A 72089-nucleotide genomic window follows, 5' to 3' on the forward strand; every position below is an offset into this window, starting at 1 on the left:
TTCACAGAACACAAAGAAGTTTCTCAGAAAGCTTCTTTCTCTTAGTTTTCGGAGGATATTTCCTTTGGCCCTATAGTCTTCAAAGGGATCCGAAATATCTGTTCTCAGATTCCACAGAAATAAGGCTAGCAAAGAGATCCACGAAATACCGATGTAACTCTGTGAGATGAATTAACAGAACACTAAGCAGTTTCTCAGAAAGCTTCTTTCCAGATTTCATCGGAGGATATTTCCTTTTTCAACATAGCCCTCTAGGGGCTTCCAAATATCACTTTGCCAATTCCACAAGAACTGTCTTAGCGAAAGGCTTCTTGAGGGGAAAGCTGTAACTCTGTGAGATGATTTCACAGAACACAAAGAAGTTTCTCAGAAAGCTTCTTTCTCTTTGTTATTGGACGATATTTCCTTTGGCCCTATAGTCTTCAAAGGGATCCGAAATATCTGTTCTCAGATTCCACAGAAATAAGGCTAGCAAAGAGATCCACGAAATATAGATGTAACTCTGTGAGTGGAAGTCACAGAACACTAAGCAGTTTCTCAGAAATCTTCTTTCCAGATTTCATCGGAGTATATTTCCTTTTTCACCATAGCCCTCTAAGGGCTTCCAAATATCACTTTGCCAATTCCACAAGAACTGTCTTAGCGAAAGGCTTCTTGAGGGGAAAGCTGTAACTCTGTGAGATGATTTCACAGAACACAAAGAAGTTTCTCAGAAACCTTCTTTCTCTTAGTTATCGGGGGATATTTCCTTTGGCCCTATAGTCTTCAAAGGGATCCGAAATATCTGTTCTCAGATTCCACAGAAATAAGCCTAGCTAAGAGATCCACGAAATACAGTTGTAACTCTGTGAGATGAATTAACAGAACACTAAGCAGTTTCTCAGAAAGCTTCCTTCCAGATTTCATCGGAGGATATTTCCTTTTTCACCGTAGCCCTCTATGGGCTTCCAAATATCACTTTGCCAATTCCACAAGAACTGTCTTAGCGAAAGGCTTCTTGAGGGGAAAGCTGTAACTCTGTGAGCTCATTTCACAGAACACAAAGAAGTTTCTCAGAAAGCTTCTTTCTCTTAGTTTTCGGAGGATATTTCCTTTGGCCCTATAGTCTTCAAAAGGATCCGAAATATCTGTTCTCAGATTCCACAGAAATAAGGCTAGCAAAGAGATCCACGAAATACAGATGTAACTCTGTGAGATGAATTAACAGAACACTAAGCAGTTTCTCAGAAAGCTTCTTTCCAGATTTCATCGGAGGATATTTCCTTTTTCAACATAGCCCTCTATGGGCTTCCAAATATCACTTGGCCAATTCCACAAGAACTGTCTTAGCGAAAGGCTTCTTGAGGGGAAAGCTGTAACTCTGTGAGATGATTTCACAGAACACAAAGAAGTTTCTCAGAAAGCTTCTTTCTCTTTGTTATTGGACGATATTTCCTTTGGCCCTATAGTCTTCAAAGGGATCCGAAATATCTGTTCTCAGATTCCACAGAAATAAGGCTAGCAAAGAGATCCACGAAATATAGATGTAACTCTGTGAGTGGAAGTCACAGAACACTAAGCAGTTTCTCAGAAAGCTTCTTTCCAGATTTCATCGGAGTATATTTCCTTTTTCACCATAGCCCTCTAAGGGCTTCCAAATATCACTTTGCCAATTCCAGAAGAACTGTCTTAGCGAAAGGCTTCTTGAGGGGAAAGCTGTAACTCTGTGAGATGATTTCACAGAACACAAAGAAGTTTCTCAGAAACCTTCTTTCTCTTAGTTATCGGGGGATATTTCCTTTGGCCCTATAGTTTTCAAAGGGATCCGAAATATCTGTTCTCAGATTCCACAGAAATAAGCCTAGCTAAGAGATCCACGAAATACAGTTGTAACTCTGTGAGATGAATTAACAGAACACTAAGCAGTTTCTCAGAAAGCTTCTTTCCAGATTTCATCGGAGGATATTTCCTTTTTCACCATAGCCCTCTATGGGCTTCCAAATATCACTTTGCCAATTCCACAAGAACTGTCTTAGCGAAAGGCTTCTTGAGGGGAAAGCTGTAACTCTGTGAGCTCATTTCACAGAACACAAAGAAGTTTCTCAGAAAGCTTCTTTCTCTTAGTTTTCGGAGGATATTTCCTTTGGCCCTGTAGTCTTCAAAAGGATCCGAAATATCTGTTCTCAGATTCCACAGAAATAAGGCTAGCAAAGAGATCCACGAAATACAGATGTAACTCTGTGAGATGAATTAACAGAACACTAAGCAGTTTCTCAGAAAGCTTCTTTCCAGATTTCATCGGAGGATATTTCCTTTTTCACCATAGCCCTCTATGGGCTTCCAAATATCACTTTGCCAATTACACAAGAACTGTCTTAGCGAAAGGCTTCTTGAGGGGAAAGCTCTAACTCTGTGAGATGATTTCACAGAACACAAAGAAGTTTCTCAGAAAGCTTCTTTCTCTTTGTTATTGGACGATATTTCCTTTGGCCCTATAGTCTTCAAAGGTATCCGAAATATCTGTTCTCAGATTCCACAGAAATAAGGCTAGCAAAGAGATACAGGAAATATAGATGTAACTCTGTGAGATGAATTAACAGAACACTAAGCAGTTTCTCAGAAATCTTCTTTCCAGATTTCATCTGAGGATATTTCCTTTTTCACCATAGCCCTCTATGGGCTTCCAAATATCACTTTGCCAATTCCACAAGAACTGTCTTAGCGAAAGGCTTCTTGAGGGGAAAGCTGTAACTCTGTGAGCTGATTTCACAGAACACAAAGAATTTAATCAGAAAGCTTCTTTCTCTTAGTTTTCGGAGGATATTTCCTTTGGCCCTATAGTCTTCAAAGGGATCCGAAATATCTGTTCTCAGATTCCACAGAAATAAGGCTAGCAAAGAGATCCACGAAATATAGATGTAACTCTGTGAGATGAATTAACAGAACACTAAGCAGTTTCTCAGAAAGCTTCTTTCCAGATTTCATCTGAGGATATTTCCTTTTTCACCATAGCCCTCTATGGGCTTCCAAATATCACTTGGCCAATTCCACAAGAACTGTCTTAGCGAAAGGCTTCTTGAGGGGAAAGCTGTAACTCTGTGAGATGATTTCACAGAACACAAAGAAGTTTCTCAGAAAGCTTCTTTCTCTTTGTTATCGGAGGATATTTCCTTTGGCCCTATAGTCTTCAAAGGGATCCGAAATATCTGATGTCAGATTCCACAGAAATAAGGCTAGCAAAGAGATCCACGAAATATAGATGCAACTCTGTGAGATGAATTAACAGAACACTAAGCAGTTTCTCAGAAAGCTTCTTTCCAGATTTCATCGGAGGATACTTCCTTTTTCACCTTAGCCCTCTATGGGCTTCCAAATATCACTTTACCAATTCCACAAGAACTGTCTTAGCGAAAGGCTTCTTGAGGGGAAAGCTGTAACTCTGTGAGATGATTTCACAGAACACAAAGAAGTTTCTCAGAAGGCTTCTTTCTATTTGTTATCGGAGGATATTTCCTTTTGCCCTATAGTCTTCAAAGGGATCCGAAATATCTGTTCTCAGATTCCACAGAAATAAGGCTAGCAAAGAGATCCACGAAATATAGATGTAACTCTGTGAGATGAATTAACAGAACACTAAGCAGTTTCTCAGAAAGCTTCTTTCCAGATTTCATCTGAGGATATTTCCTTTTTGACCATAGCCCTCTATGGGCTTCCAAATATCACTTTGCCAATTCCACAAGAACTGTCTTAGCGAAAGGCTTCTTGAGGGGAAAGCTGTAACTCTGTGAGATGATTTCACAGAACACAAAGAGGTTTCTCAGAAAGCTTCTTTCTCTTAGTTATCGGAGGATATTTCCTTTGGCCCTATAGTCTTCAAAGGGATCCGAAATATCAGTTCTCAGATTCCACAAAAATAAGGCTAGCAAAGAGATCCACGAAATACAGATGTAACTCTGTGAGTGGAAGTCACACATCACAGAGCAGTTTCTCAGAAGGCTTCTTTCCAGATTTCATCGGAGGATATTTCCTTTTTCACCATAGCCCTCTATGGGCTTCCAAATATCACTTTGCCAGTTGCACAAGAACTGTCTTAGCGAAAGGCTTCTTGAGGGGAAAGCTGTAATTCTGTGAGCTCATTTCACAGACACAAAGAAGTTTCTCAGAAAGCTTCTTTCTCTTAGTTTTCGGAGGATATTTCCTTTGGCCCTATAGTCTTCAAAGGGATCCGAAATATCTGTTCTCAGATTCCACAGAAATAAGGCTAGCAAAGAGATCCACGAAATACAGATGTAACTCTGTGAGATGAATTAACAGAACACTAAGCAGTTTCTCAGAAAGCTTCTTTCCAGATTTCATCTGAGGATATTTCCTTTTTCACCATAGCCCTCTATGGGCTTCCAAATATCACTTTGCCAATTCCACAAGAACTGTCTTAGCGAAAGGCTTCTTGAGGGGAAAGCTGTAACTCTGTGAGATGATTTCACAGAACACAAAGAGGTTTCTCAGAAAGCTTCTTTCTCTTAGTTATCGGAGGATATTTCCTTTGGCCCTATAGTCTTCAAAGGGATCCGAAATATCAGTTCTCAGATTCCACAAAAATAAGGCTAGCAAAGAGATCCACGAAATACAGATGTAACTCTGTGAGTGGAAGTCACACATCACAGAGCAGTTTCTCAGAAGGCTTCTTTCCAGATTTCATCGGAGGATATTTCCTTTTTCACCATAGCCCTCTATGGGCTTCCAAATATCACTTTGCCAGTTGCACAAGAACTGTCTTAGCGAAAGGCTTCTTGAGGGGAAAGCTGTAATTCTGTGAGCTCATTTCACAGACACAAAGAAGTTTCTCAGAAAGCTTCTTTCTCTTAGTTTTCGGAGGATATTTCCTTTGGCCCTATAGTCTTCAAAGGGATCCGAAATATCTGTTCTCAGATTCCACAGAAATAAGGCTAGCAAAGAGATCCACGAAATACAGATGTAACTCTGTGAGATGAATTAACAGAACACTAAGCAGTTTCTCAGAAAGCTTCTTTCCAGATTTCATCTGAGGATATTTCCTTTTTCACCATAGCCCTCTATGGGCTTCCAAATATCACTTTGCCAATTCCACAAGAACTGTCTTAGCGAAAGGCTTCTTGAGGGGAAAGCTGTAACTCTGTGAGCTCATTTCACAGAACACAAAGAAGTTTCTCAGAAAGCTTATTTCTCTTAGTTTTCGGAGGATATTTCCTTTGGCCCTATACTCTTCAAAGGGATCCGAAATATCTGTTCTCAGATTCCACAGAAATAAGGCTAGCAAAGAGATCCACGAAATACAGATGTAACTCTGTGAGATGAATTAACAGAACACTAAGCAGTTTCTCAGAAAGCTTCTTTCCAGATTTCATCGGAGGATATTTCCTTTTTCACCATAGCCCTCTATGGGCTTCCAAATATCACTTTGCCAATTCCACAAGAACTGTCTTAGCGAAAGACTTCTTGAGGGGAAAGCTGTAACTCTGTGAGATGATTTCACAGAACACAAAGAAGTTTCTCAGAAAGCTTCTTTCTCTTTGTTATCGGAGGATATTTCCTTTGGCCCTATAGTCTTCAAAGGGATCCGAAATATCTGTTTTCAGATTCCACAGAAATAAGGCTAGCAAAGAGATCCACGAAATATAGATGTAACTCTGTGAGATGAATTAACAGAACACTAAGCAGTTTCTCAGAAAGCTTCTTTCCAGATTTCATCGGAGGATACTTCCTTTTTCACCATAGCCCTCTATGGGCTTCCAAATATCACTTTGCCAATTCCACAAGAACTGTCTTAGCGACAGGCTTCTTGAGGGGAAAGCTGTAACTCTGTGAGATGATTTCACAGAACACAAAGAAGTTTCTCAGAAAGCTTCTTTCTCTTTGTTATCGGAGGATATTTCCTTTGGCCCTATAGTCTTCAAAGGGATCCGAAATATCTGTTCTCAGATTCCACAGAAATAAGGCTAGCAAAGAGATTCACGAAATATAGATGTAACTCTGTGAGATGAATTAACAGAACACTAAGCAGTTTCTCAGAAAGCTTCTTTCCAGATTTCATCTGAGGATATTTCCTTTTTCACCATAGCCCTCTATGGGCTTCCAAATATCACTTTGCCAATTCCACAAGAACTGTCGTAGCGAAAGGCTTCTTGAGGGGAAAGCTGTAACTCTGTGAGCTGATTTCACAGAACACAAAGAATTTAATCAGAAAGCTTCTTTCTCTTAGTTTTCGGAGGATATTTCCTTTGGCCCTATAGTCTTCAAAGGGATCCGAAATATCTGTTCTCAGATTCCACAGAAATAAGGCTAGCAAAGAGATCCACGAAATACAGATGTAACTCTGTGAGATGAATTAACAGAACACTAAGCAGTTTCTCAGAAAGCTTCTTTCCAGATTTCATCTGAGGATATTTCCTTTTTCACCATAGCCCTCTATGGGCTTCCAAATATCACTTTGCCAATTCCACAAGAACTGTCTTAGCGAAAGGCTTCTTGAGGGGAAAGCTGTAACTCTGTGAGATGATTTCACAGAACACAAAGAAGTTTCTCAGAAAGCTTCTTTCTCTTAGTTATCGGAGGATACTTCCTTTGGCCCTATAGTCTTCAAAGGGATCCGAAATATCTGTTCTCAGATTCCACAGAAATAAGGCTAGCAAAGAGATCCACGAAATACAGATGTAACTCTGTGAGATGAATTAACAGAACACTAAGCAGTTTCTCAGAAAGCTTCTTTCCAGATTTCATCTGAGGATATTTCCTTTTTCACCGTAGCCCTCTATGGGCTTCCAAATATCACTTTACCAATTCCACAAGAACTGTCTTAGCGAAAGGCTTCTTGAGGGGAAAGCTGTAACTCTGTGAGATGATTTCACAGAACACAAAGAAGTTTCTCAGAAAGCTTCTTTCTCTTTGTTATCGGAGGATATTTCCTTTGGCCCTATAGTCTTCAAAGGGTTCCGAAATATCTGTTCTCAGATACCACAGAAATAAGGCTTGCAAAGAGATCCACGAAATATAGATGTAACTCTGTGAGATGAATTAACAGAACACTAACCAGTTTCTCAGAAAGCTTCTTTCCAGATTTCATCTGAGGATATTTCCTTTTTCACCATGGCCCTCCATGGGCTTCCAAATATCACTTTGCCAGTTCCACAAGAACTGTCTTAGCGAAAGGCTTCTTGAGGGGAAAGCTGTAACTCTGTGAGCTCATTTCACAGAACACAAAGAAGTTTCTCAGAAAGCTTCTTTCTCTTAGTTTTCGGAGGATATTTCCTTTGGCCCTATAGTCTTCAAAGGGATCCGAAATATCTGTTCTCAGATTGCACAGAAATAAGGCTAGCAAAGAGATCCACGAAATATAGATGTAACTCTGTGAGATGAATTAACAGAACACTAAGCAGTTTCTCAGAAAGTTTCTTTCCAGATTTCATCGGAGGATATTTCCTTTTTCACCATAGCCCTCTATGGGCTTCCAAATATCACTTGGCCAATTCCACAAGAACTGTCTTAGAGAAAGGCTTCTTGAGGGGAAAGCTGTAACTCTGTGAGATGATTTCACAGAACACAAAGAAGTTTCTCAGAAAGCTTCTTTCTCTTTGTTATCGGAGGATATTTCCTTTGGCCCTATAGTCTTCAAAGGTATCCGAAATATCTGTTCTCAGATTCCACAGAAATAAGGCTAGCAAAGAGATTCACGAAATATAGATGTAACTCTGTGAGATGAAATAACAGAACACTAAGCAGTTTCTCAGAAAGCTTCTTTCCAGATTTCATCTGAGGATATTTCCTTTTTCACCATAGCCCTCTATGGGCTTCCAAATATCACTTTGCCAATTCCACAAGAACTGTCTTAGCGAAAGGCTTCTTGAGGGGAAAGCTGTAACTCTGTGAGCTGATTTCATAGAACACAAAGAATTTAATCAGAAAGCTTCTTTCTCTTAGTTTTCGGAGGATATTTCCTTTGGCCCTATAGTCTTCAAAGGGATCCGAAATATCTGTTCTCAGATTCCACAGAAATAAGGCTAGCAAAGAGATCCACGAAATATAGATGTAACTCTGTGAGATGAATTAACAGAACACTAAGCAGTTTCTCAGAAAGCTTCTTTCCAGATTTCATCGGAGGATATTTCCTTTTTCACCATAGCCCTCTATGGGCTTCCAAATATCACTTTGCCAATTCCACAAGAACTGTCTTATCGAAAGGCTTCTTCAGGGGAAAGCTGTATCTCTGTGAGATGATTTCACAGAACACAAAGAAGTTTCTCAGAAAGCTTCTTTCTCTTAGTTATCGGAGGATATTTCCTTTGGCCCTATAGTCTTCAAAGGGATCCGAAATATCTGTTTTCAGATTCCACAGAAATAAGGCTAGCAAAGAGATCCACGAAATACAGATGTAACTCTGTGAGATGAATTAACAGAACACTAAGCAGTTTCTCAGAAAGCTTCTTTCCAGATTTCATCTGAGGATATTTCCTTTTTCACCGTAGCCCTCTATGGGCTTCCAAATATCACTTTACCAATTCCACAAGAACTGTCTTAGCGAAAGGCTTCTTGAGGGGAAACCTGTAACTCTGTGAGATGATTTCACAGAACACAAAGAAGTTTCTCAGAAAGCTTCTTTCTCTTTGTTATCGGAGGATATTTCCTTTGGCCCTATAGTCTTCAAAGGGATCCGAAATATCTGTTCTCAGATTCCACAGAAATAAGGCTAGCAAAGAGATCCACGAAATATAGATGTAACTCTGTGAGATGAATTAACAGAACACTAACCAGTTTCTCAGAAAGCTTCTTTCCAGATTTCATCTGAGGATATTTCCTTTTACACCATAGCCCTCCATGGGCTTCCAAATATCACTTTGCCAGTTGCACAAGAACTGTCTTAGCGAAAGGCTTCTTGAGGGGAAGCTGTAACTCTGTGAGCTCATTTCACAGACACAAAGAAGTTTCTCAGAAAGCTTCTTTCTCTTAGTTTTCGGAGGATATTTCCTTTGGCCCTATAGTCTTCAAAGGGATCCGAAATATCTGTTCTCAGATTCCATAGAAATAAGGCTAGCAAAGAGATCCACGAAATACAGATGTAACTCTGTGAGATGAATTAACAGAACACTAAGCAGTTTCTCAGAAAGCTTCTTTCCAGATTTCATCAGAGGATATTACCTTTTTCACCATAGCCCTCTAGGGGCTTCCAAATATCACTTTGCCAATTCCACAAGAACTGTCTTAGCGAAAGGCTTCTTGAGGGGAAAGCTGTAACTCTGTGAGCTCATTTCACAGAACACAAAGAAGTTTCTCAGAAAGCTTATTTCTCTTAGTTTTCGGAGGATATTTCCTTTGGCCCTATACTCTTCAAAGGGATCCGAAATATCTGTTCTCAGATTCCACAGAAATAAGGCTAGCAAAGAGATCCACGAAATACAGATGTAACTCTGTGAGATGAATTAACAGAACACTAAGCAGTTTCTCAGAAAGCTTCTTTCCAGATTTCATCTGAGGATATTTCCTTTTTCACCATAGCCCTCTATGGGCTTCCAAATATCACTTTGCCAATTCCACAAGAACTGTCTTAGCGAAAGACTTCTTGAGGGGAAACCTGTAACTCTGTGAGATGATTTCACAGAACACAAAGAAGTTTCTCAGAAAGCTTCTTTCTCTTAGTTATCGAAGGATATTTCCTTTGGCCCTATAGTCTTCAAAGGGATCCGAAATATCTGTTGTCAGATTCCACAGAAATAAGGCTAGCAAAGAGATCCACGAAATACAGATGTAACTTTGTGAGATGAATTAACAGAACACTAAGCAGTTTCTCAGAAAGCTTCTTTCCAGATTTCATCTGAGGATATTTCCTTTTTCACCATAGCCCTCTATGGGCTTCCAAATATCACTTTGCCAATTCCACAAGAACTGTCTTAGCGAAAGGCTTCTTGAGGGGAAAGCTGTAACTCTGTGAGATGATTTCACAGAACACAAAGAAGTTTCTCAGAAAGCTTCTTTCTCTTTGTTATGGGAGGATATTTCCTTTGGCCCTATAGTCTTCAAAGGGATCCGAAATATCTGTTCTCAGATTCCACAGAAATAAGCCTAGCAAAGAGATCCACGAAATACAGATGTAACTCTGTGAGATGAATTAACAGAACACTGAGAAGTTTCTCAGAAAGCTTCTTTCCAGATTTCATCTAATTATATTTCCTTTTTCACCATAGCCCTCTATGGGCTTCCAAATATCACTTTGCCAATTCCACAAGAACTGTCTTAGCGAAAGGCTTCTTGAGGGGAAAGCTGTAACTCTGTGAGATGATTTCACAGAACACAAAGAAGTTTCTCAGAAAGCTTCTTTCTCTTAGTTATCGGAGGATATTTCCTTTGGCCCTGTAGTCTACAAAGGGATCCGAAATATCTGTTGTCAGATTCCACAGAAATAAGGCTATCCAAGTGATCCACGAAATACAGAAGTAACTCTGTTAGATGAATTAGCAAAACACTAAGCAGTTTCTCAGAAAGCTTCTTTCCAGATTTCATCGGAGGATATTTCCTTTTTCACCATAGCCCTCTATGGGCTTCCAAATATCACTTGGCCAATTCCACAAGAACTGTCTTAGCGAAAGGCTTCTTGAGGGGAAAGCTGTAACTCTGTGAGATGATTTCACAGAACACAAAGAAGTTTCTCAGAAAGCTTCTTTCTCTTTGTTATCGGAGGATATTTCCTTTGGCCCTAAAGTCTTCAAAGGGAACCGAAATATCTGTTCTCAGATTCCACAGAAATAAGGCTAGCAAAGAGATCCACGAAATATAGATGTAACTCTGTGAGATGAATTAACAGAACACTAAGCAGTTTCTCAGAAAGCTTCTTTCCAGATTTCATCGGAGGATATTTCCTTTTTCACCATAGCCCTCTATGGGCTTCCAAATATCACTTTGCCAATTCCACAAGAACTGTCTTAGCGAAAGGCTTCTTGAGGGGAAAGCTGTAACTCTGTGAGATGATTTCACAGAACAGAAAGAACTTTCTCAGAAAGGTTCTTTCTCTTAGTTATCGAAGGATATTTCCTTTGGCCCTATAGTCTTCAAAGGGATCCAAAATATCTGTTGTCAGATTCCACAGAAATAAGGCTAGCAAAGAGATCCACGAAATACAGATGTAACTCGGTGAGATGAATTAACCGAACACTAAGCAGTTTCTCAGAAAGCTTCTTTCCAGATTTCATCTGAGGATATTTCCTTTTTCACCATAGCCCTCTATGGGCTTCCAAATATCACTTTGCCAATTCCACAAGAACTGTCTTAGCGAAAGGCTTCTTGAGGGGAAAGCTGTAACTCTGTGAGATGATTTCACAGAACACAAAGAAGTTTCTCAGAAAGCTTCTTTCTCTTTGTTATCGGAGGATATTTCCTTTGGCCCCATAGTCTTCAAAGGGATCGGAAATATCTGTTCTCAGATTCCACAGAAATAAGCCTAGCAAAGAGATCCACGAAATACAGATGTAACTCTGTGAGATGAATTAACAGAACACTGAGAAGTTTCTCAGAAAGCTTCTTTTCAGATTTCATCTAATTATATTTCCTTTTTCACCATAGCCCTCTATGGGCTTCCAAATATTACTTTGCCAATTCCACAAGAACTGTCTTAGCGAAAGGCTTCTTGAGGGGAAAGCTGTAACTCTGTGAGATGATTTCACAGAACACAAAGAAGTTTCTCAGAAAGCTTCTTTCTCTTAGTTATCGGAGGATATTTCCTTTGGCCCTGTAGTCTACAAAGGGATCCGAAATATCTGTTGTCAGATTCCACAGAAATAAGGCTAGCCAAGTGATCCACGAAATACAGAAGTAACTCTGTTAGATGAATTAACAAAACACTAAGCAGTTTCTCAGAAAGCTTCTTTCCAGATTTCATCTAATTATATTTCCTTTTTCACCAAAGCCCTCTATGGGCTTCCAAATATCACTTTGCCAATTCCACAAGAACTGTATTAGCGAAAGGCTTCTTGAAGGGAAAGCTGTAACTCTGTGAGATGATTACATAGAACACAAAGAAATTTCTCACAAAGCTTCTTTCTCTTTTTTTATCGGAGGATATTTCCTTTGGCCCTATAGTCTTCAAAGGGATCCGAAATATCTGTTCTCAGATTCCACAGAAATAAGGCTAGCAAAGAGATCCACGAAATACAGATGTAACTCTGTGAGATGAATTAACAGAACACTAAGCAGTTTCTCAGAAAGCTTCTTTCCAGATTTCATTTGAGGATATTTCCTTTTTCACCATAGCCCTCTACGGGCTTCCAAATATCACTTTGCCAATTCCACAAGAACTGTCTTAGCGAAAGGCTTCTTGAGGGGAAAGCTGTAACTCTGTGAGATGATTTCACAGAACACAAAAAAGTTTCTCAGAAAGCTTCTTTCTCTTAGTTATCGGAGGATATTTCCTTTGGCCCTATAGTCTTCAAAGGGATCCGAAATATCTGTTCTCAGATTCCACAGAAATAAGGCTAGCAAAGAGATCTACGAAATATAGATGTTACTCTGTGAGATGAATTAACAGAACACTAAGCAGTTTCTCAGAAAGCTTCTTTCCAGATTTCATCGGAGGATATTTCCTTTTTCACCATAGCCCTCTATGGGCTTCCAAATATCACTTTGCCAATTCCACAAGAGCTGTCTTAGCGAAAGGCTTCTTGAGGGGAAAGCTGTAACTCTGTGAGATGATTTCACAGAACACAAAGAAGTTTCTCAGAAAGCTTATTTCTCTTAGTTTTCGGAGGATATTTCCTTTGGCCCTATAGTCTTCAAAGGGATCCGAAATATCTGTTCTCAGATTCCACAGAAATAAGGCTAGCAAAGAGATCCACGAAATACAGATGTAACTCTGTGAGATGAATTAACAGAACACTAAGCAGTTTCTCAGAAAGCTTCTTTCCAGATTTCATCTGAGGATATTTCCTTTTTCACCATAGCCCTCTATGGGCTTCCAAATATCACTTGGCCAATTCCACAAGAACTGTCTTAGCGAAAGGCTTCTTAAGGGGAAAGCTGTAACTCTGTGAGATGATTTCACAGAACACAAAGAAGTTTCTCAGAAAGCTTCTTTCTCTTTGTTATCGGAGGATATTTCCTTTGGCCCTATAGTCTTCAAAGGGATCCGAAATATCTGTTCTCAGATTCCACAGAAATAAGGCTAGCAAAGAGATCCACGAAATATAGATGTAACTCTGTGAGATGAATTAACAGAACACTAAGCAGTTTCTCAGAAAGCTTCTTTCCAGATTTCATCGGAGGATATTTCCTTTTTCACCATAGCCCTCTATGGGCTTCCAAATATCACTTTACCAATTCCACAAGAACTGTCTTAGCGAAAGGCTTCTTGAGGGGAAAGCTGTAACTCTGTGAGATGATTTCACAGAACACAAGGAAGTTTCTCAGAAAGCTTCTTTCTCTTAGTTTTCGGAGGATATTTCCTTTGGCCCTATAGTCTTCAAAGGGATCCGAAATATCTGTTCTCAGATTCCACAGAAATAAGGCTAGCCAAGTGCTCCACGAAATACAGATGTAACTCTGTGAGATGAATTAACAGAACACTAAGCAGTTTCTCAGAAAGCTTCTTTCCAGATTTCATCGGAGGATATTTCCTTTTTCACCATAGCCCTCTATGGGCTTCCAAATATCACTTTGCCAATTGAACAAGAACTGTCTTAGCGAAAGGCTTCTTGAGGGGAAAGCTGTAACTCTGTGAGATGATTTCACAGAACACAAAGAAGTTTCTCAGAAAGCTTCTTTCTCTTAGTTATCGGAGGATATTTCCTTTGGCCCTGTAGTCTACAAAGGGATCCGAAATATCTGTTGTCAGATTCCACAGAAATAAGGCTAGCCAAGTGATCCACGAAATACAGAAGTAACTCTGTTAGATGAATTAACAAAACACTAAGCAGTTTCTCAGAAAGCTTCTTTCCAGATTTCATCTAATTATATTTCCTTTTTCACCATAGCCCTCTATGGGCTTCCAAATATCACTTTGCCAATTCCACAAGAACTGTCTTAGCGAAAGGCTTCTTGAGGGGAAAGCTGTAACTCTGTGAGATGATTACATAGAACACAAAGAAATTTCTCACAAAGCTTCTTTCTCTTTGTTATCGGAGGATATTTCCTTTGGCCCTATAGTCTTCAAAGGGATCCGAAATATCTGTTCTCAGATTCCACAGAAATAAGGCTAGCAAAGAGATCCACGAAATACAGATGTAACTCTGTGAGATGAATTAACAGAGCACTAAGCAGTTTCTCAGAAAGCTTCTTTCCAGATTTCATTGGAGGATATTTCCTTTTTCACCATAGCCCTCTATGGGCTTCCAAATATCACTTTGCCAATTCCACAAGAACTGACTTAGCGAAAGGCTTCTTGAGGGGAAAGCTGTAACTCTGTGAGATGATTTCACAGAACACAAAAAAGTTTCTCAGAAAGCTTCTTTCTCTTAGTTTTCGGAGGATATTTCCTTTGGCCCTATAGTCTTCAAAGGGATCCGAAATATCTGTTCTCAGATTCCACAGAAATAAGGCTAGCAAAGAGATCTACGAAATATAGATGTTACTCTGTGAGATGAATTAACAGAACACTAAGCAGTTTCTCAGAAAGCTTCTTTCCAGATTTCATCGGAGGATATTTCCTTTTTCACCATAGCCCTCTATGGGCTTCCAAATATCACTTTGCCAATTCCACAAGAACTGTCTTAGCGAAAGGCTTCTTGAGGGGAAAGCTGTAACTCTGTGAGATGATTTCACAGAACACAAAGAAGTTTCTCAGAAAGCTTCTTTCTCTTTGTTATTGGTGGATATTTCCTTTGGCCCTATAGTCTTCAAATGGATCCGAAATATCTGTTCTCAGATTCCACAGAAATAAGGCTAGCAAAGAGATCCACGAAATACAGATGTAACTCTGTGAGATGAATTAACAGAACACTAAGCAGTTTCTCAGAAAGCTTCTTTCCAGATTTCATCTGAGGATATTTCCTTTTTCACCATAGCCCTCTATGGGCTTCCAAATATCACTTGGCCAATTCCACAAGAACTGTCTTAGCGAAAGGCTTCTTAAGGGGAAAGCTGTAACTCTGTGAGATGATTTCACAGAACACAAAGAAGTTTCTCAGAAAGCTTCTTTCTCTTTGTTAACGGAGGATATTTACTTTGGCCCTATAGTCTTCAAAGGGATCCGAAATATCTGTTCTCAGATTCCACAGAAATAAGGCTAGCAAAGAGATCCACGAAATATAGATGTAACTCTGTGAGATGAATTAACAGAACACTAAGCAGTTTCTCAGAAAGCTTCTTTCCAGATTTCATCGGAGGATATTTCCTTTTTCACCATAGCCCTCTATGGGTTTCCAAATATCACTTTACCAATTCCACAAGAACTGTCTTAGCGAAAGGCTTCTTGAGGGGAAAGCTGTAACTCTGTGAGATGATTACATAGAACACAAAGAAATTTCTCACAAAGCTTCTTTCTCTTAGTTATCGGAGGATATTTCCTTTGGCCCTATAGTCTTCAAAGGGATCCGAAATATCTGTTCTCAGATTCCACAGAAATAAGGCTAGCAAAGAGATCCACGAAATATAGATGTAACTCTGTGAGATGAATTAACAGAACACTACGCAGTTTCTCAGAAAGCTTCTTTCCAGATTTCATCGGAGGATATTTCCTTTTTCACCATAGCCCTCTATGGGCTTCCAAATATCTTTTTGCCAATTCCACAGGAACTGTCTTAGCGAAAGGCTTCTTGAGGGGAATGCTGTAACTCTGTGAGATGATTTCACAGAACACAAAGAAGTTTCTCAGAAAGCTTCTTTCTCTTAGTTATCGGAGGATATTTCCTTTGGCCCTATAGTCTTCAAAGGGATCCGAAATATCTGTTCTCAGATTCCACAGAAATAAGGCTAGCCAAGTGATCCACGAAATACAGATGTAACTCTGTTAGATGAATTAACAGAACACTAAGCAGTTTCTCAGAAAGCTTCTTTCCAGATTTCATCGGAGGATATTTCCTTTTTCACCATAGCCCTCTATGGGCTTCCAAATATCACTTTGCCAATTCCACAAGAACTGTCTTAGCGAAAGGCTTCTTGAGGGGAAAGCTGTAACTCTGTGAGATGATTTCACAGAACACAAAGAAGTTTCTCAGAAAGCTTATTTCTCTTAGTTTTCGGAGGATATTTCCTTTGGCCCTATAGTCTTCAAAGGGATCCGAAATATCTGTTCTCAGATTCCACAGAAATAAGGCTAGCAAAGAGATCCACGAAATACAGATGTAACTCTGTGAGATGAATTAACAGAACACTAAGCAGTTTCTCAGAAAGCTTCTTTCCAGATTTCATCTGAGGATATTTCCTTTTTCACCATAGCCCTCTATGGGCTTCCAAATATCACTTGGCCAATTCCACAAGAACTGTCTTAGCGAAAGGCTTCTTAAGGGGAAAGCTGTAACTCTGTGAGATGATTTCACAGAACACAAAGAAGTTTCTCAGAAAGCTTCTTTCTCTTTGTTTTCGGAGGATATTTCCTTTGGCCCTATAGTCTTCAAAGGGATCCGAAATATCTGTTCTCAGATTCCACAGAAATAAGGCTAGCAAAGAGATCCACGAAATATAGATGTAACTCTGTGAGATGAATTAACAGAACACTAAGCAGTTTCTCAGAAAGCTTCTTTCCAGATTTCATCGGAGGATATTTCCTTTTTCACCATAGCCCTCTATGGGCTTCCAAATATCACTTTACCAATTCCACAAGAACTGTCTTAGCGAAAGGCTTCTTGAGGGGAAAGCTGTAACTCTGTGAGATGATTTCACAGAACACAAGGAAGTTTCTCAGAAAGCTTCTTTCTCTTAGTTTTCGGAGGATATTTCCTTTGGCCCTATAGTCTTCAAAGGGATCCGAAATATCTGTTCTCAGATTCCACAGAAATAAGGCTAGCCAAGTGCTCCACGAAATACAGATGTAACTCTGTGAGATGAATTAACAGAACACTAAGCAGTTTCTCAGAAAGCTTCTTTCCAGATTTCATCGGAGGATATTTCCTTTTTCACCATAGCCCTCTATGGGCTTCCAAATATCACTTTGCCAATTCCACAAGAACTGTCTTAGCGAAAGGCTTCTTGAGGGGAAAGCTGTAACTCTGTGAGATGATTTCACAGAACACAAAGAAGTTTCTCAGAAAGCTTCTTTCTCTTAGTTATCGGAGGATATTTCCTTTGGCCCTGTAGTCTACAAAGGGATCCGAAATATCTGTTGTCAGATTCCACAGAAATAAGGCTAGCCAAGTGATCCACGAAATACAGAAGTAACTCTGTTAGATGAATTAACAAAACACTAAGCAGTTTCTCAGAAAGCTTCTTTCCAGATTTCATCTAATTATATTTCCTTTTTCACCATAGCCCTCTATGGGCTTCCAAATATCACTTTGCCAATTCCACAAGAACTGTCTTAGCGAAAGGCTTCTTGAGGGGAAAGCTGTAACTCTGTGAGATGATTACATAGAACACAAAGAAATTTCTCACAAAGCTTCTTTCTCTTTGTTATCGGAGGATATTTCCTTTGGCCCTATAGTCTTCAAAGGGATCCGAAATATCTGTTCTCAGATTCCACAGAAATAAGGCTAGCAAAGAGATCCACGAAATACAGATGTAACTCTGTGAGATGAATTAACAGAGCACTAAGCAGTTTCTCAGAAAGCTTCTTTCCAGATTTCATTGGAGGATATTTCCTTTTTCACCATAGCCCTCTATGGGCTTCCAAATATCACTTTGCCAATTCCACAAGAACTGACTTAGCGAAAGGCTTCTTGAGGGGAAAGCTGTAACTCTGTGAGATGATTTCACAGAACACAAAAAAGTTTCTCAGAAAGCTTCTTTCTCTTAGTTTTCGGAGGATATTTCCTTTGGCCCTATAGTCTTCAAAGGGATCCGAAATATCTGTTCTCAGATTCCACAGAAATAAGGCTAGCAAAGAGATCTACGAAATATAGATGATACTCTGTGAGATGAATTAACAGAACACTAAGCAGTTTCTCAGAAAGCTTCTTTCCAGATTTCATCGGAGGATATTTCCTTTTTCACCATAGCCCTCTATGGGCTTCCAAATATCACTTTGCCAATTCCACAAGAACTGTCTTAGCGAAAGGCTTCTTGAGGGGAAAGCTGTAACTCTGTGAGATGATTTCACAGAACACAAAGAAGTTTCTCAGAAAGCTTCTTTCTCTTTGTTATTGGTGGATATTTCCTTTGGCCCTATAGTCTTCAAAGGGATCCGAAATATCTGTTCTCAGATTCCACAGAAATAAGGCTAGCAAAGAGATACACGAAATACAGATGTAACTCTGTGAGATGAATTAACAGAACACTAAGCAGTTTCTCAGAAAGCTTCTTTCCAGATTTCATCTGAGGATATTTCCTTTTTCACCATAGCCCTCTATGGGCTTCCAAATATCACTTGGCCAATTCCACAAGAACTGTCTTAGCGAAAGGCTTCTTAAGGGGAAAGCTGTAACTCTGTGAGATGATTTCACAGAACACAAAGAAGTTTCTCAGAAAGCTTCTTTCTCTTTGTTAACGGAGGATATTTACTTTGGCCCTATAGTCTTCAAAGGGATCCGAAATATCTGTTCTCAGATTCCACAGAAATAAGGCTAGCAAAGAGATCCACGAAATATAGATGTAACTCTGTGAGATGAATTAACAGAACACTAAGCAGTTTCTCAGAAAGCTTCTTTCCAGATTTCATCGGAGGATATTTCCTTTTTCACCATAGCCCTCTATGGGCTTCCAAATATCACTTTACCAATTCCACAAGAACTGTCTTAGCGAAAGGCTTCTTGAGGGGAAAGCTGTAACTCTGTGAGATGATTTCACAGAACACAAGGAAGTTTCTCAGAAAGCTTCTTTCTCTTAGTTTTCGGAGGATATTTCCTTTGGCCCTATAGTCTTCAAAGGGATCCGAAATATCTGTTCTCAGATTCCACAGAAATAAGGCTAGCCAAGTGCTCCACGAAATACAGATGTAACTCTGTGAGATGAATTAACAGAACACTAAGCAGTTTCTCAGAAAGCTTCTTTCCAGATTTCATCGGAGGATATTTCCTTTTTCACCATAGCCTCTATGGGCTTCCAAATATCACTTTGCCAATTCCACAAGAACTGTCTTAGCGAAAGGCTTCTTCAGGGGAAAGCTGTAACTCTGTGAGATGATTACATAGAACACAAAGAAATTTCTCACAAAGCTTCTTTCTCTTAGTTATCGGAGGATATTTCCTTTGGCCCTATAGTCTTCAAAGGGATCCGAAATATCTGTTCTCAGATTCCACAGAAATAAGGCTAGCAAAGAGATCCACGAAATATAGATGTAACTCTGTGAGATGAATTAACAGAACACTACGCAGTTTCTCAGAAAGCTTCTTTCCAGATTTCATCGGAGGATATTTCCTTTTTCACCATAGCCCTCTATGGGCTTCCAAATATCTTTTTGCCAATTCCACAGGAACTGTCTTAGCGAAAGGCTTCTTGAGGGGAATGCTGTAACTCTGTGAGATGATTTCACAGAACACAAAGAAGTTTCTCAGAAAGCTTCTTTCTCTTAGTTATCGGAGGATATTTCCTTTGGCCCTATAGTCTTCAAAGGGATCCGAAATATCTGTTCTCAGATTCCACAGAAATAAGGCTAGCCAAGTGATCCACGAAATACAGATGTAACTCTGTGAGATGAATTAACAGAACACTAAGCAGTTTCTCAGAAAGCTTCTTTCCAGATTTCATCGGAGGATATTTCCTTTTTCACCGTAGCCCTCTATGGGCTTCCAAATATCACTTTGCCAATTCCACAAGAACTGTCTTAGCGAAAGGCTTCTTGAGGGTAAAGCTGTAACTCTGTGAGCTCATTTCACAGAACACAAAGAAGTTTCTCAGAAAGCTTCTTTCTCTTAGTTTTCGGAGGATATTTCCTTTGGCCCTATAGTCTTCAAAGGGATCCGAAATATCTGTTCTCTGATTCCACAGAAATAAGGCTAGCAAAGAGATCCACGAAATACAGATGTAACTCTGTGAGATGAATTAACAGAACACTAAGCAGTTTCTCAGAAAACTTCTTTCCACATTTCATCTGAGGGTATTTCCTTTTTCACCATAGCCCTCTAAGGGCTTCCAAATATCACTTTGCCAATTCCACAAGAACTGTCTTAGCGAAAGGCTTCTTGAAGGGAAAGCTGTAACTCTGTGAGCTCATTTCACAGAACACAAAGAAGTTTCTCAGAAAGCTTCTTTCTCTTAGTTTTCGGAGGATATTTCCCTTGGCCCTATAGTCTTCAAAGGGATCTGAAATATCTGTTCTCAGATTCCACAGAAATAAGGCTAGCAAAGAGATCCACGAAATATAGATGTAACTCTGTGAGATGAATTAACAGAACACTAAGCAGTTTCTCAGAAAGCTTCTTTCCAGATTTCATCGGAGGATATTTCCTTTTTCACCATAGCCCTCTATAGGATTCCAAATATCACTTTATCAATTCCACAAGAACTGTCTTAGCGAAAGGCTTCTTGAGGGGAAAGATGTAACTCTGTGAGATGATTTCACAGAACACAAAGCAGTTTCTCAGAAAGCTTCTTTCTCTTAGTTTTCGGAGGATATTTCCTTTGGCCCTATAGTCTTCAAAGGGATCCGAAATATCTGTTCTCAGATTCCACAGAAATAAGGCTAGCAAAGAGATACACGAAATATAGATGTAACTCTGTCAGATGAATTAACAGAACACTAAGCAGTTTCTCAGATATCTTCTTTCCAGATTTCATCGGAGGATATTTCCTTTTTCACCATAGCCCTCTATGGGCTTCCAAATATCACTTTGCCAATTCCACAAGAACTGTCTTAGCGAAAGGCTTCTTGAGGGGGAAGCTGTAACTCTGTGAGATGATTTCACAGAACACAAAGAAGTTTCTCAGAACGCTTCTTTTTCTTTGTTATCCGAGGATATTTCCTTTGGCCCTATAGTCTTCAAAGGGATCCGAAATATCTGTTCTCAGATTCCACAGAAATAAGCCTAGCAAAGAGATCCACGAAATATAGATGTAACTCTGTGAGATGAATTAACAGAACACTGAGCAGTTTCTCAGAAAGCTTCTTTCCAGTTTTCATCTGAGGATATTTCCTTTTTCACCATAGCCCTCTATGGGCTTCCAAATATCACTTTGCCAATTCCACAAGAACTGTCTTAGCGAAAGGCTTCTTGAGGGGAAAGCTGTAACTCTGTGAGATGATTTCACAGAACACAAAGAAGTTTCTCAGAAAGCTTCTTTCTCTTAGTTATCGGAGGATATTTCCTTTAGCCCTATAGTCTTCAAAGGGATCCGAAATATCTGTTCTCAAATTCCACAGAAATAAGGCTAGCCAAGTGATCCACGAAATACAGATGTAACTCTGTGAGATGAATTAACAGAACACTAAGCAGTTTCTCAGAAAGCTTCTTTCCAGATTTCATCTGAGGATATTTCCTTTTTCACAATAGCCCTCTATGCGCTTCCAAATACCACTTTGCCAATTCCACAAGAACTGTCTTAGCGAAAGGCTTCTTGAGGGAAAAGCTGTAACTCTGTGAGCTCATTTCACAGAACACAAAGAAGTTTCTCAGAAATCTTCTTTCTCTTAGTTTTCGGAGGATATTTCCTTTGGCCCTATAGTCTTCAAAGGGATCCGAAATATCTGTTCTCAGATTCCACAGAAATAAGGCTAGCAAAGAGATCCACGAAATATAGATGTAACTCTGTGAGATGAATTAACAGAACACTAAGCAGTTTCTCAGAAAGCTTCTTTCCAGATTTCATCTGAGGATATTTCCTTTTTCACCATAGCCCTCTATGGGCTTCCAAATATCACTTTGCCAATTCCACAAGAACTATCTTAGCGAAAGGCTTCTTGAGGGGAAAGCTGTAACTCTGTGAGCTCATTTCACAGAACACAAAGAAGTTTCTCAGAAAGCTTCTTTCTCTTAGTTTTCGGAGGATATTTCCTTTGGCCCTACAGTCTTCAAAGGGATCCGAAATATCTGTTCTCAGATTCCATAGAAATAAGGCTAGCAAAGAGATCCACGAAATATAGATGTAACTCTGTGAGATGAATTAACAGAACACTAAGCAGTTTCTCAGAAAGCTTCTTTCCAGATTTCATCTGAGGATATTTCCTTTTTCACCATAGCCCTCTATGGGCTTCCAAATATCACTTTGCCAATTCCACAAGAACTGTCTTAGCGAAAGGCTTCTTGAGGGGAAAGCTGTAACTCTGTGAGATGATTTCACAGAACACAAAGAAGTTTCTCAGAAAGCTTCTTTCTCTTAGTTATCGGAGGATACTTCCTTTGGCCCTATAGTCTTCAAAGGGATCCGAAATATCTGTTCTCAGATTCCACAGAAATAAGGCTAGCAAAGAGATCCACGAAATACAGATGTAACTCTGTGAGATGAATTAACAGAACACTAAGCAGTTTCTCAGAAAGCTTCTTTCCAGATTTCATCTGAGGATATTTCCTTTTTCACCGTAGCCCTCTATGGGCTTCCAAATATCACTTTACCAATTCCACAAGAACTGTCTTAGCGAAAGGCTTCTTGAGGGGAAAGCTGTAACTCTGTGAGATGATTTCACAGAACACAAAGAAGTTTCTCAGAAAGCTTCTTTCTCTTTGTTATCGGAGGATATTTCCTTTGGCCCTATAGTCTTCAAAGGGTTCCGAAATATCTGTTCTCAGATACCACAGAAATAAGGCTTGCAAAGAGATCCACGAAATATAGATGTAACTCTGTGAGATGAATTAACAGAACACTAACCAGTTTCTCAGAAAGCTTCTTTCCAGATTTCATCTGAGGATATTTCCTTTTTCACCATGGCCCTCCATGGGCTTCCAAATATCACTTTGCCAGTTCCACAAGAACTGTCTTAGCGAAAGGCTTCTTGAGGGGAAAGCTGTAACTCTGTGAGCTCATTTCACAGAACACAAAGAAGTTTCTCAGAAAGCGTCTTTCTCTTAGTTTTCGGAGGATATTTCCTTTGGCCCTATAGTCTTCAAAGGGATCCGAAATATCTGTTCTCAGATTGCACAGAAATAAGGCTAGCAAAGAGATCCACGAAATATAGATGTAACTCTGTGAGATGAATTAACAGAACACTAAGCAGTTTCTCAGAAAGTTTCTTTCCAGATTTCATCGGAGGATATTTCCTTTTTCACCATAGCCCTCTATGGGCTTCCAAATATCACTTGGCCAATTCCACAAGAACTGTCTTAGCGAAAGGCTTCTTGAGGGGAAAGCTGTAACTCTGTGAGATGATTTCACAGAACACAAAGAAGTTTCTCAGAAAGCTTCTTTCTCTTTGTTATCGGAGGATATTTCCTTTGGCCCTATAGTCTTCAAAGGTATCCGAAATATCTGTTCTCAGATTCCACAGAAATAAGGCTAGCAAAGAGATTCACGAAATATAGATGTAACTCTGTGAGATGAAATAACAGAACACTAAGCAGTTTCTCAGAAAGCTTCTTTCCAGATTTCATCTGAGGATATTTCCTTTTTCACCATAGCCCTCTATGGGCTTCCAAATATCACTTTGCCAATTCCACAAGAACTGTCTTAGCGAAAGGCTTCTTGAGGGGAAAGCTGTAACTCTGTGAGCTGATTTCATAGAACACAAAGAATTTAATCAGAAAGCTTCTTTCTCTTAGTTTTCGGAGGATATTTCCTTTGGCCCTATAGTCTTCAAAGGGATCCGAAATATCTGTTCTCAGATTCCACAGAAATAAGGCTAGCAAAGAGATCCACGAAATACAGATGTAACTCTGTGAGATGAATTAACAGAACACTAACCAGTTTCTCAGAAAGCTTCTTTCCAGATTTCATCTGAGGATATTTCCTTTTACACCATAGCCCTCCATGGGCTTCCAAATATCACTTTGCCAGTTGCACAAGAACTGTCTTAGCGAAAGGCTTCTTGAGGGGAAGCTGTAACTCTGTGAGCTCATTTCACAGACACAAAGAAGTTTCTCAGAAAGCTTCTTTCTCTTAGTATTCGGAGGATATTTCCTTTGTCACTATAGTCTTCAAAGGGATCCGAAATATCTGTTCTCAGATTCCACAGAAATAAGGCTAGCAAAGAGATCCACGAAATACAGATGTAACTCTGTGAGATGAATTAACAGAACACTAAGCAGTTTCTCAGAAAGCTTCTTTCCAGATTTCATCTGAGGATATTTCCTTTTTCACCGTAGCAATCTATGGGCTTCCAAATATCACTTTGCCAATTCCACAAGAACTGTCTTAGCGAAAGGCTTCTTGAGGGGAAATTGTAACTCTGTGAGCTCATTTCACAGACACAAAGAAGTTTCTCAGAAAGCTTCTTTCTCTTAGTTTTCGGAGGATATTTCCTTTGGCCCTATAGTCTTCAAAGGGATCCGAAATATCTGTTCTCAGATTCCATAGAAATAAGGCTAGCAAAGAGATCCACGAAATACAGATGTAACTCTGTGAGATGAATTAACAGAACACTAAGCAGTTTCTCAGAAAGCTTCTTTCCAGATTTCATCTGAGGATATTACCTTTTTCACCATAGCCCTCTAGGGGCTTCCAAATATCACTTTGCCAATTCCACAAGAACTGTCTTAGCGAAAGGCTTCTTGAGGGGAAAGCTGTAACTCTGTGAGCTCATTTCACAGAACACAAAGAAGTTTCTCAGAAAGCTTCTTTCTCTTAGTTTTCGGAGGACATTTCCTTTGGCCCTATAGTCTTCAAAGGGATCCGAAATATCTGTTCTCAGATTCCACAGAAGTAAGCCTAGCAAAGAGATCCACGAAATACAGATGTAACTCTGTGAGATGAATTAACAGAACACTGTGCAGTTTCTCAGAAAGCTTCTTTCCAGATTTCATCGGAGGATATTTCCTTTTTCACCATAGCCCTCTATGGGCTTCCAAATATCACTTTGCCAATTCCACAAGAACTATCTTAGCGAAAGGCTTCTTGAGGGGAAAGCTGTAACTCTGTGAGCTCATTTCACAGAACACAAAGAAGTTTCTCAGAAAGCTTCTTTCTGTTAGTTTTCGGAGGATATTTCCTTTGGCCCTACAGTCTTCAAAGGGATCCGAAATATCTGTTCTCAGATTCCATAGAAATAAGGCTAGCAAAGAGATCCACGAAATATAGATGTAACTCTGTGAGATGAATTAACAGAACACTAAGCAGTTTCTCAGAAAGCTTCTTTCCAGATTTCATCGGAGGATATTTCCTTTTTCACCATAGCCCTCTATGGGCTTCCAAATATCACTTTGCCAATTCCACAAGAACTATCTTAGCGAAAGGCTTCTTGAGGGGAAAGCTGTAACTCTGTGAGCTCATTTCACAGAACACAAAGAAGTTTCTCAGAAAGCTTCTTTCTCTTAGTTTTCGGAGGATATTTCCTTTGGCCCTATAGTCTTCAAAGGGATCCGAAATATCTGTTCTCAGATTCCACAGAAATAAGGCTAGCAAAGAGATCCACGAAATATAGATGTAACTCTGTGAGATGAATTAACAGAACACTAAGCAGTTTCTCAGAAAGCTTCCTTCCAGATTTCATCGGAGGATATTTCCTTTTTCACCATAGCCCTCTATGGGCTTCCAAACATCACTTTGCCAATTCCACAAGAACTGTCTTAGCGAACGGCTTCTTGAGGGGAAAGCTGTAACTCTGTGAGCCCATTTCACAGAACACAAAGAATTTTCTCTGAAAGCTTCTTTCTCTTAGTTTTCGGAGGATATTTCCTTTGGCCCTAGAGTCTTCAAAGGGATCCGAAATATCTGTTCTCAGATTCCACAGAAATAAGGCTAGCAAAGAGATCCACGAAATATAGATTTAACTCTGTGAGATGAATTAACAGAACACTAAGCAGTTTCTCAGAAAGCTTCTTTCCAGATTTCAGCGGAGGATATTTCCTTTTTCACCATAGCCCTCTATGGGCTTCCAAATATCACTTTGCCAATTCCACAAGAACTGTCTTAGCGAAAGGCTTCTTGAGGGGAAAGCTGTAACTCTGTGAGCTCATTTCACAGAACACAAAGAAGTTTCTCAGAAAGCTTCTTTCTCTTAGTTTTCGGAGGATATTTCCTTTGGCCCTATAGTCTTCAAAGGGATCCGAAATATCTGTTCTCAGATTCCACAGAAATAAGGCTAGCAAAGAGATCCACGAAATATAGATGTAACTCTGTGAGATGAATTAACAGAACACTAAGCAGTTTCTCAGAAAGCTTCTTTCCAGATTTCAGCGGAGGATATTTCCTTTTTCACCATAGCCCTCTATGGGCTTCCAAATATCACTTGGCCAATTCCCCAAGAACTGTCTTAGCGAAAGGCTTCTTGAGGGGAAAGCTTTAACTCTGTGAGATGATTTCACAGAACACAAAGAAGTTTCTCAGAAAGCTTCTTTCTCTTAGTTTTCGGAGGATATTTCCTTTGGCCCTATAGTCATCAAAGGGATCCGAAATATCTGTTCTCAGATTCCACAGAAATAAGGCTAGCAAAGAGATACACGAAATATAGATGTAACTCTGTCAGATGAATTAACAGAACACTAAGCAGTTTCTCAGATATCTTCTTTCCAGATTTCATCGGAGGATATTTCCTTTTTCACCATAGCCCTCTATGGGCTTCCAAATATCACTTGGCCAATTCCACAAGAACTGTCTTAGCGAAAGGCTTCTTGAGGGGGAAGCTGTAACTCTGTGAGATGATTTCACAGAACACAAAGAAGTTTCTCAGAAAGCTTCTTTTTCTTTGTTATCCGAGGATATTTCCTTTGGCCCTATAGTCTTCATAGGGATCCGAAATATCTGTTCTCAGATTCCACAGAAATAAGCCTAGCAAAGAGATCCACGAAATACAGATGTAACTCTGTGAGATGAATTTACAGAACACTGAGCAGTTTCTCAGAAAGCTTCTTTCCAGATTTCGTCTGAGGATATTTCCTTTTTCACCATAGCCCTCTATGGGCTTCCATATATCACTTTGCCAATTCCACAAGAACTGTCTTAGCGAAAGGCTTCTTGAGGGGAAAGCTGTAACTCTGTGAGATGATTTCACAGAACACAAAGAAGTTTCTCAGAAAGCTTCTTTCTCTTAGTTATCGGAGGATATTTCCTTTGGCCCTATAGTCTTCAAAGGGATCCGAAATATCTGTTCTCAGATTCCACAGAAATAAGGCTATCCAAGTGATCCACGAAATACAGATGTAACTCTGTGAGATGAACAAACAGAACACTAAGCAGTTTCTCAGAAAGCTTCTTTCCAGATTTCATCTGAGGATATTTCCTTATTCACAATAGCCCTCTAGGGGCTTCCAAATATCACTTTGCCAATTCCACAAGAACTGTCTTAGCGAAAGGCTTCTTGAGGGGAAAGCTGTAACTCTGTGAGCTCATTTCACAGAACACAAAGAAGTTTCTCAGAAAGCTTCTTTCTCTTAGTTTTCGGAGGACATTTCCTTTGGCCCTATAGTCTTCAAAGGGATCCGAAATATCTGTTCTCAGATTCCACAGAAGTAAGCCTAGCAAAGAGATCCACGAAATACAGATGTAACTCTGTGAGATGAATTAACAGAACACTGTGCAGTTTCTCAGAAAGCTTCTTTCCAGATTTCATCGGAGGATATTTCCTTTTTCACCATAGCCCTCTATGGGCTTCCAAATATCACTTTGCCAATTCCACAAGAACTATCTTAGCGAAAGGCTTCTTGAGGGGAAAGCTGTAACTCTGTGAGCTCATTTCACAGAACACAAAGAAGTTTCTCAGAAAGCTTCTTTCTCTTAGTTTTCGGAGGATATTTCCTTTGGCCCTACAGTCTTCAAAGGGATCCGAAATATCTGTTCTCAGATTCCATAGAAATAAGGCTAGCAAAGAGATCCACGAAATATAGATGTAACTCTGTGAGATGAATTAACAGAACACTAAGCAGTTTCTCAGAAAGCTTCTTTCCAGATTTCATCGGAGGATATTTCCTTTTTCACCATAGCCCTCTATGGGCTTCCAAATATCACTTTGCCAATTCCACAAGAACTATCTTAGCGAAAGGCTTCTTGAGGGGAAAGCTGTAACTCTGTGAGCTCATTTCACAGAACACAAAGAAGTTTCTCAGAAAGCTTCTTTCTCTTAGTTTTCGGAGGATATTTCCTTTGGCCCTATAGTCTTCAAAGGGATCCGAAATATCTGTTCTCAGATTCCACAGAAATAAGGCTAGCAAAGAGATCCACGAAATATAGATGTAACTCTGTGAGATGAATTAACAGAACACTAAGCAGTTTCTCAGAAAGCTTCCTTCCAGATTTCATCGGAGGATATTTCCTTTTTCACCATAGCCCTCTATGGGCTTCCAAACATCACTTTGCCAATTCCACAAGAACTGTCTTAGCGAACGGCTTCTTGAGGGGAAAGCTGTAACTCTGTGAGCCCATTTCACAGAACACAAAGAATTTTCTCTGAAAGCTTCTTTCTCTTAGTTTTCGGAGGATATTTCCTTTGGCCCTAGAGTCTTCAAAGGGATCCGAAATATCTGTTCTCAGATTCCATAGAAATAAGGCTAGCAAAGAGATCCACGAAATATAGATTTAACTCTGTGAGATGAATTAACAGAACACTAAGCAGTTTCTCAGAAAGCTTCTTTCCAGATTTCAGCGGAGGATATTTCCTTTTTCACCATAGCCCTCTATGGGCTTCCAAATATCACTTTGCCAATTCCACAAGAACTGTCTTAGCGAAAGGCTTCTTGAGGGGAAAGCTGTAACTCTGTGAGCTCATTTCACAGAACACAACGAAGTTTCTCAGAAAGCTTCTTTCTCTTAGTTTTCGGAGGATATTTCCTTTGGCCCTATAGTCTTCAAAGGGATCCGAAATATCTGTTCTCAGATTCCACAGAAATAAGGCTAGCAAAGAGATCCACGAAATATAGATGTAACTCTGTGAGATGAATTAACAGAACACTAAGCAGTTTCTCAGAAAGCTTCTTTCCAGATTTCATCGGAGGATATTTCCTTTTTCACCATAGCCCTCTATGGGCTTCCAAACATCACTTTGCCAATTCCACAAGAACTGTCTTAGCGAAAGGCTTCTTGAGGGGAAAGCTGTAACTCTGTGAGATGATTTCACAGAACACAAAGAAGTTTCTCAGAAAGCTTCTTTTTCTTTGTTATCCGAGGATATTTCCTTTGGCCCTATAGTCTTCATAGGGATCCGAAATATCTGTTCTCAGATTCCACAGAAATAAGCCTAGCAAAGAGATCCACGAAATACAGATGTAACTCTGTGAGATGAATTAACAGAACACTGAGCAGTTTCTCAGAAAGCTTCTTTCCAGATTTCGTCTGAGGATATTTCCTTTTTCACCATAGCCCTCTATGGGCTTCCAAATATCACTTTGCCAATTCCACAAGAACTGTCTTAGCGAAAGGCTTCTTGAGGGGAAAGCTGTAACTCTGTGAGATGATTTCACAGAACACAAAGAAGTTTCTCAGAAAGCTTCTTTCTCTTAGTTATCGGAGGATATTTCCTTTGGCCCTATAGTCTTCAAAGGGATCCGAAATATCTGTTCTCAGATTCCACAGAAATAAGGCTATCCAAGTGATCCACGAAATACAGATGTAACTCTGTGAGATGAACAAACAGAACACTAAGCAGTTTCTCAGAAAGCTTCTTTCCAGATTTCATCTGAGGATATTTCCTTTTTCACAATAGCCCTCTATGGGCTTCCAAATATCACTTTGCCAATTCCACAAGAACTGTCTTAGCGAAAGGCTTCTTGAGGGGAAAGCTGTAACTCTGAGAGCTCATTTCACAGAACTCAAAGAAGTTTCTCAGAAAGCTTCTTTCTCTTAGTTTTCGGAGGATATTTCCTTTGGCCCTATAGTCTTCAAAGGGATCCGAAATATCTGTTCTCAGATTCCACAGAAATAAGGCTAGCAAAGAGATCCACGAAATATAGATTTAACTCTGTGAAATGAATTAACAGAACACTAAGCAGTTTCTCAGAAAGCTTCTTTCCAGATTTCATCGGAGGATATTTCCTTTTTCACCATAGCCCTCTATGGGCTTCCAAATATCACTTGGCCAATTCCACAAGAACAGTCTTAGCGAAAGGCTTCTTGAGGGGAAAGCTGTAACTCTGTGAGATGATTTCACAGAACACAAAGAAGTTTCTCAGAAAGCTTCTTTCTCTTTGTTATCGGAGGATATTTCCTTTGGCCCTATAGTCTTCAAAGGGATCCGAAATATCTGTTCTCAGATTCCACAGAAGTAAGCCTAGCAAAGAGATCCACGAAATACAGATGTAACTCTGTGAGATGAATTAACAGAACACTGAGCAGTTTCTCAGAAAGCTTCTTTCCAGATTTCATCGGAGGATATTTCCTTTTTCACCATAGCCCTCTATGGGCTTCCAAATATCACTTTGCCTATTCCACAAGAACTATCTTAGCGAAAGGCTTCTTGAGGGGAAAGCTGTAACTCTGTGAGCTCATTTCACAGAACACAAAGAAGTTTCTCAGAAAGCTTCTTTCTCTTAGTTTTCGGAGGATATTTCCTTTGGCCCTACAGTCTTCAAAGGGATCCGAAATATCTGTTCTCAGATTCCATAGAAATAAGGCTAGCAAAGAGATCCACGAAATATAGATGTAACTCTGTGAGATGAATTAACAGAACACTAAGCAGTTTCTCAGAAAGCTTCTTTCCAGATTTCATCGGAGGATATTTCCTTTTTCACCATAGCCCTCTATGGGCTTCCAAATATCACTTTGCCAATTCCACAAGAACTGTCTTAGCGAACGGCTTCTTGAGGGGAAAGCTGTAACTCTGTGAGCTCATTTCACAGAACAGAAAGAAGTTTCTCAGAAAGCTTCTTTCTCTTAGTTTTCGGAGGATATTTCCTTTGGCCCTATAGTCTTCAAAGGGATCCGAAATATCTGTTCTCAGATTCCACAGAAATAAGGCTAGCAAAGAGATCCACGAAATACAGATGTAACTCTGTGAGATGAATTAACAGAACACTAAGCAGTTTCTCAGAAAGCTTCTTTCCAGATTTCATCGGAGGATATTTCCTTTTTCACCATAGCCCTCTATGGGCTTCCAAATATCACTTGGCCAATTCCACAAGAACTGTCTTAGCGAAAGGCTTCTTGAGGGGAAAGCTGTAACTCTGTGAGATGATTTCACAGAACACAAAGAAGTTTCTCAGAAAGCTTCTTTCTCTTTGTTATCGGAGGATATTTCCTTTGGCCCTATAGTCTTCAAAGGGATCCGAAATATCTGTTCTCAGATTCCACAGAAATAAGCCTAGCAAAGAGATCCACGAAATACAGATGTAACTCTGTGAGATGAAATAACAGAACACTAAGCAGTTTCTCAGAAAGCTTCTTTCCAGATTTCATCTGAGGATATTTCCTTTTTCACCATAGCCCTCTATGGGTTTCCAATTATCAATTTGCCAATTCCACAAGAACTGTCTTAGCGAAAGGCTTCTTGAGGGGAAAGCTGTAACTCTGTGAGATGATTTCACAGAACACAAAGAAGTTTCTCAGAAAGCTTCTTTCTCTTAGTTATCGGAGGGTATTTCCTTTGGCCCTATAGTCTTCAAAGGGATCCGAAATATCTGTTCTCAGATTCCACAGAAATAAGGCTAGCCAAGTGATCCACGAAACACAGATTAACTCTGTCAGATGAATTAACAGAACACTAAGCAGTTTCTCAGAAAGCTTCTTTCCAGATTTCGTCTGAGGATATTTCCTTTTTCACCATAGCCCTCTATGGGCTTCCAAATATCACTTTGCCAATTCCACAAGAACTGTCTTAGCGAAAGGCTTCTTGAGGGGAAAGCTGTAACTCTGTGAGATGATTTCACAGAACACAAAGAAGTTTCTCAGAAAGCTTCTTTCTCTTAGTTATCGGAGGATATTTCCTTTGGCCCTATAGTCTTCAAAGGGATCCGAAATATCTGTTCTCAGATTCCACAGAAATAAGGCTATCCAAGTGATCCACGAAATACAGATGTAACTCTGTGAGATGAACAAACAGAACACTAAGCAGTTTCTCAGAAAGCTTCTTTCCAGATTTCATCTGAGGATATTTCCTTTTTCACAATAGCCCTCTATGGGCTTCCAAATATCACTTTGCCAATTCCACAAGAACTGTCTTAGCGAAAGGCTTCTTGAGGGGAAAGCTGTAACTCTGAGAGCTCATTTCACAGAACTCAAAGAAGTTTCTCAGAAAGCTTCTTTCTCTTAGTTTTCGGAGGATATTTCCTTTGGCCCTATAGTCTTCAAAGGGATCCGAAATATCTGTTCTCAGATTCCACAGAAATAAGGCTAGCAAAGAGATCCACGAAATATAGATGTAACTCTGTGAAATGAATTAACAGAACACTAAGCAGTTTCTCAGAAAGCTTCTTTCCAGATTTCATCGGAGGATATTTCCTTTTTCACCATAGCCCTCTATGGGCTTCCAAATATCACTTGGCCAATTCCACAAGAACAGTCTTAGCGAAAGGCTTCTTGAGGGGAAAGCTGTAACTCTGTGAGATGATTTCACAGAACACAAAGAAGTTTCTCAGAAAGCTTCTTTCTCTTTGTTATCGGAGGATATTTCCTTTGGCCCTATAGTCTTCAAAGGGATCCGAAATATCTGTTCTCAGATTCCACAGAAGTAAGCCTAGCAAAGAGATCCACGAAATACAGATGTAACTCTGTGAGATGAATTAACAGAACACTGAGCAGTTTCTCAGAAAGCTTCTTTCCAGATTTCATCGGAGGATATTTCCTTTTTCACCATAGCCCTCTATGGGCTTCCAAATATCACTTTGCCTATTCCACAAGAACTATCTTAGCGAAAGGCTTCTTGAGGGGAAAGCTGTAACTCTGTGAGCTCATTTCACAGAACACAAAGAAGTTTCTCAGAAAGCTTCTTTCTCTTAGTTTTCGGAGGATATTTCCTTTGGCCCTACAGTCTTCAAAGGGATCCGAAATATCTGTTCTCAGATTCCATAGAAATAAGGCTAGCAAAGAGATCCACGAAATATAGATGTAACTCTGTGAGATGAATTAACAGAACACTAAGCAGTTTCTCAGAAAGCTTCTTTCCAGATTTCATCGGAGGATATTTCCTTTTTCACCATAGCCCTCTATGGGCTTCCAAATATCACTTTGCCAATTCCACAAGAACTGTCTTAGCGAACGGCTTCTTGAGGGGAAAGCTGTAACTCTGTGAGCTCATTTCACAGAACAGAAAGAAGTTTCTCAGAAAGCTTCTTTCTCTTAGTTTTCGGAGGATATTTCCTTTGGCCCTATAGTCTTCAAAGGGATCCGAAATATCTGTTCTCAGATTCCACAGAAATAAGGCTAGCAAAGAGATCCACGAAATACAGATGTAACTCTGTGAGATGAATTAACAGAACACTAAGCAGTTTCTCAGAAAGCTTCTTTCCAGATTTCATCGGAGGATATTTCCTTTTTCACCATAGCCCTCTATGGGCTTCCAAATATCACTTGGCCAATTCCACAAGAACTGTCTTAGCGAAAGGCTTCTTGAGGGGAAAGCTGTAACTCTGTGAGATGATTTCACAGAACACAAAGAAGTTTCTCAGAAAGCTTCTTTCTCTTTGTTATCGGAGGATATTTCCTTTGGCCCTATAGTCTTCAAAGGGATCCGAAATATCTGTTCTCAGATTCCACAGAAATAAGCCTAGCAAAGAGATCCACGAAATACAGATGTAACTCTGTGAGATGAAATAACAGAACACTAAGCAGTTTCTCAGAAAGCTTCTTTCCAGATTTCATCTGAGGATATTTCCTTTTTCACCATAGCCCTCTATGGGTTTCCAATTATCAATTTGCCAATTCCACAAGAACTGTCTTAGCGAAAGGCTTCTTGAGGGGAAAGCTGTAACTCTGTGAGATGATTTCACAGAACACAAAGAAGTTTCTCAGAAAGCTTCTTTCTCTTAGTTATCGGAGGGTATTTCCTTTGGCCCTATAGTCTTCAAAGGGATCCGAAATATCTGTTCTCAGATTCCACAGAAATAAGGCTAGCCAAGTGATCCACGAAACACAGATTAACTCTGTCAGATGAATTAACAGAACACTAAGCAGTTTCTCAGAAAGCTTCTTTCCAGATTTCATCGGAGGATATTTCCTTTTTCACCATAGCCCTCTATGGGCTTCCAAATATCACTTTGCCAATTCCACAAGAACTGTCTTAGCGAAAGGCTTCTTGAGGGGAAAGCTGTAACTCTGTGAGATGATTAAATAGAACACAAAGAAATTTCTCACAAAGCTTCTTTCTCTTTGTTATCGGAGGATATTTCCTTTGGCCCTATAGTCTTCAAAGGGATCCGAAATATCTGTTGTCAGATTCCACAGAAATAAGCCTAACAAAGAGATCCACGAAATACAGATGTAACTCTGTGAGATGGAATAACAGAACACTAAGCAGTTTCTCAGAAAGCTTCTTTCCAGATTTCATCTGAGGATATTTCCTTTTTCACCATAGCCCTCTATGGGTTTCCAATTATCAATTTGCCAATTCCACAAGAACTGTCTTAGCGAAAGGCTTCTTGAGGGAAAAGCTGTAACTCTGTGAGCTCATTTCACAGAACACAAAGAAGTTTATCAGAAAGCTTCTTTCTCTTAGTTTTCGGAGGATATTTCCTTTGGCCCTCTAGTCTTCAAAGGGATCCGAAATATCTGTTCTCAGATTCCACAAAAATAAGGCTAGCAAAGAGATCCACGAAATATATATGTAACTCTGTGAGATGAATTAACAGAACACTAAGCAGTTTCTCAGAAAGCTTCTTTCCAGATTTCATCGGAGGATATTTCCTTTTTCACCATAGCCCTCTATGGGCTTCCAAATATCACTTTGCCAATTCCACAAGAACTGTCTTAGCGAAAGGCTTCTTGAGGGGAAAGCTGTAACTCTGTGAGCTCATTTCACAGAACACAAAGAAGTTTCTCAGAAAGCTTCTTTCTCTTAGTTTTCGGAGGATATTTCCTTTGGCCCTATAGTCTTCAAAGGGATCCGAAATATCTGTTCTCAGATTCCACAGAAATAAGGCTAGCAAAGAGATCCACGAAATATAGATGTAACTCTGTGAGATGAATTAACAGAACACTAAGCAGTTTCTCAGAAAGCTTCTTTCCAGATTTCATCGGAGGATATTTCCTTTTTCACCATAGCCCTCTATGGGCTTCCAAACATCACTTTGCCAATTCCACAAGAACTGTCTTAGCGAACTGCTTCTTGAGGGGAAAGCTGTAACTCTGTGAGCCCATTTCACAGAACACAAAGAATTTTCTCTGAAAGCTTCTTTCTCTTAGTTTTCGGAGGATATTTCCTTTGGCCCTAGAGTCTTCAAAGGGATCCGAAATATCTGTTCTCAGATTCCACAGAAATAAGGCTAGCAAAGAGATCCACGAAATATAGATTTAACTCTGTGAGATGAATTAACAGAACACTAAGCAGTTTCTCAGAAAGCTTCTTTCCAGATTTCAGCGGAGGATATTTCCTTTTTCACCATAGCCCTCTATGGGCTTCCAAATATCACTTGGCCAATTCCACAAGAACTGTCTTAGCGAAAGGCTTCTTGAGGGGAAAGCTTTAACTCTGTGAGATGATTTCACAGAACACAAAGAAGTTTCTCAGAAAGCTTCTTTCTCTTAGTTTTCGGAGGATATTTCCTTTGGCCCTATAGTCATCAAAGGGATCCGAAATATCTGTTCTCAGATTCCACAGAAATAAGGCTAGCAAAGAGATACACGAAATATAGATGTAACTCTGTCAGATGAATTAACAGAACACTAAGCAGTTTCTCAGATATCTTCTTTCCAGATTTCATCGGAGGATATTTCCTTTTTCACCATAGCCCTCTATGGGCTTCCAAATATCACTTTGCCAATTCCACAAGAACTGTCTTAGCGAAAGGCTTCTTGAGGGGGAAGCTGTAACTCTGTGAGATGATTTCACAGAACACAAAGAAGTTTCTCAGAAAGCTTCTTTTTCTTTGTTATCCGAGGATATTTCCTTTGGCCCTATAGTCTTCATAGGGATCCGAAATATCTGTTCTCAGATTCCACAGAAATAAGCCTAGCAAAGAGATCCACGAAATACAGATGTAACTCTGTGAGATGAATTTACAGAACACTGAGCAGTTTCTCAGAAAGCTTCTTTCCAGATTTCGTCTGAGGATATTTCCTTTTTCACCATAGCCCTCTATGGGCTTCCATATATCACTTTGCCAATTCCACAAGAACTGTCTTAGCGAAAGGCTTCTTGAGGGGAAAGCTGTAACTCTGTGAGATGATTTCACAGAACACAAAGAAGTTTCTCAGAAAGCTTCTTTCTCTTAGTTATCGGAGGATATTTCCTTTGGCCCTATAGTCTTCAAAGGGATCCGAAATATCTGTTCTCAGATTCCACAGAAATAAGGCTATCCAAGTGATCCACGAAATACAGATGTAACTCTGTGAGATGAACAAACAGAACACTAAGCAGTTTCTCAGAAAGCTTCTTTCCAGATTTCATCTGAGGATATTTCCTTTTTCACAATAGCCCTCTATGGGCTTCCAAATATCACTTTGCCAATTCCACAAGAACTGTCTTAGCGAAAGGCTTCTTGAGGGGAAAGCTGTAACTCTGTGAGCTCATTTCACAGAACACAAAGAAGTTTCTCAGAAAGCTTCTTTCTCTTAGTTTTCGGAGGACATTTCCTTTGGCCCTATAGTCTTCAAAGGGATCCGAAATATCTGTTCTCAGATTCCACAGAAGTAAGCCTAGCAAAGAGATCCACGAAATACAGATGTAACTCTGTGAGATGAATTAACAGAACACTGTGCAGTTTCTCAGAAAGCTTCTTTCCAGATTTCATCGGAGGATATTTCCTTTTTCACCATAGCCCTCTATGGGCTTCCAAATATCACTTTGCCAATTCCACAAGAACTATCTTAGCGAAAGGCTTCTTGAGGGGAAAGCTGTAACTCTGTGAGCTCATTTCACAGAACACAAAGAAGTTTCTCAGAAAGCTTCTTTCTCTTAGTTTTCGGAGGATATTTCCTTTGGCCCTACAGTCTTCAAAGGGATCCGAAATATCTGTTCTCAGATTCCATAGAAATAAGGCTAGCAAAGAGATCCACGAAATATAGATGTAACTCTGTGAGATGAATTAACAGAACACTAAGCAGTTTCTCAGAAAGCTTCTTTCCAGATTTCATCGGAGGATATTTCCTTTTTCACCATAGCCCTCTATGGGCTTCCAAATATCACTTTGCCAATTCCACAAGAACTATCTTAGCGAAAGGCTTCTTGAGGGGAAAGCTGTAACTCTGTGAGCTCATTTCACAGAACACAAAGAAGTTTCTCAGAAAGCTTCTTTCTCTTAGTTTTCGGAGGATATTTCCTTTGGCCCTATAGTCTTCAAAGGGATCCGAAATATCTGTTCTCAGATTCCACAGAAATAAGGCTAGCAAAGAGATCCACGAAATATAGATGTAACTCTGTGAGATGAATTAACAGAACACTAAGCAGTTTCTCAGAAAGCTTCCTTCCAGATTTCATCGGAGGATATTTCCTTTTTCACCATAGCCCTCTATGGGCTTCCAAACATCACTTTGCCAATTCCACAAGAACTGTCTTAGCGAACGGCTTCTTGAGGGGAAAGCTGTAACTCTGTGAGCCCATTTCACAGAACACAAAGAATTTTCTCTGAAAGCTTCTTTCTCTTAGTTTTCGGAGGATATTTCCTTTGGCCCTAGAGTCTTCAAAGGGATCCGAAATATCTGTTCTCAGATTCCACAGAAATAAGGCTAGCAAAGAGATCCACGAAATATAGATTTAACTCTGTGAGATGAATTAACAGAACACTAAGCAGTTTCTCAGAAAGCTTCTTTCCAGATTTCAGCGGAGGATATTTCCTTTTTCACCATAGCCCTCTATGGGCTTCCAAATATCACTTTGCCAATTCCACAAGAACTGTCTTAGCGAAAGGCTTCTTGAGGGGAAAGCTGTAACTCTGTGAGCTCATTTCACAGAACACAAAGAAGTTTCTCAGAAAGCTTCTTTCTCTTAGTTTTCGGAGGATATTTCCTTTGGCCCTATAGTCTTCAAAGGGATCCGAAATATCTGTTCTCAGATTCCACAGAAATAAGGCTAGCAAAGAGATCCACGAAATATAGATGTAACTCTGTGAGATGAATTAACAGAACACTAAGCAGTTTCTCAGAAAGCTTCTTTCCAGATTTCAGCGGAGGATATTTCCTTTTTCACCATAGCCCTCTATGGGCTTCCAAATATCACTTGGCCAATTCCCCAAGAACTGTCTTAGCGAAAGGCTTCTTGAGGGGAAAGCTTTAACTCTGTGAGATGATTTCACAGAACACAAAGAAGTTTCTCAGAAAGCTTCTTTCTCTTAGTTTTCGGAGGATATTTCCTTTGGCCCTATAGTCATCAAAGGGATCCGAAATATCTGTTCTCAGATTCCACAGAAATAAGGCTAGCAAAGAGATACACGAAATATAGATGTAACTCTGTCAGATGAATTAACAGAACACTAAGCAGTTTCTCAGATATCTTCTTTCCAGATTTCATCGGAGGATATTTCCTTTTTCACCATAGCCCTCTATGGGCTTCCAAATATCACTTTGCCAATTCCACAAGAACTGTCTTAGCGAAAGGCTTCTTGAGGGGGAAGCTGTAACTCTGTGAGATGATTTCACAGAACACAAAGAAGTTTCTCAGAAAGCTTCTTTTTCTTTGTTATCCGAGGATATTTCCTTTGGCCCTATAGTCTTCATAGGGATCCGAAATATCTGTTCTCAGATTCCACAGAAATAAGCCTAGCAAAGAGATCCACGAAATACAGATGTAACTCTGTGAGATGAATTTACAGAACACTGAGCAGTTTCTCAGAAAGCTTCTTTCCAGATTTCGTCTGAGGATATTTCCTTTTTCACCATAGCCCTCTATGGGCTTCCATATATCACTTTGCCAATTCCACAAGAACTGTCTTAGCGAAAGGCTTCTTGAGGGGAAAGCTGTAACTCTGTGAGATGATTTCACAGAACACAAAGAAGTTTCTCAGAAAGCTTCTTTCTCTTAGTTATCGGAGGATATTTCCTTTGGCCCTATAGTCTTCAAAGGGATCCGAAATATCTGTTCTCAGATTCCACAGAAATAAGGCTATCCAAGTGATCCACGAAATACAGATGTAACTCTGTGAGATGAACAAACAGAACACTAAGCAGTTTCTCAGAAAGCTTCTTTCCAGATTTCATCTGAGGATATTTCCTTATTCACAATAGCCCTCTAGGGGCTTCCAAATATCACTTTGCCAATTCCACAAGAACTGTCTTAGCGAAAGGCTTCTTGAGGGGAAAGCTGTAACTCTGTGAGCTCATTTCACAGAACACAAAGAAGTTTCTCAGAAAGCTTCTTTCTCTTAGTTTTCGGAGGACATTTCCTTTGGCCCTATAGTCTTCAAAGGGATCCGAAATATCTGTTCTCAGATTCCACAGAAGTAAGCCTAGCAAAGAGATCCACGAAATACAGATGTAACTCTGTGAGATGAATTAACAGAACACTGTGCAGTTTCTCAGAAAGCTTCTTTCCAGATTTCATCGGAGGATATTTCCTTTTTCACCATAGCCCTCTATGGGCTTCCAAATATCACTTTGCCAATTCCACAAGAACTATCTTAGCGAAAGGCTTCTTGAGGGGAAAGCTGTAACTCTGTGAGCTCATTTCACAGAACACAAAGAAGTTTCTCAGAAAGCTTCTTTCTCTTAGTTTTCGGAGGATATTTCCTTTGGCCCTACAGTCTTCAAAGGGATCCGAAATATCTGTTCTCAGATTCCATAGAAATAAGACTAGCAAAGAGATCCACGAAATATAGATGTAACTCTGTGAGATGAATTAACAGAACACTAAGCAGTTTCTCAGAAAGCTTCTTTCCAGATTTCATCGGAGGATATTTCCTTTTTCACCATAGCCCTCTATGGGCTTCCAAATATCACTTTGCCAATTCCACAAGAACTATCTTAGCGAAAGGCTTCTTGAGGGGAAAGCTGTAACTCTGTGAGCTCATTTCACAGAACACAAAGAAGTTTCTCAGAAAGCTTCTTTCTCTTAGTTTTCGGAGGATATTTCCTTTGGCCCTATAGTCTTCAAAGGGATCCGAAATATCTGTTCTCAGATTCCACAGAAATAAGGCTAGCAAAGAGATCCACGAAATATAGATGTAACTCTGTGAGATGAATTAACAGAACACTAAGCAGTTTCTCAGAAAGCTTCCTTCCAGATTTCATCGGAGGATATTTCCTTTTTCACCATAGCCCTCTATGGGCTTCCAAACATCACTTTGCCAATTCCACAAGAACTGTCTTAGCGAACGGCTTCTTGAGGGGAAAGCTGTAACTCTGTGAGCCCATTTCACAGAACACAAAGAATTTTCTCTGAAAGCTTCTTTCTCTTAGTTTTCGGAGGATATTTCCTTTGGCCCTAGAGTCTTCAAAGGGATCCGAAATATCTGTTCTCAGATTCCATAGAAATAAGGCTAGCAAAGAGATCCACGAAATATAGATTTAACTCTGTGAGATGAATTAACAGAACACTAAGCAGTTTCTCAGAAAGCTTCTTTCCAGATTTCAGCGGAGGATATTTCCTTTTTCACCATAGCCCTCTATGGGCTTCCAAATATCACTTTGCCAATTCCACAAGAACTGTCTTAGCGAAAGGCTTCTTGAGGGGAAAGCTGTAACTCTGTGAGCTCATTTCACAGAACACAACGAAGTTTCTCAGAAAGCTTCTTTCTCTTAGTTTTCGGAGGATATTTCCTTTGGCCCTATAGTCTTCAAAGGGATCCGAAATATCTGTTCTCAGATTCCACAGAAATAAGGCTAGCAAAGAGATCCACGAAATATAGATGTAACTCTGTGAGATGAATTAACAGAACACTAAGCAGTTTCTCAGAAAGCTTCTTTCCAGATTTCATCGGAGGATATTTCCTTTTTCACCATAGCCCTCTATGGGCTTCCAAACATCACTTTGCCAATTCCACAAGAACTGTCTTAGCGAAAGGCTTCTTGAGGGGAAAGCTGTAACTCTGTGAGATGATTTCACAGAACACAAAGAAGTTTCTCAGAAAGCTTCTTTTTCTTTGTTATCCGAGGATATTTCCTTTGGCCCTATAGTCTTCATAGGGATCCGAAATATCTGTTCTCAGATTCCACAGAAATAAGCCTAGCAAAGAGATCCACGAAATACAGATGTAACTCTGTGAGATGAATTAACAGAACACTGAGCAGTTTCTCAGAAAGCTTCTTTCCAGATTTCGTCTGAGGATATTTCCTTTTTCACCATAGCCCTCTATGGGCTTCCAAATATCACTTTGCCAATTCCACAAGAACTGTCTTAGCGAAAGGCTTCTTGAGGGGAAAGCTGTAACTCTGTGAGATGATTTCACAGAACACAAAGAAGTTTCTCAGAAAGCTTCTTTCTCTTAGTTATCGGAGGATATTTCCTTTGGCCCTATAGTCTTCAAAGGGATCCGAAATATCTGTTCTCAGATTCCACAGAAATAAGGCTATCCAAGTGATCCACGAAATACAGATGTAACTCTGTGAGATGAACAAACAGAACACTAAGCAGTTTCTCAGAAAGCTTCTTTCCAGATTTCATCTGAGGATATTTCCTTTTTCACAATAGCCCTCTATGGGCTTCCAAATATCACTTTGCCAATTCCACAAGAACTGTCTTAGCGAAAGGCTTCTTGAGGGGAAAGCTGTAACTCTGAGAGCTCATTTCACAGAACTCAAAGAAGTTTCTCAGAAAGCTTCTTTCTCTTAGTTTTCGGAGGATATTTCCTTTGGCCCTATAGTCTTCAAAGGGATCCGAAATATCTGTTCTCAGATTCCACAGAAATAAGGCTAGCAAAGAGATCCACGAAATATAGATGTAACTCTGTGAAATGAATTAACAGAACACTAAGCAGTTTCTCAGAAAGCTTCTTTCCAGATTTCATCGGAGGATATTTCCTTTTTCACCATAGCCCTCTATGGGCTTCCAAATATCACTTGGCCAATTCCACAAGAACAGTCTTAGCGAAAGGCTTCTTGAGGGGAAAGCTGTAACTCTGTGAGATGATTTCACAGAACACAAAGAAGTTTCTCAGAAAGCTTCTTTCTCTTTGTTATCGGAGGATATTTCCTTTGGCCCTATAGTCTTCAAAGGGATCCGAAATATCTGTTCTCAGATTCCACAGAAGTAAGCCTAGCAAAGAGATCCACGAAATACAGATGTAACTCTGTGAGATGAATTAACAGAACACTGAGCAGTTTCTCAGAAAGCTTCTTTCCAGATTTCATCGGAGGATATTTCCTTTTTCACCATAGCCCTCTATGGGCTTCCAAATATCACTTTGCCTATTCCACAAGAACTATCTTAGCGAAAGGCTTCTTGAGGGGAAAGCTGTAACTCTGTGAGCTCATTTCACAGAACACAAAGAAGTTTCTCAGAAAGCTTCTTTCTCTTAGTTTTCGGAGGATATTTCCTTTGGCCCTACAGTCTTCAAAGGGATCCGAAATATCTGTTCTCAGATTCCATAGAAATAAGGCTAGCAAAGAGATCCACGAAATATAGATGTAACTCTGTGAGATGAATTAACAGAACACTAAGCAGTTTCTCAGAAAGCTTCTTTCCAGATTTCATCGGAGGATATTTCCTTTTTCACCATAGCCCTCTATGGGCTTCCAAATATCACTTTGCCAATTCCACAAGAACTGTCTTAGCGAACGGCTTCTTGAGGGGAAAGCTGTAACTCTGTGAGCTCATTTCACAGAACAGAAAGAAGTTTCTCAGAAAGCTTCTTTCTCTTAGTTTTCGGAGGATATTTCCTTTGGCCCTATAGTCTTCAAAGGGATCCGAAATATCTGTTCTCAGATTCCACAGAAATAAGGCTAGCAAAGAGATCCACGAAATACAGATGTAACTCTGTGAGATGAATTAACAGAACACTAAGCAGTTTCTCAGAAAGCTTCTTTCCAGATTTCATCGGAGGATATTTCCTTTTTCACCATAGCCCTCTATGGGCTTCCAAATATCACTTGGCCAATTCCACAAGAACTGTCTTAGCGAAAGGCTTCTTGAGGGGAAAGCTGTAACTCTGTGAGATGATTTCACAGAACACAAAGAAGTTTCTCAGAAAGCTTCTTTCTCTTTGTTATCGGAGGATATTTCCTTTGGCCCTATAGTCTTCAAAGGGATCCGAAATATCTGTTCTCAGATTCCACAGAAATAAGCCTAGCAAAGAGATCCACGAAATACAGATGTAACTCTGTGAGATGAAATAACAGAACACTAAGCAGTTTCTCAGAAAGCTTCTTTCCAGATTTCATCTGAGGATATTTCCTTTTTCACCATAGCCCTCTATGGGTTTCCAATTATCAATTTGCCAATTCCACAAGAACTGTCTTAGCGAAAGGCTTCTTGAGGGGAAAGCTGTAACTCTGTGAGATGATTTCACAGAACACAAAGAAGTTTCTCAGAAAGCTTCTTTCTCTTAGTTATCGGAGGATATTTCCTTTGGCCCTATAGTCTTCAAAGGGATCCGAAATATCTGTTCTCAGATTCCACAGAAATAAGGCTAGCCAAGTGATCCACGAAACACAGATTAACTCTGTCAGATGAATTAACAGAACACTAAGCAGTTTCTCAGAAAGCTTCTTTCCAGATTTCATCGGAGGATATTTCCTTTTTCACCATAGCCCTCTATGGGCTTCCAAATATCACTTTGCCAATTCCACAAGAACTGTCTTAGCGAAAGGCTTCTTGAGGGGAAAGCTGTAACTCTGTGAGACGATTAAATAGAACACAAAGAAATTTCTCACAAAGCTTCTTTCTCTTTGTTATCGGAGGATATTTCCTTTGGCCCTATAGTCTTCAAAGGGATCCGAAATATCTGTTCTCAGATTCCACAGAAATAAGGCTAGCAAAGAGATCCACGAAATATAGAAGTAACTCTGTGTGATGAATTAACAGAACACTAAGCAGTTTCTCAGAAAGCTTCTTTCCAGATTTCATCGGAGGATATTTCCTTTTTCACCATAGCCCTCTATGGGCTTCCAAATATCACTTTGCCAATTCCACAAGAACTGTCTTAGCGAAAGGCTTCTTGAGGGGAAAGCTGTAACTCTGTGAGATGATTTCACAGAACACAAAGAAGTTTCTCCGAAAGCTTCTTTGTCTTTGTTATCGGAGGATATTTCCTTTGGCCCTATAGTCTTCTTAGGGATCCGAAATATCTGTTCTCAGATTCCACAGAAATAAGCCTAGCAAAGAGGTCCACGAAATACAGGTGTAACTCTGTGAGATGAATTAACAGAACACTGAGCAGTTTCTCAGAAAGCTTCTTTCCAGATTTCATCTGAGGATATTTCCTTTTTCACCATAGCCCTCTATGGGCTTCCAAATATCTTTTTGCCAATTCCACAGGAACTGTCTTAGCGAAAGGCTTCTTGAGGGGAAAGCTGTAACTCTCTGAGATGATTTCACAGAACACAAAGAAGTTTCTCAGAAAGCTTCTTTCTCTTAGTTTTCGGAGGATATTTACTTTGGCCCTATATTCTTCAAAGGGATCCGAAATATCTGTTCTCAGATTCCACAGAAATAAGGCTAGCAAAGAGATCCACGAAATACAAATGTAACTCTGTGAGATGAATTAACAGCACACTAAGCAGTTTCTCAGAAAGCTTATTTCCAGATTTCATCGGAGGATATTTCCTTTTTCACCCTAGCCCTCTAAGGGCTTCCAAATATCACTTTGCCAATTCCACAAGAACTGTCTTAGCAAAAGGCTTCTTGAAGGAAAAGCTGTAACTCTGTGAGATGATTTCACGGAACACAAAGAGGTTTCTCAGAAAGCTTCTTTCTCTTAGTTTTCGGAGGATATTTCCTTTGGCCCTATAGTCTTCAAAGGGATCCGAAATATCTGTTCTCAGATTACACAGAAATAAGGCTAGCAAAGAGATCCACGAAATATAGATGTAACTCTGTGAGATGAATTAACAGAACACTAAGCAGTTTCTCAGATATCTTCTTTCCAGATTTCATCGGAGGATATTTCCTTTTTCACCATAGCCCTCTATGGGCTTCCAAATATCACTTGGCCAATTCCACAAGAACTGTCTTAGAGAAAGGCTTCTTGAGGGGGAAGCTGTAACTCTGTGAGATGATTTCACAGAACACAAAGAAGTTTCTCAGAAAGCTTCTTTTTCTTTGTTATCCGAGGATATTTCCTTTGGCCCTATAGTCTTCATAGGGATCCGAAATATCTGTTCTCAGATTCCACAGAAATAAGCCTAGCAAAGAGATCCACGAAATACAGATGTAACTCTGTGAGATGAATTAACAGAACACTGAGCAGTTTCTCAGAAAGCTTCTTTCCAGATTTCATCGGAGGATATTTCCTTTTTCACCATAGCCCTCTATGGGCTTCCAAATATCTCTTTGCAAATTCCACAAGAACTGTCTTAGCGAAAGGCTTCTTGAGGGGAAAGTTGTAACTCTGTGAGATGATTTCACAGAACACAAAGAAGTTTCTCAGAAAGCTTCTTTCTCTTAGTTATCGGAGGATATTTCCTTTGGCCCTATAGTCTTCAAAGGGATCCGAAATATCTGTTCTCAGATTCCACAGAAATAAGGCTAGCCAAGTGATCCACGAAATACAGATGTAACTCTGTGAGATGAATTAACAGAACACTAAGCAGTTTCTCAGAAAGCTTCTTTCCAGATTTCATCTGAGGATATTTCCTTTTTCACAATAGCCCTCTATGGGCTTCCAAATATCACTTTGCCAATTCCACAAGAACTGTCTTAGCGAAAGGCTTTTTGAGGGGAAAGCTGTAACTCTGTGAGCTCATTTCACAGAACACAAAGAAGTTTCTCAGAAAGCTTCTTTCTCTTAGTTTTCGGAGGATATTTCCTTTGGCCCTATAGTCTTCAAAGGGATCCGAAATATCTGTTCTCAGATTCCACATAAATAAGGCTAGCAAAGAGATCCACGAAATATAGATGTAACTCTGTGAGATGAATTAACAGAACACTAAGCAGTTTCTCAGAAAGCTTCTTTCCAGATTTCATCGGAGGATATTTCCTTTTTCACCATAGACCTCTAAGGGCTTCCAAATATCACTTTGCCAATTCCACAAGAACTATCTTAGCGAAAGGCTTCCTGTGGGGAAAGCTGTAACTCTGTGATATGATTTCACAGAACACAAAGAAGTTTCTCAGAAAGCTTCTTTCTCTTAGTTTTCGGAGGATATTTCCTTTGGCCCTATAGTCTTCAAAGGGATCCGAAATATCTGTTCTCAGATTCCACAGAAATAAGCCTGGCAAAGAGATCCACGAAATACAGATGTAACTCTGTGAGATGAATTAACAGAACACTGAGCAGTTTCTCAGAAAGCTTCTTTCCAGATTTCATCTGAGGATATTTCCTTTTTCACCATAGCCCTCTATGGGCTTCCAAATATCAATTTGCCAATTCCACAAGAACTGTCTTAGCGAAAGGCTTCTTGAGGGGAAAGCTGTAACTCTGTGAGATGATTTCACAGAACACAAAGAAGTTTCTCACAAAGCTTCTTTCTCTTAGTTATCGGAGGATATTTCCTTTGGCCCTATAGTCTTCAAAGGGATCCGAAATATCTGTTCTCAGATTCCACAGAAATAAGGCTAGCCAAGTGATCCACGAAATACAGATTAACTCTGTGAGATGAATTCACAGAATACTAAGCAGTTTCTCAGAAAGCTTCTTTCCAGATTTCATCTGAGGATATTTCCTTTTTCACCATAGCCCTCTATGGGCTTCCAAATATCACTTTGCCAATTCCACAAGAACTGTCTTAGCGAAAGGCTTCTTGAGGGGAAAGCTGTAACTCTGTGAGATGATTACATAGAACACAAAGAAATTTCTCACAAAGCTTCTTTCTCTTTGTTATCGGAGGATATTTCCTTTGGCCCTATAGTCTTCAAAGGGATCCGAAATATCTGTTCTCAGATTCCACAGAAATAAGGCTAGCAAAGAGATCCACGAAATATAGATGTAACTCTGTGAGATGAATTAACAGAACACTAAGCAGTTTCTCAGAAAGCTTCTTTCCAGATTTCATCGGAGGATATTTCCTTTTTCACCATAGCCCTCTATGGGCTTCCAAATATCACTTTGCCAATTCCACAAGAACTGTCTTAGCGAAAGGCTTCTTGAGGGGAAAGCTGTAACTCTGTGAGATGATTTCACAGAACACAAAGAAGTTTCTCAGAAAGCTTCTTTCTCTTTGTTATCGGATGATATTTCCTTTGGCCCTATAGTCTTCAAAGGGATCCGAAATATCTGTTCTCAAATTCCACAGAAATAAGCCTAGCAAAGAGGTCCACGAAATACAGATGTAACTCTGTGAGATGAATTAACAGAACACTGAGCAGTTTCTCAGAAAGCTTCTTTCCAGATTTCATCTGAGGATATTTCCTTTTTCACCATAGCCCTCTATGGGCTTCCAAATATCAATTTGCCAATTCCACAAGAACTGTCTTAGCGAAAGGCTTCTTGAGGGGAAAGCTGTAACTCTGTGAGATGATTTCACAGAACACAAAGAAGTTTCTCAGAAAGCTTCTTTCTCTTAGTTATTGGAGGATATTTCCTTTGGCCCTATAGTCTTCAAAGGGATCCGAAATATCTGTTCTCAGATTCCACAGAAATAAGGCTATCCAAGTGATCCACGAAATACAGATGTAACTCTGTGAGATGAACAAACAGAACACTAAGCAGTTTCTCAGAAAGCTTCTTTCCAGATTTCATCTGAGGATATTTCCTTTTTCACAATAGCCCTCTATGGGCTTCCAAATATCACTTTGCCAATTCCACAAGAACTGTCTTAGCGAAAGGCTTCTTGAGGGGAAAGCTGTAACTCTGAGAGCTCATTTCACAGAACTCAAAGAAGTTTCTCAGAAAGCTTCTTTCTCTTAGTTTTCGGAGGATATTTCCTTTGGCCCTATAGTCTTCAAAGGGATCCGAAATATCTGTTCTCAGATTCCACAGAAATAAGGCTAGCAAAGAGATCCACGAAATATAGATTTAACTCTGTGAAATGAATTAACAGAACACTAAGCAGTTTCTCAGAAAGCTTCTTTCCAGATTTCATCGGAGGATATTTCCTTTTTCACCATAGCCCTCTATGGGCTTCCAAATATCACTTGGCCAATTCCACAAGAACAGTCTTAGCGAAAGGCTTCTTGAGGGGAAAGCTGTAACTCTGTGAGATGATTTCACAGAACACAAAGAAGTTTCTCAGAAAGCTTCTTTCTCTTTGTTATCGGAGGATATTTCCTTTGGCCCTATAGTCTTCAAAGGGATCCGAAATATCTGTTCTCAGATTCCACAGAAGTAAGCCTAGCAAAGAGATCCACGAAATACAGATGTAACTCTGTGAGATGAATTAACAGAACACTGAGCAGTTTCTCAGAAAGCTTCTTTCCAGATTTCATCGGAGGATATTTCCTTTTTCACCATAGCCCTCTATGGGCTTCCAAATATCACTTTGCCTATTCCACAAGAACTGTCTTAGCGAAAGGCTTCTTGAGGGGAAAGCTGTAACTCTGTGAGATGATTTCACAGAACACAAAGAAGTTTCTCAGAAAGCTTCTTTCTCTTTGTTATCGGAGGATATTTCCTTTGGCCCTATAGTCTTCAAAGGGATCCGAAATATCTGTTCTCAGATTCCACAGAAATAAGCCTAGCAAAGAGATCCACGAAATACAGATGTAACTCTGTGAGATGAAATAACAGAACACTAAGCAGTTTCTCAGAAAGCTTCTTTCCAGATTTCATCTGAGGATATTTCCTTTTTCACCATAGCCCTCTATGGGTTTCCAATTATCAATTTGCCAATTCCACAAGAACTGTCTTAGCGAAAGGCTTCTTGAGGGGAAAGCTGTAACTCTGTGAGATGATTTCACAGAACACAAAGAAGTTTCTCAGAAAGCTTCTTTCTCTTAGTTATCGGAGGATATTTCCTTTGGCCCTATAGTCTTCAAAGGGATCCGAAATATCTGTTCTCAGATTCCACAGAAATAAGGCTAGCCAAGTGATCCACGAAACACAGATTAACTCTGTCAGATGAATTAACAGAACACTAAGCAGTTTCTCAGAAAGCTTCTTTCCAGATTTCATCGGAGGATATTTCCTTTTTCACCATAGCCCTCTATGGGCTTCCAAATATCACTTTGCCAATTCCACAAGAACTGTCTTAGCGAAAGGCTTCTTGAGGGGAAAGCTGTAACTCTGTGAGATGATTAAATAGAACACAAAGAAATTTCTCACAAAGCTTCTTTCTCTTTGTTATCGGAGGATATTTCCTTTGGCCCTATAGTCTTCAAAGGGATCCGAAATATCTGTTCTCAGATTCCACAGAAATAAGGCTAGCAAAGAGATCCACGAAATATAGAAGTAACTCTGTGTGATGAATTAACAGAACACTAAGCAGTTTCTCAGAAAGCTTCTTTCCAGATTTCATCGGAGGATATTTCCTTTTTCACCATAGCCCTCTATGGGCTTCCAAATATCACTTTGCCAATTCCACAAGAACTGTCTTAGCGAAAGGCTTCTTGAGGGGAAAGCTGTAACTCTGTGAGATGATTTCACAGAACACAAAGAAGTTTCTCCGAAAGCTTCTTTGTCTTTGTTATCGGAGGATATTTCCTTTGGCCCTATAGTCTTCTTAGGGATCCGAAATATCTGTTCTCAGATTCCACAGAAATAAGCCTAGCAAAGAGGTCCACGAAATACAGGTGTAACTCTGTGAGATGAATTAACAGAACACTGAGCAGTTTCTCAGAAAGCTTCTTTCCAGATTTCATCTGAGGATATTTCCTTTTTCACCATAGCCCTCTATGGGCTTCCAAATATCTTTTTGCCAATTCCACAGGAACTGTCTTAGCGAAAGGCTTCTTGAGGGGAAAGCTGTAACTCTCTGAGATGATTTCACGGAACACAAAGAGGTTTCTCAGAAAGCTTCTTTCTCTTAGTTTTCGGAGGATATTTCCTTTGGCCCTATAGTCTTCAAAGGGATCCGAAATATCTGTTCTCAGATTACACAGAAATAAGGCTAGCAAAGAGATCCACGAAATATAGATGTAACTCTGTGAGATGAATTAACAGAACACTAAGCAGTTTCTCAGATATCTTCTTTCCAGATTTCATCGGAGGATATTTCCTTTTTCACCATAGCCCTCTATGGGCTTCCAAATATCACTTGGCCAATTCCACAAGAACTGTCTTAGCGAAAGGCTTCTTGAGGGGGAAGCTGTAACTCTGTGAGATGATTTCACAGAACACAAAGAAGTTTCTCAGAAAGCTTCTTTTTCTTTGTTATCCGAGGATATTTCCTTTGGCCCTATAGTCTTCATAGGGATCCGAAATATCTGTTCTCAGATTCCACAGAAATAAGCCTAGCAAAGAGATCCACGAAATACAGATGTAACTCTGTGAGATGAATTAACAGAACACTGAGCAGTTTCTCAGAAAGCTTCTTTCCAGATTTCATCGGAGGATATTTCCTTTTTCACCATAGCCCTCTATGGGCTTCCAAATATCTCTTTGCAAATTCCACAAGAACTGTCTTAGCGAAAGGCTTCTTGAGGGGAAAGTTGTAACTCTGTGAGATGATTTCACAGAACACAAAGAAGTTTCTCAGAAAGCTTCTTTCTCTTAGTTATCGGAGGATATTTCCTTTGGCCCTATAGTCTACAAAGGGATCCGAAATATCTGTTCTCAGATTCCACAGAAATAAGGCTAGCCAAGTGATCCACGAAATACAGATGTAACTCTGTGAGATGAATTAACAGAACACTAAGCAGTTTCTCAGAAAGCTTCTTTCCAGATTTCATTAGAGGATATTTCCTTTTTCACCATAGCCCTCTAAGGGCTTCAAAATATCACTTGGCAAATTCCAGAAGAACTGTCTTAGCGAAAGGCTTCTTGAGGGGAAAGCTGTAACTCTGTGAGATGATTTCACAGAACACAAAGAAGTTTCTCATAAAGCTTCTTTCTCTTTGTTATCCGAGGATATTTCCTTTGGCCCTATAGTCCTCAAAGGGATCCGAAATATCTGTTCTCAGATTCCACAGAAATAAGGCTAGCAAATAGATCCACGAAATACAGATGTAACTCTGTGAGATGAATTAACAGAACACTGAGCAATTTCTCAGAAAGCTTCTTTCCAGATTTCATCTGAGGATATTTCCTTTTTCACCTTAGCCCTCTATGGGCTTCCAAATATCACTTTGCCAATTCCACAAGAACTGTCTTAGCGAAAGGCTTCTTGAGGGGAAAGCTGTAACTCTGTGAGATGATTTCACAGAACACAAAGAAGTTTCTCAGAAACCTTCTTTCTCTTTGTTATCAGAGGATATTTCCTTTGGCCCTATAGTCCTCAAAGGGATCCGAAATATCTGTTCTCAGATTCCACAGAAATAAGGCTAGCAAAGAGATCCACGAAATATAGAAGTAACTCTGTGAGATGAATTAACAGAACACTAAGCAGTTTCTCAGAAAGCTTCTTTCCAGATTTCATCGGAGGATATTTCCTTTTTCACCATAGCCCTCTATGGGCTTCCAAATATCACTTTGCCAATTCCACAAGAACTGTCTTAGCGAAAGGCTTCTTGAGGGGAAAGCTGTAACTCTGTGAGATGATTTCACAGAACACAAAGAAGTTTCTCAGAAATCTTCTTTCTCTTAGTTATCGGAGGATATTTCCATTGGCCCTATAGTCTTCAAAGGGATCCTAAATATCTGTTCTCAGATTCCACAGAAATAAGGCTAGCAAAGAGATCCACGAAATACAGATGTAACTCTGTGAGATGAATTAACAGAACACTAAGCAGTTTCTCAGAAAGCTTCTTTCCAGAATTCATCTGAGGATATTTCCTTTTTCACCATAGCCCTCTATGGGCTTCCAAATATCACTTTGCCAATTCCACAAGAACTGTCTTAGCGAAAGGCTTCTTGAGGGGAAAGCTGTAACTCTGTGAGATGATTTCACAGAACACAAAGAAGTTTCTCAGAAAGCTTCTTTCTCTTAGTTATCGGAGGATATATCCTTTGGCCCTTTAGTCTTCAAAGGGATCCGAAATATCTGTTCTCAGATTCCACAGAAATAAGGCTAGCACAGAGATCCACGAAATATAGATGTAACTCTGTGAGATGAATTAACAGAACACTAAGCAGTTTCTCAGAAAGCTTCTTTCCAGATTTTATCGGAGGATATTTCCTTTTTCACCATAGTCCTCCAGGGGTTCCAAATATCACTTTGCCAATTCCACAAGAACTGTCTTAGCGAAAGGCTTCTTGAGGGGAAAGCTGTAACTCTGTGAGATGATTTCACAGAACACAAAGAAGTTTCCCAGAAAACTTCTTTCTCTTAGTTACCGGAGGATATCTCCTTTGGCTCTATAGTCTTCAAAGGGAATCGAAATATCTGTTCTCAGATTCCACAGAAATAAGGCTAGCCAAGTGATCCACGAAATACAGATGTAACTCTGTGAGATGAATTAACAGAACACTAAGCAGTTTCTCAGAAAGCTTCTTTCCAGATTTCATCTGAGGATATTTCCTTTTTCACCATAGCCCTCTATGGGCTTCCAAATATCACTTTGCCAATTCCACAAGAACTGTCTTAGCGAAAGGCTTCTTGAGGGGAAAGCTGTAACTCTGAGAGCTCATTTCACAGAACTCAAAGAAGTTTCTCAGAAAGCTTCTTTCTCTTAGTTTTCGGAGGATATTTCCTTTGGCCCTATAGTCTTCAAAGGGATCCGAAATATCTGTTCTCAGATTCCACAGAAATAAGGCTAGCAAAGAGATCCACGAAATATAGATGTAACTCTGTGAGATGAATTAACAGAACACTAAGCAGTTTCTCAGAAAGCTTCTTTCCAGATTTCATCGGAGGATATTTCCTTTTTCACCATAGCCCTCTATGGGCTTCCAAATATCACTTTGCCAATTCCACAAGAACTGTCTTAGCGAACGGCTTCTTGAGGGGAAAGCTGTAACTCTGTGAGCTCATTTCACAGAACACAAAGAAGTTTCTCAGAAAGCTTCTTTCTCTTAGTTTTCGGAGGATATTTCCTTTGGCCCTATAGTCTTCAAAGGGATCCGAAATATCTGTTCTCAGTTTCCACAGAAATAAGGCTAGCAAAGAGATCCACGAAATATAGATTTAACTCTGTGAAATGAATTAACAGAACACTAAGCAGTTTCTCAGAAAGCTTCTTTCCAGATTTCATCGGAGGATATTTCCTTTTTCACCATAGCCCTCTATGGGCTTCCAAATATCACTTGGCCAATTCCACAAGAACAGTCTTAGCGAAAGGCTTCTTGAGGGGAAAGCTGTAACTCTGTGAGATGATTTCACAGAACACAAAGAAGTTTCTCAGAAAGCTTCTTTCTCTTTGTTATCGGAGGATATTTCCTTTGGCCCTATAGTCTTCAAAGGGATCCGAAATATCTGTTCTCAGATTCCACAGAAGTAAGCCTAGCAAAGAGATCCACGAAATACAGATGTAACTCTGTGAGATGAATTAACAGAACACTGAGCAGTTTCTCAGAAAGCTTCTTTCCAGATTTCATCGGAGGATATTTCCTTTTTCACCATAGCCCTCTATGGGCTTCCAAATATCACTTTGCCAATTCCACAAGAACTGTCTTAGCGAAAGGCTTCTTGAGGGGAAAGCTGTAACTCTGTGAGATGATTTCACAGAACACAAAGAAGTTTCTCAGAAAGCTTCTTTGTCTTTGTTATCGGATGATATTTCCTTTGGCCCTATAGTCTTCAAAGGGATCCGAAATATCTGTTCTCAGATTCCACAGAAATAAGCCTAGCAAAGAGGTCCACGAAATACAGATGTAACTCTGTGAGATGAATTAACAGAACACTGAGCAGTTTCTCAGAAAGCTTCTTTCCAGATTTCATCTGAGGATATTTCGTTTTTCACCATAGCCCTCTATGGGCTTCCAAATATCTTTTTGCCAATTCCACAAGAACTATCTTAGCGAAAGGCTTCTTGAGGGGAAAGCTGTAACTCTGTGAGATGATTTCACAGAACACAAAGAAGTTTCTCAGAAAGCTTCTTTCTCTTAGTTATCGGAGGATATTTCCTTTGGCCCTATACTCTACAAAGGGATCCGAAATATCTGTTCTCAGATTCCACAGAAATAAGGCTAGCCAAGTGATCCACGAAATACAGATGTAACTCTGTGAGATGAATTAACAGAACACTGAGTAGTTTCTCAGAAAGCTTCTTTCCAGATTTCATCTGAGGATATTTCCTTTTTCACTATAGCCCTCTATGGGCTTCCAAATATCACTTTGCCAATTCCAGAAGAACTGTCTTAGCGAAAGGCTTCTTGAGGGGAAAGCTGTAACTCTGTGAGATGATTTCACAGAACACAAAGAAGTTTCTCATAAAGCTTCTTTCTCTTTGTTATCCGAGGATATTTCCTTTGGCCCTATAGTCCTCAAAGGGATCCGAAATATCTGTTCTCAGATTCCACAGAAATAAGGCTAGCAAATAGATCCACGAAATACAGATGTAACTCTGTGAGATGAATTAACAGAACACTGAGCAATTTCTCAGAAAGCTTCTTTCCAGATTTCATCTGAGGATATTTCCTTTTTCACCGTAGCCCTCTATGGGCTTCCAAATATCACTTTGCCAATTCCACAAGAACTGTCTTAGCGAAAGGCTTCTTGAGGGGAAAGCTGTAACTCTGTGAGATGATTACATAGAACACAAAGAAATTTCTCAGAAAGCTTCTTTCTCTTAGTCATCGGAGGATATTTCCTTTGGCTCTATAGTCTTCAAAGGGATCCGAAATATCTGTTCTCAGATTCCACAGAAATAAGGCTAGCAAAGAGATCCACGAAATACAGATGTAACTCTGTGAGATGAATTAACAGAACACTAAGCAGTTTCTCAGAAAGCTTCTTTCCAGATTTCATCTGAGGATATTTCCTTTTTCACCATAGCCCTCTATGGTCTTCCAAATATCACTTGGCCAATTCCACAAGAACTGTCTTAGCGAAAGGCTTCTTGAGGGGAAAGCTGTAACTCTGTGAGATGATTTCACAGAACACAAAGAAGTTTCTCAGAAAGCTTCTTTCTCTTTGTTATCGGAGGATATTTCCTTTGGCCCTATAGTCTTCAAAGGGATCCGAAATATCTGTTCTCAGATTCCACAGAAATAAGGCTAGCAAAGAGATCCACGAAATATAGATGTAACTCTGTGAGATGAATTAACAGAACACTAAGCAGTTTCTCAGAAAGCTTCTTTCCAGATTTCATCGGAGGATATTTCCTTTTTCACCATAGCCCTCTATGGGCTTCCAAATATCACTTTGCCAATTCCACAAGAACTGTCTTAGCGAACGGCTTCTTGAGGGGAAAGCTGTAACTCTGTGAGCTCATTTCACAGAACACAAAGAAGTTTCTCAGAAAGCTTCTTTCTCTTAGTTTTCGGAGGATATTTCCTTTGGCCCTATAGTCTTCAAAGGGATCCGAAATATCTGTTCTCAGATTCCACAGAAATAAGGCTAGCAAAGAGATCCACGAAATATAGATTTAACTCTGTGAAATGAATTAACAGAACACTAAGCAGTTTCTCAGAAAGCTTCTTTCCAGATTTCATCGGAGGATATTTCCTTTTTCACCATAGCCCTCTATGGGCTTCCAAATATCACTTGGCCAATTCCACAAGAACAGTCTTAGCGAAAGGCTTCTTGAGGGGAAAGCTGTAACTCTGTGAGATGATTTCACAGAACACAAAGAAGTTTCTCAGAAAGCTTCTTTCTCTTAGTTATCGGAGGATATTTCCTTTGGCCCTATAGTCTTCAAAGGGATCCGAAATATCTGTTCTCAGATTCCACAGAAGTAAGCCTAGCAAAGAGATCCACGAAATACAGATGTAACTCTGTGAGATGAATTAACAGAACACTGAGCAGTTTCTCAGAAAGCTTCTTTCCAGATTTCATCGGAGGATATTTCCTTTTTCACCATAGCCCTCTATGGGCTTCCAAATATCACTTTGCCAATTCCACAAGAACTGTCTTAGCGAAAGGCTTCTTGAGGGGAAAGCTGTAACTCTGTGAGATGATTTCACAGAACACAAAGAAGTTTCTCAGAAAGCTTCTTTGTCTTTGTTATCGGATGATATTTCCTTTGGCCCTATAGTCTTCAAAGGGATCCGAAATATCTGTTCTCAGATTCCACAGAAATAAGCCTAGCAAAGAGGTCCACGAAATACAGATGTAACTCTGTGAGATGAATTAACAGAACACTGAGCAGTTTCTCAGAAAGCTTCTTTCCAGATTTCATCTGAGGATATTTCGTTTTTCACCATAGCCCTCTATGGGCTTCCAAATATCTTTTTGCCAATTCCACAAGAACTATCTTAGCGAAAGGCTTCTTGAGGGGAAAGCTGTAACTCTGTGAGATGATTTCACAGAACACAAAGAAGTTTCTCAGAAAGCTTCTTTCTCTTAGTTATCGGAGGATATTTCCTTTGGCCCTATACTCTACAAAGGGATCCGAAATATCTGTTCTCAGATTCCACAGAAATAAGGCTAGCCAAGTGATCCACGAAATACAGATGTAACTCTGTGAGATGAATTAACAGAACACTGAGTAGTTTCTCAGAAAGCTTCTTTCCAGATTTCATCTGAGGATATTTCCTTTTTCACCATAGCCGTCTATGGGCTTCCAAATATCACTTTGCCAATTCCACAAGAACTGTCTTAGCTAAAGGCTTCTTGAGGGGAAAGCTGTAACTCTGTGAGATGATTTCACAAAACACAAAGAAGTTTCTCAGAAAGCTTCTTTCTCTTAGTTATCGGAGGATATTTCCTTTGGCCCTATAGTCTTCAAAGGGATCCGAAATATCTGTTCTCAGATTCCCCAGAAATAAGGCTAGCAAAGAGATCCACGAAATATAGAAGTAACTCTGTGAGATGAATTAACAGAACACTAAGCAGTTTCTCAGAAAGCTTCTTTCCAGATTTCATCGGAGGATATTTCCTTTTTCACCATAGCACTCTATGGGCTTCCAAATATCACTTTGCCAATTCCACAAGAACTGTCTTAGCGAAAGGCTTCTTGAGGGGAAAGCTGTAACTCTGTGAGCTCATTTCACAGAACACAAAGAAGTTTCTCAGAAAGCTTCATTCTCTTAGTTTTCGGAGGATATTTCCTTTGGCCCTATAGTCTTCAAAGGGATCCGAAATATCTGTTCTCAGATTCCACAGAAATAAGGCTAGCCAAGTGATCCACAAAATACAGATGTAACTCTGTGAGATGAATTAACAGAACACTAAGCAGTTTCTCAGAAAGCTTCTTTCCAGATTTCATCTGAGTTATTTCCTTTTTCACCATAGCCCTCTAAGGGCTTCCAAATATCACTTTGCCAATTCCACAAGAACTGTCTTAGCGAAAGGCTTCTTGAGGGGAAAGCTGTAACTCTGTGAGCTCATTTCACAGAACACAAAGAAGTTTCTCAGAAAGCTTCTTTCTCTTAGTTTTCGGAGGATATTTCCATTGGCCCTATAGTCTTCAAAGGGATCAGAAATATCTGTTCTCAGATTCCACAGAAATAAGGCTAGCAAAGAGATCCACGAAATACAGATGTAACTCTGTGAGATGAATTAACAGAACACTAAGCAGTTTCTCAGAAAGCTTCTTTCCAGATTTCATCTGAGGATATTTCCTTTTTCACCATAGCCCTCTATGGGCTTCCAAATATCACTTTGCCAATTCCAAAAGAACTGTCTTAGCGAAAGGCTTCTTGAGGGGAAAGCTGTAACTCTGTGAGCTTATTTCACAGAACACAAAGAAGTTTCTCAGAAAGCTTCTTTCTCTTAGTTTTCGGAGGATATTTCCTTTGGCCCTATAGTCTTCAAAGGGATCCGAAATATCTGTTCTCAGATTCCACAGAAATAAGGCTAGCAAGAAGATCCACGAAATACAGATGTAACTCTTTGAGATGAATTAACAGAACACTAAGCAGTTTCTGAGAAAGCTTGTTTCCAGATTTCATCTGAGGATATTTCCTTTTTCAATATAGCCCTCTATGGGCTTCCAAATATCACTTTGCCAATTCCACAAGAACTGTCTTATCGAAAGACTTCTTGAGGGGAAAGCTGTAACTCTGTGAGATGATTTCACAGAACACAACGAAGTTTCTCAGAAAGCTTCTTTCTCTTAATTATCGGAGGATATTTCCTTTGGCCCTATAGTCTTCAAAGGGATCCGAAATATCTGTTTTCATATTCCACAGAAATAAGGCTAGCAAAGAGATCCACGAAATATAGAAGAAACTCTGTGAGATGAATTAACAGAACACTAAGCAGTTTCTCAGAAAGCTTCTTTCCAGATTTCATCGGAGGATATTTCCTTTTTCACCATAGCCCTCTATGGGCTTCCAAATATCACTTTGCCAATTCCACAAGAACTGTCTTAGCGAAAGGCTTCTTGGGGGGAAAGCTGTAACTCTGTGAGATGATTTCACAGAACACAAAGAAGATTCTCAGAAAGCTTCTTTCTCTTAGTTATCGGAGGATATTTCCTTTGGCCCTATAGTCTTCAAAGGGATCCGAAATATCTGTTCTCAGATTCCACAGAAATAAGGCTAGCCAAGTGATCCAGGAAATAGAGATGTAACTCTGTGAGATGAATTAACAGAACACTGAGCAGTTTCTCAGAAAGCTTCTTTCCAGATTTCATCTTAGGATATTTCCTTTTTCACCATAGCCCTCTATGGGCTTCCAAATATCACTTTGCCAATTCCACAAGAACTGTCTTAGCGAAAGGCTTCTTGAGGGGAAAGCTGTAACTCTGTGAGATGATTACATAGAACACAAAGAAATTTCTCACAAAGCTTCTTTCTCTTTGTTATCGGAGGATATTTCCTTTGGCCCTATAGTCTTCAAAGGTATCCGAAATATCTGTTCTCAGATTCCACAGAAATAAGGCTAGCAAAGAGATCCACGAAATACAGATGTAACTCTGTGAGATGAATTAACAGAACACTAAGCACTTTCTCAGAAAGCTTCTTTCCAGATTTCATCTGAGGATATTTCCTTTTTCACCATAGCCCTCTATGGGCTTCCAAATATCTCTTTGCCAATTCCACAAGAACTGTCTTCGCGAAAGGCTTCTTGAGGGGAAAGCTGTAACTCTGTGAGCTCATTTCACAGAACACAAAGAAGTTTCTCAGAAAGCTTGTTTCTCTTTGTTATCGGAGGATATTTCCTTTGGCCCTATAGTCTTCAAAGTGACCGAAATATCTGTTCTCAGATTCCACAGAAATAAGGCTAGCAAAGAGATCCACGAAATACAGATGTAACTCTGTGAGATGAATTAACAGAACACTGAGCAGTTTCTCAGAAAGCTTCTTTCCAGATTTCATCTGAGGATATTTCCTTTTTCACCATAGCCCTCTATGGGCTTCCAAATATCACTTTGCCAATTCCACAAGAAGTGTCTTAGCGAAAGGCTTCTTGAGGGGAAAGCTGTAACTCTGTGAGATGATTTCACAGAACACAAAGAAGTTTCTCAGAAAGCTTCTTTTTCTTTGTTATCCGAGGTAATTCCTTTGGCCTTTTAGTCTTCAAAGGGATCCGAAATATCTGTTCTCAGCTTCCACAGAAATAAGGCCAGCCAAGTGATCCACGAAATACAGATGCAAATCTGTGAGATGAATTAACAGAACACTAACCAGTTTCTCAGAAAGCTTCTTTCCAGATTTCATCTGAGGATATTTCCTTTTTCACCAGAGCCCTCTATGGGCTTCCAAATATCACTTTGCCAATTCCACAAGAACTGTCTTAGCGAAAGGCTTCTTGAAGGGAAAGCTGTAACTCTGTGAGCTCATTTCACAGAACACAAAGAAGTTTCTCAGAAAGCTTATTTCTCTTAGTTTTCGGAGGATATTTCCTTTGGCCCTATAGTCTTCAAAGGGATCCGAAATATCTGTTCTCAGATTCCACAGAAATAAGGCTAGCAAAGAGATCCACGAAATACAGATGTAACTCTGTGAGATGAATTAACAGAACACTAAGCAGTTTCTCAGAAAGCTTCTTTCCAGATTTCATTGGAGGATATTTCCTTTTTCACCATAGACCTCTATAGGCTTCCAAATATCACTTTGCCAATTCCACAAGAACTGTCTTAGCGAAAGGCTTCTTGAGGGGAAAGCTGTAAATCTGTGAGATGATTTCACAGAACACAAAGAAGTTTCTCAGAAAGCTTCTTTTTCTTTGTTATCCGAGGTAATTCCTTTGGCCCTATAGTCTTCAAAGGGATCCGAAATATCTGTTCTCAGCTTCCACAGAAATAAGGCTAGCCAAGTGATTCACGAAATGCAGATGTAAATCTGTGAGATGAATTAAGAGAACACTAAGCAGTTTCTCAGAAAGCTTCTTTCCAGATTTCATCTGAGGATATTTCCTTTTTCACCATAGCCCTCTACGGGCTTCCAAATATCACTTTGCCAATTCCACAAGAACTGTCTTAGCGAAAGGCTTCTTGAGGAGAAAGGTGTAACTCTGTGAGCTCATTTCACAGAACACAAAGAAGTTTCTCAGAAAGCTTCTTTCTCTTAGTTTTCGGAGGATATTTCCTTTGGCCCTATAGTCTTCAAAGGGATCCTAAATATCTGTTCTCAGATTCCACAGAAATAAGGCTAGCAAAGAGATCCACGAAATACAGATGTAACTCTGTGAGATGAATTAACAGAACACTAAGCAGTTTCTCAAAAAGCTTCTTTCCAGATTTCATCGGAGGATATTTACTTTTTCACCATAGCCCTCTATGGGCTTCCAAATATCACTTTGCCAATTCCACAAGAACTGTCTTAGTGAAAGGCTTCTTGAGGGGAAAGCTGTAACTCTGTGAGATGATTACATAGAACACAAAGAAATTTCTCACAAAGCTTCTTTCTCTTTGTTATCGGAGGATATTTTCTTTGGCCCTATAGTCTTCAAAGGGATCCGAAATATCTGTTCTCAGATTCCACAGAAATAAGCCTAGCAAAGAGATCCAAGAAATACAGATGTAACTCTGTGAGATGAATTAACAGAACACTGAGCAGTTTCTCAGAAAGCTTCTTTCCAGATTTCATCTGAGGATATTTCCTTTTTCACCATAGCCCTCTATGGGCTTCCAAATATCACTTTGCCAATTCCACAAGAACTGTCTTAGCGAAAGGCTTCTTGAGGGGAAAGCTGTAACTCTGTGAGATGATTTCACAGAACACAAAGAGGTTTCTCAGAAAGCTTCTTTCTCTCAGTTATCGGAGGATATATCCTTTGGCCCTACAGTCTTCAAAGGGATCCGAAATATCTGTTCTCAGATTCCACAGAAATAAGGCAAGCAAAGAGGTCAACGAAATACAGATGTAACTCTGTGTGTGGAAGTCACACATCACAGAGCAGTTTCTCAGAAAGCTTCTTTCCAGATTTCATCTGAGGATATTTCCTTTTTCACCATAGCCCTCTATGGGCTTCCAAATATCACTTTGCCAATTCCACAAGAACTGTCTTAGCGAAAGGCTTCTTGAGGGGAAAGCTGTAACTCTGTGAGATGATTTCACAGAACACAAAGAAGTTTCTCAGAAAGCTTCTTTCTCTTTGTTATCGGAGGATATTTCCTTTGGCCCTATAGTCTTCAAAGGGATCCGAAATATCTGTTCTCAGATTCCACAGAAATAAGGCTAGCAAAGAGATCCACGAAATACAGATGTAACTCTGTGAGATGAATTAACAGAACACTAAGCAGTTTCTCAGAAAGCTTCTTTCCAGATTTCATCGGAGGATATTTCCTTTTTCACCATAGCCCTCTATGGGCTTCCAAATATCTCTTTGCCAATTCCACAAGAACTGTCTTAGCGAAAGGCTTCTTGAGGGGAAAGCTGTAACTCTGTGAGCTCATTTCACAGAACACAAAGAAGTTTCTCAGAAAGCTTCTTTCTCTTTGTTATCGGAGGATATTTCCTTTGGCCCTATAGTCTTCAAAGGGATCCGAAATATCTGTTCTCAGATTCCACAGAAATAAGCCTAGCAAAGAGATCCACGAAATACAGATGTAACTCTGTGAGATGAAGTAACAGAACACTAAGCAGTTTCTCAGAAAGCTTCTTTCCAGATTTCATCGGAGGATATTTCCTTTTTCACCATAGCCCTCTATGGGCTTCCAAATATCTCTTTGCCAATTCCACAAGAACTGTCTTAGCGAAAGGCTTCTTGTGGGGAAAGCTGTAACTCTGTGAGCTCATTTCACAGAACACAAAGAAATTTCTCAGAAAGCTTCTTTCTCTTAGTTTTCGGAGGATATTTCCTTTGGCCCTATAGTCTTCAAAGGGATCCGAAATATCTGTTCTCAGATTCCACAGAAATAAGGCTAGCAAAGAGATGCATGAAATATAGATGTAACTCTGTGAGATGAATTAACAGAACACTAAGCAGTTTCTCAGAAAGCTTCTTTCCAGATTTGATCGGAGGATATTTCCTTTTTCACCATAGCCCTCTAAGGGCTTCCAAATATCACTTTGCCAATTCCACAAGAACTGTCTTAGCGAAAGGCTTCTTGAGGGGAAAGCTGTAACTCTTTGAGATGATTTCACAGAACACCAAGAAGTTTCTCAGAAAGCTTCTTTCTCTTAGTTATCGGAGGATATTTCCTTTGGCCCTATAGTCTTCAAAGGGATCCGAAATTTCTGTTTTCAGATTCCACAGAAATAAGGCCAGCAAAGAGATCCACGAAATACAGATGTAACTCTGTGAGATGAATTAACAGAACACTAAGCAGTTTCTCAGAAAACTTCTTTCCAGATTTCATCTGAGGATATTTCCTTTTTCACCATAGCCCTCTATGGGCTTCCAAATATCACTTTGCCAATTCCACAAGAACTGTCCTAGCGAAAGGCTTCTTGAGGGGAAAGCTGTAACTCTGTGAGATGATTTCACAGAACACAAAGAAGTTTCTCAGAAAGCTTATTTCTCTTTGTTATCGGAAGATATTTCCTTTGGCCCTATAGTCTTCAAAGGGATCCGAAATATCTGTTCTCAGATTCCACAGAAATAAGGCTAGCAAAGAGATCCACGAAATATAGAAGAAACTCTGTGAGATGAATTAACAGAACACTAAGCAGTTTCTCAGAAAGATTCTTTCCAGATTTCATCGGAGGATATTTCCTTTTTGACCATAGCCCTCTAAGGGCTCCCAAATATCACTTTGCCAATTCCACAAGAAATGTCTTAGCGAAAGGCTTCTTGTGGGGAAAGCTGTAACTCTGTGAGATGATTTCACAGAACACAAAGAAGTTTCTCAGAAAGCTTCTTTCTCTTAGTTATCGGAGGATATTTCCTTTGGCCCTATAGTCTTCAAAGGGATCCGAAATATCTGTTCTCAGCTTCCACAGAAATAAGGCTAGCCAAGTGATCCACGAAATACAGATGCAAATCTGTGAGATGAATTAACAGAACACTAAGCAGTTTCTCAGAAAGCTTCTTTCCAGATTTCATCTGAGGATATTTCCTTTTTCACCATAGCCCTCTATGGGCTTCCAAATATCACTTTGCGAATTCCACAAGAACTGTCTTAGCGAAAGGCTTCTTGAAGGGAAAGCTGTAACTCTGTGAGCTCATTTCACAGAACACAAAGAAGTTTCTCAGAAAGCTTCTTTCTCTTAGTTTTCGGAGGATATTTCCTTTGGCCCTATAGTCTTCAAAGGGATCCGAAATATCTGTTCTCAGATTCCACAGAAATAAGGCTAGCAAAGAGATCCACGAAATACAGATGTAACTCTGGGAGATGAATTAACAGAACACTAAGCAGTTTCTCAGAAAGCTTCTTTCCAGATTTGATCGGAGGATATTTCCTTTTTCACCATAGCCCTCTATGGGCTTCCAAATATCACTTTGCCAATTCCACAAGAACTGTCTTAGCGAAAGGTTTCTTGAGGGGAAAGCTGTAACTCTGTGAGATGATTTCACAGAACACAAAGAAGTTTCTCAGAAAGCTTCTTTCTCTTAGTTATCGGAGGATATTTCCTTTGGCCCTATAGTCTTCAAAGGGATCCGAAATATCTGTTCTCAGATTCCACAGAAATAAGGCTAGCCAAGTGATCCAGGAAATACAGATGTAACTCTGTGAGATGAATTAACAGAACACTAAGCAGTTTCTCAGAAAGCTTCTTTCCAGATTTCATCGGAGGATATTTCCTTTTTCACCATAGCCCTCTATGGGCTTCCAAATATCACTTTGCCAATTCCACAAGAACTGTCTTAGCGAAAGGCTTCTTGAGGGGAATGCTGTAACTCTGTGAGATGATTACATAGAACACAAAGAAATTTCTCACAAAGCTTCTTTCTCTTTGTTATCGGAGGATATTTCCTTTGGCCCTATAGTCTTCAAAGGTATCCGAAATATCTGTTCTCAGATTCCACAGAAATAAGGCTAGCAAAGAGATCCACGAAATACAGATGTAACTCTGTGAGATGAATTAACAGAACACTAAGCAGTTTCTCAGAAAGCTTCTTTCCAGATTTCATCGGAGGATATTTCCTTTTTCACCATAGCCCTCTATGGGCTTCCAAATATCTCTTTGCCAATTCCACAAGAACTGTCTTAGCGAAAGGCTTCTTGAGGGGAAAGCTGTAACTCTGTGAGCTCATTTCACAGAACACAAAGAAGTTTCTCAGAAAGCTTCTTTCTCTTTGTTATCGGAGGATATTTCCTTTGGCCCTATAGTCTTCAAAGGGATCCGAAATATCTGTTCTCAGATTCCACAGAAATAAGGCTAGCAAAGAGATCCACGAAATACAGATGTAACTCTGTGAGATGAAGTAACAGAACACTAAGCAGTTTCTCAGAAAGCTTCTTTCCAGATTTCATCGGAGGATATTTCCTTTTTCACCATAGCCCTCTATGGGCTTCCAAATATCTCTTTGCCAATTCCACAAGAACTGTCTTAGCGAAAGGCTTCTTGTGGGGAAAGCTGTAACTCTGTGAGCTCATTTCACAGAACACAAAGAAATTTCTCAGAAAGCTTCTTTCTCTTAGTTTTCGGAGGATATTTCCTTTGGCCCTATAGTCTTCAAAGGGATCCGAAATATCTGTTCTCAGATTCCACAGAAATAAGGCTAGCAAAGAGATGCATGAAATATAGATGTAACTCTGTGAGATGAATTAACAGAACACTAAGCAGTTTCTCAGAAAGCTTCTTTCCAGATTTGATCGGAGGATATTTCCTTTTTCACCATAGCCCTCTAAGGGCTTCCAAATATCACTTTGCCAATTCCACAAGAACTGTCTTAGCGAAAGGCTTCTTGAGGGGAAAGCTGTAACTCTTTGAGATGATTTCACAGAACACCAAGAAGTTTCTCAGAAAGCTTCTTTCTCTTAGTTATCGGAGGATATTTCCTTTGGCCCTATAGTCTTCAAAGGGATCCGAAATTTCTGTTTTCAGATTCCACAGAAATAAGGCCAGCAAAGAGATCCACGAAATACAGATGTAACTCTGTGAGATGAATTAACAGAACACTAAGCAGTTTCTCAGAAAACTTCTTTCCAGATTTCATCTGAGGATATTTCCTTTTTCACCATAGCCCTCTATGGGCTTCCAAATATCACTTTGCCAATTCCACAAGAACTGTCCTAGCGAAAGGCTTCTTGAGGGGAAAGCTGTAACTCTGTGAGATGATTTCACAGAACACAAAGAAGTTTCTCAGAAAGCTTATTTCTCTTTGTTATCGGAAGATATTTCCTTTGGCCCTATAGTCTTCAAAGGGATCCGAAATATCTGTTCTCAGATTCCACAGAAATAAGGCTAGCAAAGAGATCCACGAAATATAGAAGAAACTCTGTGAGATGAATTAACAGAACACTAAGCAGTTTCTCAGAAAGATTCTTTCCAGATTTCATCGGAGGATATTTCCTTTTTGACCATAGCCCTCTAAGGGCTCCCAAATATCACTTTGCCAATTCCACAAGAAATGTCTTAGCGAAAGGCTTCTTGTGGGGAAAGCTGTAACTCTGTGAGATGATTTCACAGAACACAAAGAAGTTTCTCAGAAAGCTTCTTTCTCTTAGTTATCGGAGGATATTTCCTTTGGCCCTATAGTCTTCAAAGGGATCCGAAATATCTGTTCTCAGCTTCCACAGAAATAAGGCTAGCCAAGTGATCCACGAAATACAGATGCAAATCTGTGAGATGAATTAACAGAACACTAAGCAGTTTCTCAGAAAGCTTCTTTCCAGATTTCATCTGAGGATATTTCCTTTTTCACCATAGCCCTCTATGGGCTTCCAAATATCACTTTGCCAATTCCACAAGAACTGTCTTAGCGAAAGGCTTCTTGAAGGGAAAGCTGTAACTCTGTGAGCTCATTTCACAGAACACAAAGAAGTTTCTCAGAAAGCTTCTTTCTCTTAGTTTTCGGAGGATATTTCCTTTGGCCCTATAGTCTTCAAAGGGATCCGAAATATCTGTTCTCAGATTCCACAGAAATAAGGCTAGCAAAGAGATCCACGAAATACAGATGTAACTCTGGGAGATGAATTAACAGAACACTAAGCAGTTTCTCAGAAAGCTTCTTTCCAGATTTGATCGGAGGATATTTCCTTTTTCACCATAGCCCTCTATGGGCTTCCAAATATCACTTTGCCAATTCCACAAGAACTGTCTTAGCGAAAGGTTTCTTGAGGGGAAAGCTGTAACTCTGTGAGATGATTTCACAGAACACAAAGAAGTTTCTCAGAAAGCTTCTTTCTCTTAGTTATCGGAGGATATTTCCTTTGGCCCTATAGTCTTCAAAGGGATCCGAAATATCTGTTCTCAGATTCCACAGAAATAAGGCTAGCCAAGTGATCCAGGAAATACAGATGTAACTCTGTGAGATGAATTAACAGAACACTAAGCAGTTTCTCAGAAAGCTTCTTTCCAGATTTCATCTGAGGATATTTCCTTTTTCACCATAGCCCTCTATGGGCTTCCAAATATCACTTTGCCAATTCCACAAGAACTGTCTTAGCGAAAGGCTTCTTGAGGGGAATGCTGTAACTCTGTGAGATGATTACATAGAACACAAAGAAATTTCTCACAAAGCTTCTTTCTCTTTGTTATCGGAGGATATTTCCTTTGGCCCTATAGTCTTCAAAGGTATCCGAAATATCTGTTCTCAGATTCCACAGAAATAAGGCTAGCAAAGAGATCCACGAAATACAGATGTAACTCTGTGAGATGAATTAACAGAACACTAAGCAGTTTCTCAGAAAGCTTCTTTCCAGATTTCATCGGAGGATATTTCCTTTTTCACCATAGCCCTCTATGGGCTTCCAAATATCTCTTTGCCAATTCCACAAGAACTGTCTTAGCGAAAGGCTTCTTGAGGGGAAAGCTGTAACTCTGTGAGCTCATTTCACAGAACACAAAGAAGTTTCTCAGAAAGCTTCTTTCTCTTTGTTATCGGAGGATATTTCCTTTGGCCCTATAGTCTTCAAAGGGATCCGAAATATCTGTTCTCAGATTCCACAGAAATAAGCCTAGCAAAGAGATCCACGAAATACAGATGTAACTCTGTGAGATGAAGTAACAGAACACTAAGCAGTTTCTCAGAAAGCTTCTTTCCAGATTTCATCGGAGGATATTTCCTTTTTCACCATAGCCCTCTATGGGCTTCCAAATATCTCTTTGCCAATTCCACAAGAACTGTCTTAGCGAAAGGCTTCTTGTGGGGAAAGCTGTAACTCTGTGAGCTCATTTCACAGAACACAAAGAAATTTCTCAGAAAGCTTCTTTCTCTTAGTTTTCGGAGGATATTTCCTTTGGCCCTATAGTCTTCAAAGGGATCCGAAATATCTGTTCTCAGATTCCACAGAAATAAGGCTAGCAAAGAGATGCATGAAATATAGATGTAACTCTGTGAGATGAATTAACAGAACACTAAGCAGTTTCTCAGAAAGCTTCTTTCCAGATTTGATCGGAGGATATTTCCTTTTTCACCATAGCCCTCTAAGGGCTTCCAAATATCACTTTGCCAATTCCACAAGAACTGTCTTAGCGAAAGGCTTCTTGAGGGGAAAGCTGTAACTCTTTGAGATGATTTCACAGAACACCAAGAAGTTTCTCAGAAAGCTTCTTTCTCTTAGTTATCGGAGGATATTTCCTTTGGCCCTATAGTCTTCAAAGGGATCCGAAATTTCTGTTTTCAGATTCCACAGAAATAAGGCCAGCAAAGAGATCCACGAAATACAGATGTAACTCTGTGAGATGAATTAACAGAACACTAAGCAGTTTCTCAGAAAACTTCTTTCCAGATTTCATCTGAGGATATTTCCTTTTTCACCATAGCCCTCTATGGGCTTCCAAATATCACTTTGCCAATTCCACAAGAACTGTCCTAGCGAAAGGCTTCTTGAGGGGAAAGCTGTAACTCTGTGAGATGATTTCACAGAACACAAAGAAGTTTCTCAGAAAGCTTATTTCTCTTTGTTATCGGAAGATATTTCCTTTGGCCCTATAGTCTTCAAAGGGATCCGAAATATCTGTTCTCAGATTCCACAGAAATAAGGCTAGCAAAGAGATCCACGAAATATAGAAGAAACTCTGTGAGATGAATTAACAGAACACTAAGCAGTTTCTCAGAAAGATTCTTTCCAGATTTCATCGGAGGATATTTCCTTTTTGACCATAGCCCTCTAAGGGCTCCCAAATATCACTTTGCCAATTCCACAAGAAATGTCTTAGCGAAAGGCTTCTTGTGGGGAAAGCTGTAACTCTGTGAGATGATTTCACAGAACACAAAGAAGTTTCTCAGAAAGCTTCTTTCTCTTAGTTATCGGAGGATATTTCCTTTGGCCCTATAGTCTTCAAAGGGATCCGAAATATCTGTTCTCAGCTTCCACAGAAATAAGGCTAGCCAAGTGATCCACGAAATACAGATGCAAATCTGTGAGATGAATTAACAGAACACTAAGCAGTTTCTCAGAAAGCTTCTTTCCAGATTTCATCTGAGGATATTTCCTTTTTCACCATAGCCCTCTATGGGCTTCCAAATATCACTTTGCGAATTCCACAAGAACTGTCTTAGCGAAAGGCTTCTTGAAGGGAAAGCTGTAACTCTGTGAGCTCATTTCACAGAACACAAAGAAGTTTCTCAGAAAGCTTCTTTCTCTTAGTTTTCGGAGGATATTTCCTTTGGCCCTATAGTCTTCAAAGGGATCCGAAATATCTGTTCTCAGATTCCACAGAAATAAGGCTAGCAAAGAGATCCACGAAATACAGATGTAACTCTGTGAGATGAATTAACAGAACACTAAGCAGTTTCTCAGAAAGCTTCTTTCCAGATTTGATCGGAGGATATTTCCTTTTTCACCATAGCCCTCTATGGGCTTCCAAATATCACTTTGCCAATTCCACAAGAACTGTCTTAGCGAAAGGTTTCTTGAGGGGAAAGCTGTAACTCTGTGAGATGATTTCACAGAACACAAAGAAGTTTCTCAGAAAGCTTCTTTCTCTTAGTTATCGGAGGATATTTCCTTTGGCCCTATAGTCTTCAAAGGGATCCGAAATATCTGTTCTCAGATTCCACAGAAATAAGGCTAGCCAAGTGATCCAGGAAATACAGATGTAACTCTGTGAGATGAATTAACAGAACACTAAGCAGTTTCTCAGAAAGCTTCTTTCCAGATTTCATCTGAGGATATTTCCTTTTTCACCATAGCCCTCTATGGGCTTCCAAATATCACTTTGCCAATTCCACAAGAACTGTCTTAGCGAAAGGCTTCTTGAGGGGAATGCTGTAACTCTGTGAGATGATTACATAGAACACAAAGAAATTTCTCACAAAGCTTCTTTCTCTTTGTTATCGGAGGATATTTCCTTTGGCCCTATAGTCTTCAAAGGTATCCGAAATATCTGTTCTCAGATTCCACAGAAATAAGGCTAGCAAAGAGATCCACGAAATACAGATGTAACTCTGTGAGATGAATTAACAGAACACTAAGCAGTTTCTCAGAAAGCTTCTTTCCAGATTTCATCGGAGGATATTTCCTTTTTCACCATAGCCCTCTATGGGCTTCCAAATATCTCTTTGCCAATTCCACAAGAACTGTCTTAGCGAAAGGCTTCTTGAGGGGAAAGCTGTAACTCTGTGAGCTCATTTCACAGAACACAAAGAAGTTTCTCAGAAAGCTTCTTTCTCTTTGTTATCGGAGGATATTTCCTTTGGCCCTATAGTCTTCAAAGGGATCCGAAATATCTGTTCTCAGATTCCACAGAAATAAGCCTAGCAAAGAGATCCACGAAATACAGATGTAACTCTGTGAGATGAAGTAACAGAACACTAAGCAGTTTCTCAGAAAGCTTCTTTCCAGATTTCATCGGAGGATATTTCCTTTTTCACCATAGCCCTCTATGGGCTTCCAAATATCTCTTTGCCAATTCCACAAGAACTGTCTTAGCGAAAGGCTTCTTGTGGGGAAAGCTGTAACTCTGTGAGCTCATTTCACAGAACACAAAGAAATTTCTCAGAAAGCTTCTTTCTCTTAGTTTTCGGAGGATATTTCCTTTGGCCCTATAGTCTTCAAAGGGATCCGAAATATCTGTTCTCAGATTCCACAGAAATAAGGCTAGCAAAGAGATGCATGAAATATAGATGTAACTCTGTGAGATGAATTAACAGAACACTAAGCAGTTTCTCAGAAAGCTTCTTTCCAGATTTGATCGGAGGATATTTCCTTTTTCACCATAGCCCTCTAAGGGCTTCCAAATATCACTGTGCCAATTCCACAAGAACTGTCTTAGCGAAAGGCTTCTTGAGGGGAAAGCTGTAACTCTTTGAGATGATTTCACAGAACACCAAGAAGTTTCTCAGAAAGCTTCTTTCTCTTAGTTATCGGAGGATATTTCCTTTGGCCCTATAGTCTTCAAAGGGATCCGAAATTTCTGTTTTCAGATTCCACAGAAATAAGGCCAGCAAAGAGATCCACGAAATACAGATGTAACTCTGTGAGATGAATTAACAGAACACTAAGCAGTTTCTCAGAAAACTTCTTTCCAGATTTCATCTGAGGATATTTCCTTTTTCACCATAGCCCTCTATGGGCTTCCAAATATCACTTTGCCAATTCCACAAGAACTGTCCTAGCGAAAGGCTTCTTGAGGGGAAAGCTGTAACTCTGTGAGATGATTTCACAGAACACAAAGAAGTTTCTCAGAAAGCTTATTTCTCTTTGTTATCGGAAGATATTTCCTTTGGCCCTATAGTCTTCAAAGGGATCCGAAATATCTGTTCTCAGATTCCACAGAAATAAGGCTAGCAAAGAGATCCACGAAATATAGAAGAAACTCTGTGAGATGAATTAACAGAACACTAAGCAGTTTCTCAGAAAGATTCTTTCCAGATTTCATCGGAGGATATTTCCTTTTTGACCATAGCCCTCTAAGGGCTCCCAAATATCACTTTGCCAATTCCACAAGAAATGTCTTAGCGAAAGGCTTCTTGTGGGGAAAGCTGTAACTCTGTGAGATGATTTCACAGAACACAAAGAAGTTTCTCAGAAAGCTTCTTTCTCTTAGTTATCGGAGGATATTTCCTTTGGCCCTATAGTCTTCAAAGGGATCCGAAATATCTGTTCTCAGCTTCCACAGAAATAAGGCTAGCCAAGTGATCCACGAAATACAGATGCAAATCTGTGAGATGAATTAACAGAACACTAAGCAGTTTCTCAGAAAGCTTCTTTCCAGATTTCATCTGAGGATATTTCCTTTTTCACCATAGCCCTCTATGGGCTTCCAAATATCACTTTGCGAATTCCACAAGAACTGTCTTAGCGAAAGGCTTCTTGAAGGGAAAGCTGTAACTCTGTGAGCTCATTTCACAGAACACAAAGAAGTTTCTCAGAAAGCTTCTTTCTCTTAGTTTTCGGAGGATATTTCCTTTGGCCCTATAGT

Source organism: Macaca mulatta, chromosome 5 (genome assembly GCF_049350105.2).
Source record: "Macaca mulatta isolate MMU2019108-1 chromosome 5, T2T-MMU8v2.0, whole genome shotgun sequence".
NCBI lineage: Eukaryota > Metazoa > Chordata > Mammalia > Primates > Cercopithecidae > Macaca > Macaca mulatta.